Source organism: Aquarana catesbeiana, linkage group LG02, assembly GCF_042186555.1.
Source record: "Aquarana catesbeiana isolate 2022-GZ linkage group LG02, ASM4218655v1, whole genome shotgun sequence".
In the NCBI taxonomy this organism is placed as follows: domain Eukaryota; kingdom Metazoa; phylum Chordata; class Amphibia; order Anura; family Ranidae; genus Aquarana; species Aquarana catesbeiana.
In genome coordinates, this window is record NC_133325.1 from 717,993,998 (window position 1) to 718,066,086 (window position 72,089).

Here is a 72,089-nt window from a genome sequence, read left to right on the forward strand (position 1 = left end):
ATATCCTTAAACAAGGTTAAGAAAAAAGAGGGGGGGGAAATGCACTGGACTGCATCAAAAATGCACCAAAAGTGCACTGGAATGAATGCATCACAAACGTTACATTAGTACCCCTTATTACTTATTCCGAAATAAGTAATGTTGCAAGAAAAAAAAAAAAAGGAAACAGTCTCCCCATCATTAATAATGACAACCTGCCACCCTTGTTTTCTTGTTGCCTAATGATTTTGTCCCACCACCATGACAACCTGCCACCCAATGATGTTGCCTTGCTGTGCTAGCACTGCTGAAGGACAGATTCCCAGCTCTGCAATAATGTAAACAGCCCCGGGGATATTTGGTGAATCCTGTTCCTGGGAATGTAAAAAAATTTGCTGGGGTTTCGGGAAGGCAAATTGACCATATATGGCCGTTTTTTTTTGGGCAGTTTGCCAAACTACTAACAGGCTGGATTTGGGCTGAATGTGAAAGCTGACACAGCGATCAAATGATTGGGAACCACTCTGATTGGTGGGGACCCCGTCTATCAGTGACAGCCAGAATTGAGAGCCAGCAGCCATTACTTCATAGGGGACAATATTTAATAATGTATTCTCAGCACGGGCTATCATGCATCAATGTTAATATTCTGTATATATTGTGAAAAGTAAGGGGTTAAATGATGATCTTAACTGTCCAGCCAAGACAAAGACTTTCTCCTGGCATAGCTATTTATATCTCTAAACCTAGCCTGTTTTCCCCCATGGATGGTTTGCCTTTTTGAAATTGTATTGGATTATTTTGTACAACTTATTAAAATGCAGATAGTATACAACAAATGCTGCACAAATCACAGCATCAATGACACAAAGCATAAAAGCTAAATATAGAAAATGAAATTAAAACAGTAGTTACAAGTAATATCTAATAGAAGCAATTTGCATGAAAATACAAATTAGCAAATGTGGATGTTTAGAATTAACAATATTTATTACATTTTTGAGTGAAAACATGATAAATCCCTTATAGGTGTAAAGATTTTAATTTGAATGTAATAATGAAGGATGTATTAGAATGTAATGCAATTAAAAAAAATAATAAGTAGCCCGTTCAGTTAGTGTTTAATGTATTCAATATAGCTTGTTAAAGTTATTAAAAGAGTGAAAGAGAAAAAAAAATGCTAAAAGACAATATTTTTAGGTTCACACCCTTAAGGTCGGGCTGTCAGATGGGGTCCTGCAATAAATATTTGGGGTTCAGATATTATTTGGAGTGATTTTCAATTGATGTTCTTATTGGTTAACACATAGTATATCATCCCCACAAACAAATGGGGTACTGTCATGTATAATGGAGGTGATCAGTTAAATGTGCCAGGTCAATATACAGTAAGTATATAAATAGAGACTTTTAGGTATATTTCTATAAATAATGTTTGAACTGTTATAAAACACATTCCTGGGTCCTTTACAACCATATTACCATCATATAAACATATTATCTATTATTGTACTTTGTTAATATCTGATAGAGCTCAATAATAACCCTGTACATTTGTCTAATTTTTTACAATATATTTAAAACTATATTTAAAAAAAAATAACATAAAAAATTTATCAGTGTGACTAGCTATAGTAGCAGCAGTGCCACATTTGCTTATGACATTATTATTAATTATCATTATCTAGAAAAAAACCTCATCCAAGTTAACTGCACAACCAATAATCTCAGCTTAATATTTGTTTTAAAGACATACAGGTGCATCTCAAAAAATAATAATATTACATAAGACCAATAAAAAAGAAGGATTTTTAATACAGAAATGTTGGCTTACTAAAAAGTATGTTCATGTACAGTATTGTATGCACTCAATACTTGGTCGGGGCTCCTTTTGCATGAATTACTGCATCAATGCGGGTGGCATGCAGGCGATCAGCCTTTGGCATTGCTAAAGTGTTATGGAAGCCCAGGTTGCTTTGATAGCAGCCTTCAGCTTGTTTGCATTGTTGGGTATGGTGTCTCTCATCTTCCTCTTGACAATACCCCACGGGGGGGTTAGGTCAGGTTTGCTGTCTAATTCAGAATAGTGATACCATGATTATTAAACCAGGTATTGGTACTTTTGGCAGTGTGGGCAGGTGCCGAGTCCTGCTGGAAAAAGATATCAGCATCTCCATAAAGATGGTCAGCAGAAGGAAGCATGAAGTGCTCTAGAACCTCCTGGTAGAGGGCTGCGCTGACTTTGGACTTCATAAAACACAGTGGACCAACACCAGCAGATGACATGGCTCCCCAATTCATCACTGACTGTGGAAACTTCACACTGGACCTCATGCAATTTGGATTCTGTGCCTCTCCACTCTTCCTCCAGACTCTGGGACCTTGATTTCCAAATTAAAAGCAAAATTTACTTTCATCCGAAAAGAGGACTTTGGAACACTGAGTAACAGTCCAGTCCTTTTTTCTCCTTAGCCCAGTTAAGACGCTTGTGACATTGTCTCTAGTTTAGGAGTGGCTTGCTTGACATAAGGAATGTGACAGTTGGAGCCCATGTCCTGGATACGGCTGTATGTGGTGGCTCTTGAAGCACTGACACCAGCCGTAGTCCACTCCATGTGAATCTCCCCCATATTCTTTAATGGCTTTTGCTTCACAATCCTCTCAAGGCTTCGGTTACACTGTTGCTTGTGCATCTTTTTCTACAACACTTTTTTCATTCCACTCAACTCTCCAATAATATGCTTTAATATATATAATATGATTAATATGCCAGCTTCTTTAGCAATGACCTTTTGTGACTTATCCTTCTTGCGGAGGGTGTCAATGACTGTCTTCTGGACAACTGTCAGCAGTCTTCCCCATGATTCTGTAACCTACTGAACCAGACAGAGACCATTTAAAGGCTCAGGAAACCTTTACAGGTGTTCTGAGTTAATTAGCTGATTATAGTGTGACACCATGGGGGCGTGGCATGGGCGGACCTGCTGACTGAGCATGCTGCTCTGTGATCCTCAGGCTCCAGATAGGCAGCGGTGTTCGGTAGGCTCCTGACCAGCACGGAAAGAGCCAGGTGAATGGGCTTAGAGCTTACCTTGTGGCACAGAGCGTGGATCCAGGGAGTGCAAGTGGGAGAGTCACAGCCCAGGAGGGAAGGAGGTTTGGCTCCCCTGACCTGAAAGGAGGACCGGGGAGGGCCGGACGTGACCCCTCCTGCACAGGGCCAAGGAGCGACAGGCCTGGGAAGGGGAATTGTAGTACCTGGCGGCAGCCGTGTTTCCCTAAGCCTGGGGCAGGGTTGTATGGACCTGGAGAGGGACCCCTCGGGAAAAGGGTGAGACCCTGTGGCTCACGTGGGTGAAGGTGTGGACCCAGAGGGGGAATGTGTTGGAGGGGATCCAAACCCTCAGGAGGTGGAGGGAATACCAAGAGGGATGGCTGAACCCTTGGAAGGTGAAAGCTTTGGTACAACAAAGCCCAGCAGTGAATCTGCAAAAAACAGCAAAGAACTTGTGATGAATCCAGAGACAGCCTCTACAGGGCAGGTGCGGTTTGTTAACCCTTTGTATGGTGACCTTAATAATGAACCAAGTGCATCTCAATCAGAGTTAACAGTGGACTGGAATTTAAGGAAACATTTGAGAGCACTTTCCACAAAGAAAGATATTCAACTACTTTTAACTGCTGTTGAATTATCCTGCAAGCAGGCTGTGGAGAGGTTAAGGGAGGATACAGGGGCACTGGGACATAGAGTGGAGGAAATGGAGATGGGCCAGGATGGTATTAGACAAGGAGTGGCTGATATCCAAGATATGACAAAATACCATGAGGAAATGTTGAAGTCTATGTTGGATCAGATGGATAATCAAGAAAATAGAGTTTGTAGGCAAAAATATACGTATAAGGGGCCTGCCTTAAATGAAACAGCATCTGGAATTGCTTCCAAAGGTGATCAGCTTGTTCCAGTCAATTCTGGGGCCATCCGCACCGAATAAGATTGAAATAGATAGAGTCCATCATGCCCTTACCCCTTCCCCCCAAAATGCCTAAAGACCAAGAGATGTCATTTGTAAAATACATAGATATCCAGTGAAAGAAGCCATCATGAAAGTAGTCCGCAATAAACCCACGGTTGACTTTGAAGGTGCACAAATTGCTCTATTTCCAGTTTATCAGATAGAACTCTTATGCAACTGTCAGGTCACCTTGAGGCTAGGTGACAGATGCACACCGTAGGGTTTAGGAGTGCACCGCAAGGTAGTGGACCCTACGGCTGACTGCTGCAGATGGGAGTCAGGGTGGTAAGGAAGGCAGGGCCGCTGGAACACCAGCACATATCTCACCGGGGTTAGAGTGTAAGATTCCCTGGGGCGCGGAGTCTAAGAGCCAGCAGATGTTCACCAGAGCTTCTAGTGATGAGGATGGATTGGGCTGCAACTGGCTCCAGGTCGCGACCCCCAGGGTCCCCCAGCTCACACCCACAGTAGGAAACAGGAGGATAGGAATAGTAAGGGAATAAGCCAAGGTCAGGACCACAAGCAGACAAGGACAACAGAGTTCACGCCAAGGTTCAGGGTCACAGGAAAACAGGGATAGTCAGGGACACGCCAAAGGTCAGGGTCACGAGCAGACAGGAATAGTCTAGAACAGGCCAAAGTTGGTAACTGGAATCAGACACAGGAAACACAGCAAGTACACATGAAAGCTAACACACAATGGTTGATCAGCACTGCTGGCTTGCAGTGCACAGGTTAATATAGGGTTCCCTGATAGGAGCTGGGGTGGAGCCATGCTAGAGGAGAGTTTATAAAAGCAGTCAGGTGAGAGTCAGCTGGTCTTTAGAGATGAACACATGGAGACAAGTAAGCTGACAGACAAAACTCTATTGCATAACCATGACAGTACCCCCCTCCTGTGCTGGACATCCAGCACAGGATCATCAGACTGGGCAGAAGTCAGTGGATCCCTGAGACCAGGTTGGTTAGAAAGTGATGTGTCACAGAAGTCAAGCTGGATAGCTTCACTGGGCATAGGCTGAACTGGTGCAGAGGCCGACTGAACAGCATTGCCAGGTGCAGCGACCACCAGAATCGCATCACAGGGCGTATCGACTGTGGAACTGGTAGACGAGTCAGCCTGGGTGTGCCTCCAAGGGGGTCCAGGAACAGGCAAAGGTAAATGACCATGCAAACTGGAGTGAATGATCGCCTCAAGTTCACACGTGGGCTCCTCATCCAGAGTGCCACATGACCCAGAGAGTGCCTCAGCCCGACAATTGCAGGAGACATTCCAGAAATCGCTATATGCAGCGGGAAGAGCAGAAGATACTGGGATGGTGGCAACAGGAAGTTTCTCTTTTGGGGTAACCTTGAGTAGGCAGGAAGAGGAATCAACGTGTGGAGAATGGAACCGTAACCAAGGAAGACCTAATATGATAGGAGATGAAGCCTTAGGTAAGACAAGGAAGGATATCAACTCCTGGTGGAGTGTCCCTACCGACATCTTAACAGGGAGGGTCTGGAAGCGGATAGGAACCCCTGGGAGAACAGTGCCATCAATCGCCAAGACCACCAATGGCATGGAAAGGGTCAAAAGGGTAAGTCTCATGGACAATGCAGGTTCCCAATCCATGAAATTGCCAGCGGCTCCGGAATCCAGATGTGCCGAGACCAAAGGAGAGGAAGCGCCGACAAGAAGGAATACAGAAAGAAGAAGACGAGAAGGTGAAGGTGATACTTCAGGGTCTAATACTCCACCTTCCAGATGTATTAGCCCAGATCGTTTTTCCGGACGAAGAGAACAAGTGTCACAAAAATGACCTTTGGCTCCACAATAGAGGCACAGGCCCAGAGTTCTGCGCCTAGCGCGTTCTTTAGGAGATAACTTGGTCCAGCCCAGCTGCATAGGTTCCTCAGCGGGCAGGGGGTGCTCCTCGGATTGAAGAGAAGGGACTGGGAGCTCAGGCTGCCTAAGGAACGGGGAGTGCTGGCGTCTTTTTTTCCAGGGCCCTCACCTGAAAGCGAATATCAATCTGGTTACACAAGGTGATGACACCGTCCAGATCAGAAGGAAGGGATTTTCCTGCTAATTCATCCTTCACTCTATCAGAGAGGCCATGTAAAAAGGTTGCAACTAGGGCCTCATTATTCCAGTTCAATTCAGCTGTGAGGATACGGAACTGAAGAGCATACTGTCCCACAGAAGCGGACTCTTGACGGAGATGTAAAAGAGCGCTAGCCGCTGAGGAGACACGACTCGGTTCCTCAAAGATATTCCGAAAAAGTTTCAAGAAATCAGACAGGCTAGAAACCAATGGATCATTCAGTCCCCACAGAGGGGCAGCCCAAGCTAGCACCTCAACGGACAGGAGGTATATAATATAGGCTACTTTTGCCCGATCGGACAGGAAGTTTTGGGGCTGAAGTTCAAAATGAATTGTGCACTGGCTAAGGAACCCCCTGCTAGCCTTGGAGTCCCCAAAGAAACGGGCCGGAGCTGGCAGTTGTAATGAATGTGTGGCTGCGCCTGGTGCGATAGGGGCAGCACCAGATAGCGGTTGAGGTTGTTGAACTGGGGGTCCTAATGAGGCCTGAACCTGTTCAAAACGGGATGCCAAACCCTGAAGGAATCGCATCACTTGGGTCAAGTCTGCGAACTAAGCCCTGCAATGGATCATCTGCGGGTAGCGGCACTTCAGCCGGGTCCATGGCTGATCAAACTGTCAGGTCACCTTGAGGCTAGGTGACAGATGCACACCGTAGGCATCAGGAGAGCACCGCAATGTAGTGGACCCTACAGCTGACTGCTGCGGATGGGAGTCAGGGTGGTAAGGAAGGCAGGGCGCTGGAACACCAGCACGGATCCCACCGGGGTTAGAGCGTAAGATTCCCTGGGGCGCGGAGTCTATGAGCCAGCAGGTGTTCCCCAGAGCCTCTAGTAGTGAGGATGGACTGGGCTGCAACTGGCTCCAGGTCACGGCCCCCAGGGTCCCCCAGCTCACACCCACAGTAGGAAACAGGAGGATAGGGATAGTAAGGGAATAAGCCAAGGTCAGGACCACAAGCAGACAAGGACAACAGAGTTCACGCCAAGGTTCAGGGTCACAGGCAAACAGGGATAGTCAGGGACATGCCAAAGGTCAGGGTCACGAGCAGACAGGAATAGTCTAGAACAGGCCAAAGTTGGTAACTGGAATCAGACGCAGGAAACACAGCAAGTACACACGAAAGCTAACACACTGACTTGCAGTGCACAGGTTAATATAGGGTTCCCTGATAGGAGCTGGGGTGGAGCCATGCTAGAGGAGAGTTTATAAAAGAAGTCAGGTGAGAGTCAGCTGGTCTTTAGAGATGAACACATGGAGACAGGTAAGCTGACAGACAAAACTCTATTGCATAACCATGACAGCAACGAAGAATGATTAAACCTTTGTTGGAAGTTTTATGAGCAGAGATAAGAAAATTCCTGGACTGCCGTACTCTGAAGAAAGGCATCTTTATTATAGAACGTAAAAAATCCAAGATACAGTCACATGAATAAAGACAGAACAGGGTACAATCTCTAATGCGTTTCACATCGTTGGATGCTTACTCATAGCTAAAGTAGACAAGAATAAAAAAGTGTATAAATAGACAAAGGGGTGGGGTGAGAGTACTAATAAAACCACTAATCAACACCTCACACTTGGGCTTACACCCTTTGTATGCAATTAAAAACTTATAATTTAATTTTTAAAGTTTTAAAATTAAAGTTTAATATAACACTTTTTATACACAGTTTATACACTTTTTATTCTTGTCTACTTTAGTTATGAGTAAGCATCCAACGATGTGAAACGCGTTAGAGATTGTACCCTGTTCTGTCTTTATTCATGTGACTGTATCTTGGATTTTTTACGTTCTATAATAAAGATGCCTTTCTTCAGAGTGCGGCAGTCCAAGAATCTTCTTATCTCTACTTAACTTGTGCAAAGCCAGCACCTGGATCAAGTTCACAATAAGGCGGGAGCAGTTTTCTCAAGGTTTGGAAGCTTTGTGAGCGGCACTTCCCTACGAAGTTTTACGAGCAGTTGAGGTTAAATATTGTTGGGGATATCCCTTTAAGGTTATAGCAACATGGAATGGGAAAACAGCAACACTTAAAAATAAAGATGATTTGCAACACTTCATAGTGGTGCTGGAGCTCCCTTTGTTTGACTTTCCGGATTGTAAACCATCACTACAACGACCAGAACGTTGGCAACAAGTGCCGGTTAAAGGTCGACGGAAGATCGATGTGGAGAGACAGGACTATAGTTTGGTCTTAGAAGGACATGCCTGAGTAGGGGGGTAAAGTTAAAATGGTTAAGAGGAAAGGAGCCTAGAATTGATTGGGGGGGGGGGTTGGGAGGGGGGGATGTTGTTTTGCTCTCTTTCCCTTTGTCATCTCCCCCCCCCTTTTCTTTTTTTTTGCCTCTCCCTTCTTCCCCCCAAAATATTTCTTCTTTTTTATTTTTTTCCCCTCTTCGTTGGGGATATTGGAGGCAATGTGCAGAAATACCGCTATATAAGGATGGTATAAGAATATAAATGGAAGCCCGGGGTTCACGAGGTGCCCTGTTCATGTTTTTATCCATCTTTGCCCCATTAGGCTGGTCCCTAGACAAGGGACTTTGTTCTCTGCCAAGAGGCATAAGCGGGGGGGGGGGGGGTGGGGTTTGGGACTCCGAGCACAGGTGGGGCACCTCTGCCCGGATTCATCCTCCCTTTAGGGGGATGTGCCATAGACAGTGGCATAGTAGGTTATGGGTTTTAGATGGTTTTGTGTGTTTTTTTATTTATTCTTTTCACCACATGCATCCAAGGTGAGAGAGTTCAGAAGGCTGGGAACAGACACTGATCAGGTGCATCAGCATAGTAAGAGATTATATAGGATTTACATAGATACCTTGTGCAATGTGCACCTTTATGTCGTACTGTATGTTGGAATTTGTCCTAATAAAGAAAAAAGGTGTTTATAAAAAAAAAGAGTGTGACACCATGAGTTCACAATATTGAACTTTTTCACAATATTCTAATTTTCTGAGATACTGAATTTTGGGTTTTCACTAGCTGTAAGGCATAATCATCAAAATTAAAAGAAAGAAATGCTTGAAATATATCACTGTGTGTAACCAACTAATATACTGTAATATATGAGTTTCTAATTTTTTGAGATGCACCTATATACAGTATATAGTATATATATATATATATATATATATATATATATATATATATATATATATATATATATGAATATAAGATACATCAGTCTATCACATTAAACAAACAAATGTGAAAAGACACATAATATCAAAGCGGCGCTCCTGTCAAATTGTTGAGAATTGACACAATTGCATATAGAATAAATGCACATAAAGTCGCTAAACATTAAAACGCAGATCTGACAATTGCTGAGAATTGACACAATTGCATATAGGATAAATGCACATAAAGTCGCTAAACAATAAAACGCAGATCTGACATGTGCTGAGACTTGACACAATTGCATATAGGATAAATGCACGTAAAGTCGCTAAACATTAAAACGCAGATCTGACAAGTGTTGAGAATTGACACAATTGCATATGGGGTAAATGCACATAAAGTCGCTAAACATTAAATCGCAGATCTGACAGGTGGATATATGTGCAGGAAAAGTTTGTGGCTAGCTTCATAAGTGAATAAAGAAGTGGAGATGGTCGGATAGTGCACCAATCACCGTATTCAAACCCGTGCTCCACACGCCCCTCTGGGGTTCAAACTCACCACAAAGTTGCAGATAATAAGCATTCACGATCTCCCACTGATTTACTGCTGGGCCAGCTTGGAAATCCACATCATCAGTGCATATAAGGAAAAAAAAGACAGGCTCCACATAGAGTAGTACTATTTTCCAAAAGTTTTATTAAAGATGTGTGTTGTCCAAGTTGTATATAAAAAAAGCCTTGCTGTTTCACATAACTGCCGTCAATGTCCTCTCTTGTGGAACTTTGTGGTGAGTTTGAACCCCAGAGGGGCGTGTGGAGCACGGGTTTGAATACGGTGATTGGTGCACTCAGTGCCGGGACAAGGTCATCTGGTGCCCAGGGCGAAGATGGCAAACTGCGCCCCCTCGGTTGTAAAGAAGGAGCGACTTATAGTGGGACCCAGTGACACTAAGGCTCAGTTCACACCTAGGCGTTCCGGATCATAGGCTGAATCGCTGTGATTCTGCCTGCTTGCGATCACGTAACTTTTAATGGCACCCCAATCGCGGTGCGATTTTGTGGCAATTGTCTCCCTACAAGTCGCGACAAAATTGCTGGATGCCTGTTGCCCAAAAGAAGCTCCGGAACGCCTAGGTCCTGAATATAGCCTTATACACTGATCAGTGCTAACAATATGCATTGACACTGTACTAATGACAATGGCTGAGAAGGGGTTAATATCTAGGGGCATCCAAGGGTTAATTGTGTGCCTAACAACGTGTAATGTGTGTACTGATTTTTACCATAGACTGATTTGTTTATTTTCCCTGCTTTGCATTCCCTCTGTACAGAGCCCGGTGTTGATTGTCAACACCAGGCTCTGGGCTGTGGAGTCAGTAGGTCATGGTCCTGAATCATTGGCTGGGATCTGCTGACAGACTCCCACTCAGTCAAATCACAGGGGAGTAAGCGGGCTGGGGCATGCACCTGAAACCCTAAGCCTAGGTTCACACTGTAGCGATGGAAGAACCAGTGCGATTCCAGCGCCAGTTCCCGCATCGCATCTCTCCCACAGGCAGTTCACACTGTCCTCTGCGAACTGCTGTGGGTGTCAATACAATGTTAATGAACCCCCAGATTGGTGCACAGATCGCAGTGCGAACTGTGAACTCACACAGGAATCGGATCACATAGGTGAGAACACCCATGCGATCTGATTCCAGTGTGGGAAAAAAAAAAGTCCCTGCACCTTTTTTGTGCAAATCCAATGCAAGTTCAGCCATACAACTGTATGGCTGAACTCGCATTTCACAGACATCCCATGTGATCGGCATCACAGTGTGGGTGCGAATCACATGCGATGTCTGTGTTCGCTACAGTGCAACCCTAGGCTGAAACAGGCAGTGACGTATGGGTACGTCGCGGTGCTTGTAGCTGCCACCCCAAGGCAAGTGGTTAATTACCCATGGTATTTGTAATATGCAGCATGAAGGGGTTAATGTGTATTGTCACTGCTGCATTAGTGACAAGTGGCAGTTAATTAACCCCTTTTGGGCTGCATTAGTGGCATCAGTGTTAATTAACACTGATGCAGCATGAAGGGGTTAATTAACACTGACACTGTTGCCACTAATGCAGCCCAAAGGGGTTAATTAACTGCCACTTGTCACTAATGCAGCAGTGACAATACACATTAACCCCTTCATGCATATTACAAAAATATCATAGGTAATTTATTAACCACCCCTCAGCCCCCCCCAATAAAGGAGCTAACAAAGATGGCTAACAGATGGCTTACTATTGCTTGGTTCCTCCTCCTCCTTCTCTAGATCACACTCACAGCTCTGCTCCTCTCCACTCCCACCTCCCGGCCGGCCTCTCTGTGACGTCATGCTGGAACGGGACTAGGAGATGCCTGTCGGGAGGAGATTGGTCCACCTGACAGGGAAGGCAAGGGCTCGTCCTCGCTTGTGCGGGGTGCGGGAGCGGACTCGGCACATCGTTGCAGCGCTGACTGGCTGTGCAGTGCTGTATTCTTCTAGCGCAGCCTGTGTGTACAGTCCAGCCTTCGCTGACACTTCACCTGCGCCCCCCTACTCTAGTAAATTGTCCTGCCCAGGGCATCCGCCCCCTTCGCCCCTGCCTTGTACCGGCCCTGGGTGCACTATCCGACCATCTCCACTTTATTCACTTATGAAGCTAGCCACAAACTTTTCCTTCACATATATCCACCTGTCAGATCTGTGATTTAATGTGCATTTACCCCATATGCAATTGTGTCAATTCTCAGCACATGTCAGATCTACGTTTTAATGTTTAGCGACTTTATGTGCATTTATCCTATATGCAATTGTGTCAATTCTCAACAATTTGACAGGAGCGCCACTTTGATATTATGTGTCTTTTCACATTTGTTTGTTTAATGTGATAGACTGTTGTATCTCATATTCATTTATTTTTTAGTTTAAGTGGCAGCCAGATTATATATTACTCTCTTATTGTGATTAATCACAGTTCCAGCATGTGTTAATCTGTTTGGAAACTCATTGCACTGGGTTGGAAGGAAATAAGTGAGCCTAGTTTTATTTCTTTCCTCTTTTTTCATTATATATATATATATACCTTGATATTTACAATGGCTGGTGTACAGCAATATGCAGGGTGCCCAGACTTGCTCAGGGCATAGTTGCCAACATTGTAAAAAAAAAAATGTGGGACACTTTTGTGGCTGTAGGCGAGGCCGTACAATAAATAGGGGGCGGGGCATTCGTTTGTAGGCATGGCTTAGGAAAAAATATACAAATGCGGCGCGCTTCGCGCGCTGCTGCGAAAAATGGGCGTGGTTTATGTGACATAGTGGGCGTGGCTTTAATTGGGCGTGGCTCAATAGGGTGTGGTTAGAGTCTGAGATGAATGAGGGATGGAGAGGATAGAGGGGGAGAGGGGGAGAGGGATTAGAGGGGGAGAGGGGGAGAGAGATTAGAGGGGGAGAGGGGAGAGGGAAGGGGTGAAAGGGGGAGAGGGAAATGATGGGACAGCAGCCCCAGATCCTACACAATAAAAATATGTGTATTCTAGAAAGTTTAACAATCAGCAGATAAAGATACTCCAAACACCTGGTGTTAGCACTTCAATCATCCCAGCACCATGGTTGTTATGGTGCCAGGATGACTGAAGTGCATTATTTCTATTATTACATTGTAATATAAAATGAAATAATTCAACTCACCATAATGCAGAATCAGTGGGATCCCTGAGCGTGTCACTAGCCACGTCGCCTGCCACCAGCCGTCCGTCCTTGCGTCAGATGTCCCAGCAGAGTCCATCCTTGCATTAGGTGTCCCCAGCGGAGCCCCCCTTACATCAGATGTCCCCAGCGGAGCCCCCCCTCACACCAGGAGTCCCCAGCGCAGCCCCCCTCACATCAGGAGTCCCCGGCGGAGCTCCCCCTCACATCAGGTGTCCCCGGCGGAGCTCCCCCTCACATCAGGTGTCCCCGGCGGAGCCCCCCTCACATCAGGTGTCCCCGGCGGAGACCCCCCTCACATCAGGTGTCCCCGGCGGAGCCCCCCCTCACATCAGGTGTCCCCGGCGGAGCCCCCCCTCACATCAGGTGTCCCCAGCGGAGCCCCCCCTCACATCAGGTGTCCCCGGCGGAGCTCCCCCTCACATCAGGTGTCCCCGGCGGAGCCCCCCCTCACATCAGGTGTCCCCGGCGGAGCCCCCCTCACATCAGGTGTCCCCGGCGGAGCCCCCCCTCACATCAGGTGTCCACGGCGGAGCCCCCCCTCACATCAGGTGTCCCCGGCGGAGCCCCCCCTCACATCAGGTGTCCCCGGCGGAGCTCCCCCTCACATCAGGTGTCCCCGGCGGAGCTCCCCCTCACATCAGGTGTCCCCTGTGGACCCCCCCTCACATCAGGTGTCCCCAGTGGACCCCCCCTCACATCAGATGTCCCCAGTGGAGCCCCCCTTGCATCAGGTGTCCCCAGTGGAGGCCCCCTTGCATCAGGTGTGTGTCCCAAAGGAGCCCCCCCTCACATCAGGAGTCCCACAGCGGTGCGCCCCCCCCACCTCAGAGGTGTCCTAGTAGTGTCCGGCTAGAACCCTCGCCCCTTTCCATATCAGACAGGAAGACAGCTGGGGGGGGTAGACGGAGCTCCTGCGTCGCCGCCCAGCCTCCGCCTCACCCCGCCTACCCCCCCGCCCCGCTGCTAGTCTGGTATGGAAAGGGGCGGGGGGTAGGCGGGGCGAGGTGGGGTGAGGCGGAGCGGGGCGGAGGGTGGGCGGCGACGCAGGAGCTCCGTCTTCCTGAACTACATCAAAATGGCGGCCGGCGGAGACATTGTTGTCTCCGCCGGCCGCTGACCTCTAGCGGCGGCGGCGGCAAACCGTGAAGAACTGGATTTCTCAGGACATTTCCCGGGACACCAGAAATTCGGGAATGGCGTCCAAGTCCCGGGAATGTCCCGGGAAATCCGGGGCAGGTGGCAAGTATGTCAGGGCAGCTAAAGACCCCTAGTTCAGCAAATATAAAAATAGAACGTTTTAGCTGCTCAGATAATATATAACTACTGGGGAAAGGTGCAAAATTCAGAGCAAAGGAACATTTATCTAACTTGGTCATTACCTACCTTGATCAAGGCCAGTCTTCTAGTGTGTTGCTTCACCTTTAAAGTGTATGTTGAGGCGACTTTTCTTTTTTTTTTTTTCATTTTTGGTTGAGTAGAAAATGGATTAAGCCCTTTAAGTATTTATTGCCACCTGTGTCCCAACTGGGTAGATTCACCCTTCTATTAGTATTGGTAACCATTGTCACCAAGACAGAACGAAAAGATAGATACAGAACTTTACAGTACCTGTAAAAACTTTCCAAGGTGTGAATTCTGGAAATGCTATTTGCCTGACTCATACTTCTCATTTTACTTCAACACATTTGAGTTATTGACCTAGAACAAGTGTGCATCCAAGGATTTCTGACTTTTATAAGGCTTTTCTAATATGCCAACTTGCTTTGGGTCAGAGACTTAAAGTATTATAGTCAACAGGCCAGCATATGGTGGTCTCAGCGGGGAGCATCTATAGTTTCAAAAAAACTATTAGATAAGCACCTAAACGACCGCAACATACAGGGATATACAATGTAATGCTGACATATAATCACACACATAGGTTGGACTTGATGGACTTTTGTGTCTTTTTTCAACCTCATTTACTATGTATTACTATGTAATAAGAGCCAAGCAATTAGCATTTTCACAAGGGGTTGACTCTATATTTCTCACCTGACAGATTTACCTTAAAGCCAGTGAAAGTGCTGTGGCAATAAAATATTAGATTTGTTAAAGCATTATTATTGTCTGATATGTCAGACACTACAGGTTGGCAGGTGAACGCTCACCTTTAATGACTATTTAAATACTTAAATATTAATATAACAAAAAGAAAATACAAATAAATAATAAAAATAATTATACAAATTAATTCAAATGAATGGCCACCAGAGGGCAATGTTTTATTAGTGCTGTGAGGCTTGGTGTTCTGCAAGTTTTACTGCTGACTTTATAGGTATGCTCATGTTGCAATAATTTCATTGTTTTAATAGTTAATATAAATGATGTCTACGGTCATAGTGTGACCAATGCCAGACCCTCCTGGTTTCACAGCATTATTACACTAATATATTTATAGTGCTACTCAAATATATACAAACGAATACAAACAATTTAAGGCTAGGTACACACCTATGTGGATTGCGGTTGATACGTTTTCCCAGTGCATTTTTTGCAGATTTTTACACATGTTTTTGGTGCATTTTTTGATGCCCTTTGTGTTTTTTGGGAGGTATGTGTTGTCATGCAGGAGTAACCAGCAAAAACGCAGTAGAGACACATCAAAAAAGCAAGGACTGTGTTTTTGATGCATTTCTGCTGATGTCTATGGAATCAAAAAATGCAACCTGCTGCAGGCAAAAAAGTCCCTGACCCTTTCCAAAAAATGCACCAGGTGAAAACATACAGATGTGAATGTGACCCATAGGAAAATAACGTGTTAAATGGACTGTAGTGCGTTTCTACAAAACTGAAAATGCACTGCAAAACGTATCAGTGTAAACCTAGCCTTAGAGACGATTATCTACAAAAAAAAAAAAAGCAAAAACCTCTTAGGGCTAGTAGACACTTGTTTCACAACAAGGCTTTGGACACGCTTTGTTAAAGCTCTCTTAACGCCAGTCAAAGCCCCTGTCACTAAATAAAATGGTTAGCTTACAGTCCTGTTTACATCTTGTGTTTGCTTTGCTTTGCTTCAGATTTGCTTCAAAGGTTATATTCCATGTAGCTTTAGTGGTGCTTCAAAGCCTCCTTAGAAGTCTATGACAAAGTTCGTTTGAAGCTCGCTTGAAGCACTTGCTGCTTTAGAGAGGCTTTAATTCAGCTTTAGCTTTGCTTTGTTTTGGAGAAATTGCAGGTGTGAGATATCAACACACACACAGGGCATCTGCCAAGCTTCAACAAAGCTTCAAAAGAGCACCACCGAAGCTTCACCAAAGCACCACCAAAGCCTCATCAAAGCACTACTGAATCCTTATCGAAGCACCACCGAAGCATCAAAAACACATCCTAAAAGCTTGTTGAAGCAGTAGGAGCTTAAGGGCTAGTTTACATTTGCTTCAAAACATGGCTTCGGACAGGCTTTGTTAAAGCTCTCTGAACGCTAGTCAAAGCTTCTGTCATTAAATAAAATTGCTTACAGTCCTGTTTACACCTTGTTTTTTGTTTGCTTTGCTTTTGCAGCCCTTCAAAAATTATACCCCATGTAGCTTTAGTGGGGCTTCAAAGCCTCCACAGAAGTTTATGACAGAGCTTGCTTGAAGCCCCACTGAACTCCACCGAAGCCTCATCGAAGCCCCACCAAAGGCTCATCAAAGCTCCACCAAAGCCTCATCGAAGCTCCGCCAAAGCCTCATCAAAGCACCATGGTGTAAAGAGGACTGTAAGCTAACCATTTTATTTAGTGACAGAAGCTTTGACTGGCATTCAGAGAGCTTTAACAAAGCGTGTCCAACACCATGTTTTGAAGCAAGTGTAAACTAGCCCTAAATGAGCCCTTAATGATGAGTAAATGAACAAATTGCATTGTTTTAAATCTCTTGAATATAAGCATGAAGATTTTTCCTGTCTGCAGAGAATTCCACACTGCATGATTCCCTGCAGATATATCGACATTCAAATAGTCAGAAGAAATAAAGTGATGAACAGATGATTCTCCTCAATCCTCAGTCACTTTTAGTATTGGGCTGCAAGCAATGGTAGACGTATGTCCTGTACACACGATCGCACATTCCGACATCAAAATCCATGGATTTTTTCCGACGGATGTTGGCTCAAACTTGTCTTGCATACACACGGTCACACAAATCTTGTCGGAAATTACCTGAACCCCATCTATCTCCAGCGATGTCCACGAGTCCCTCGGGCCGTCCAGGACTCTCGCTCCTGATTGGCTGAGACATAGCAGCGACGCCATTGGCTCCCACGACTGTCAATCAAAGTCAATTAGCCAATCAGGAGAGAGAGGGGGCGGGGCCGAACGGCAGCTCCGTGTCTGAATGGACACACAGAGCTGCAGCTTGGCTCAGGTGCCCCCATAGCAAGCTGCTTGCCGTGGGGGCACTCGACAGGAGGGAGGGACCAGAGAAAAGGAGGGTTCGAGCTGCTCTGTGCAAAACCAACTGCACAGATGAGGTAAGTATAACGTTTGTTATTTAAAAAAAAAAAACAAGACTTTACAATCACTTTAAATTCACGTCACAGAGATGGAACAGGAAGTGAGAATAAATCTATACAAAGTGAAAGGAAATTCCCTTTTAGACAGTTGTTACCAGAACAGGTGCCCCCACCTATTAGAACATTTCCCCAGCACAAATAGTGACGTTTATTATAATAAATACCCCACAAAATATTTGGGTTGTAGGAGAAAATGACACAAGAGTAGTGCTCCCTTCTACACAATTCTGTCTGCATGCGCTGGGAAGTGATCTGTACCTTTGTCATGAGCACTTCTGCAGTTCACAATTAGAACACCAAATGCTAAGTGCAATATAACCTGAAGTTATTATAGAACAGTGATAAGTTGGCAAAAAAGGAGCAGAGGCACTATGTTGTTGCTACTCTGTGTGTATCCACACATGACTTCTATACTGATACAGCTGGTGTTGTTCTGCTTTCATCCACTAGAGGGGGCATGTGTGACATGCAGTACCATAGAGACTCTGATGCAGGATCGTGATAGAATATGGGAAGTTTAGTACACTGGAAGGACTCTATTACTTATTACGTTATTACTGCAGGTGGGCCTAAAAACTACAATGCCCATCAAAGGGACACAAAAAGGGGAGGAGCAGATATAGCTTTTTTGGTTTGAGATAGAAAGAATGATCTATTTCTGTAGGGGGACCAGGATGGTGCATGCCGTGACCCATCTGTGTGCAGTGCGAGCAGAGAGCGGAATATCTTTAGCTGTAAGCTGAGGGACACTAACCTTGAGCTGTGGACTGCGACTCGGACTGTGGAGAGCCTGGAGGCACATGCTGAGGATACCACCAGCCCTTTTTGCCTAGCACCTGGATTGAAAGACGCTGTGTACTCAGAGCTGGAGAGCAGCTGCTGGCCGACCATCCAGAGAGACGGATTTGCCAGTTAGGAACACTTTCCCACCGCATGCAAAACTGTTGCAGGCAGTGGCAGCTGGTGCTCAATAACCAACGGCAATGGGAGACGAGCAGGAATGCGGTGACCCCCACGAGAGACGGACAGGAATGCAGCGGCGATCAGAGGCCGCCTTACCTTAGGAAGGAGACAGATCAGGCAGACAAAGATCCGGGCTGTAGCTTCTCGCTTCGTGGCCATTGCTTCTACTCCAGACCGAACAGGAAGTTGGTCCTGACTGAGACCCGATCACTCGGGAGTCCTAAGACTCCCGGCCAATCGGGTCTCAGGAAATGCTTCCTGATTGGCGGGGAGGAGAATCAAGAAGACAATAGCAAATATTATTTCCCTATTGTCACACAACTGGGTAGGCTCAGGGCACAGTGCTCTGTGCCCTGAACCCACCCTTTTTGTAAGCCAATTAGAGCCTCAGGTTCTAATCATGTATTTAAAAAAAAAAACCCTATTGAAATCCATGTGTCCAGCACCCTGCATGTGGATTAGGGGGACAGATGCATGGATAGGGGAGCAGCACCCGTGCGCCCCCTAAGGATGGGCCGTCACTGGTTAAAGGGACTGTATGTCAAGCACATTAATGCAAGGTTCTGGGCCCCATCTACCTGACCAGCAGAAGGTGAAGAGCAAGTGTTGTTTTTTTGTTTTTTTTATTACTAAAAATTCCTGCGAAGATTCTCTATAGGTCCTGTCACTAGTTAGGGTTACCCATAGCAGGTAAAAGAAAACAGTACACCCTTGGACATTTACTGTTTGCTGCATGTTTAGTAATTTTTTCAGCTGTCGCATATTAACGATTTGATACTATTTGTGCAGTTCATTCCTTCTTCTTCTCACAATGCAGCATAATACATTTCCACAGTTAACCCAAGCTGGTGCTGTCCCTGGTGCTGTCCCTGATGCTCCTGGTACCCTGCCCCATTATCTGGTCCATGCCTGTTTCGCTAAAGTCCAATGATAGAGTAAATGTCCATTTTCTGGTACCTTGACTGGGTTCCTGCCAAGAGGGTGCTGGAGAGCAAAGTCTTTACATACAATAATCAAAACATATAGAACATAACACAGTGAGGTAGCAGACTTTAATAAGCACTCACCTACATGTGCAGATGTGTTCTACCCAGCTTGAGACCCAGTAGAGACTCATGGGACACCTGTGCACCTTCCCTTGCATCAACAGACATGCCGAGATCCAGGGCCTGCATTTTCTTTAGCATCTTCATGCTTGAACAGTATTGATTACATTCATTGATGAAATATTTACTCTGTCTACACAGGTCAGTGACATTGACCAAATATTGGTTTCTAAAAAAATGTAATTCCAGATATCTGGAACACATTTGCTGTTTTCTTTCTCCTTGAAAGCCCTTTTAGATGGGGTTCCTGGTGGGGTCTGTTTGCTGTCCAGTAAAAGCTTGTATGAGACACCAGAGATGTCTTCACCTAGATGACGCTGGCTGAGGCTATACTCCTGTCCCATCAAGGAACAGCCCTGAATGTTTGCAAACTTACCAGTAATTTGTATTGGCTGGAGTTCCTCTTCATGGTTTTACCAGTATCTTGTTCTATTCCACTTGTTTGTTTATGAGAAGAAAAGGTTTGTGCTTTAAATTAGCTAAGAAGACAACTTAAGTCTTACACACAATGGAAGGGAGCTAGACAAATATTTTTGCAATCTGCGTTCAGCCAATTTACTTCAGAGGGATGATGACTTCTTCTGTTTGTGATAAACGAAATCCCTCTACAACATATGGGCACTGGCATTATTAAATCTGTTTTGATGAGTATGAATTCTGCAGCCTCAGAATAGAACTATAGGTCATTGTCTGGTTCAAGATCATTCAGAAAGAACACGGACTTATTTGTGTTATTTAAGGTAGAGGCAGAACAGACGTGATCCATGACTGTCAACTGAAAGACTTTTGTCACATTTAGAACTTCTGACAATGTTCTAGTATGGCTTTCCTTTCATTTATACTGTATACAGCAACAGTGTTGACAATGTAATATATAACATTTTAGGCAAGTTACGCGTTAATAGCTGTTACGTTGTTATCCGTTCACATTGCTCAAGATTGAACAGACCAAATTTGGCTCAGTTTATACTGCTGCGACTTGGGATCTGACTTTTTACACCCCAAGTCGCATGACAAGTAAAATCCCATGTTAGTCAATGAGAGCTGTTTTAATTAGCACTGCTGAAGTCGCTCCAACTTTGGAAAAGTGTCCTGTACTACTTCAAGGTGACTTCTATCTGACCTGTGCCCATAGACTTTAATGAAGGTCGTCTCTAAGTCGGATCCTCATCTATATTGATGTGATTTGGATCCGACATTACAGGAAGATTACCCAGGAATTTTGTGCGGTGTAGCCTCTCCCTTGCCTAAAAGTCACATCAAAGTATTTCTCAAGTCGCCAGCAAATAACCAGCAAGTCGCTTGGCAAAGTCGTATCATAAGTCACGTGACTGTCAGGTCACAGTAGTGTGAACCAAGCCTAACAAGTTGGGATAAAAAGGGCTCTCACAGCCAAACTGGCTAGAGACTGATTGGAAGATTTTATCACACGACGAATGCATCGACTTGAAAGCGTTTGTAAACCCAGCATCTCATATTACTGATGTATGCCCGCTGTACCATGTACTTGTATATCCTGTTCTCTTTGTATTGTCCCCATCATGTGAAATCCCTGGTGTTCCTGTCAGTTCCCCTTTTCTATTAAAAACTGACCACACTAAGCAGGAGAACACACTGGGGGTGAGTTCTGTAGCTAAGCCTGTTCTCCAATGATCACCCCCACCCCCTACACAGCCATTCATTGGGAAGTTTAGTGTGTTGCAGCTTCTCCTCCCCCAGCTCTTATGCAGCTGAGAGCAGAGAGAATACCATCACTTATAAAAAAGGGGAAAAAGAGTATTTAGAATGTTTTTTTTTTTTAATATATCTATTTACAAATATTTTGCCTTTCATTTATATTTTAAACTGAATGGGTTGTTTTACAAGGTGATGGTTTACAATCACTTGAAATCTGTTTTCAGCAGCTTGTAAGCAGGTGCAGTCTACTTTCTCCACTGCAGGTGGAGCTATTCCGCAGCAGCACTGCAGTTGGAGTTGGAAGTCAGGAGAAACATGCTCTGGTTTCCTGGGTCACTGGGAAAGCGATCCAATTGGATGCCAGCAGCCATCTTGGGTCTTTTTAAGGCCCTGGCTCCCAGGTTTGACATGCATTTGCGAGTTGGTAGCATAGGGACAAGTACCCCATCTGTTAGGGACAGCACTAGCGTTAGGGAGAGGTTCCTGATAAAGAGTGAAAGCGTAGAGTTGCAACTCCTTGAGACACTATCCCGCTTGCGCAGGAGACAACCAACCAGCATTCTGCTCTCTTAACAGATGCTGTTACTCCGGCTGAAACCTGCTCTCTTCACCTTACTGGAACCAGTGAGTGCAGATGTGTTCTACCCAGTTGGGCAGCCTTCCTACTGGGTTTGTTGTGAACTGTTACCTTACAAATTCAGTACAAGTTTTCCACTGCATCTGTCTGTGTGAATTATTGCCACTGCTCCACGCTGCACCCCACCTACAAGCTTAAAACACACTAAAATAAGCTTACCTGGGATTTGTTTTTCTAATTTATTCCATGTCTTTTTATAGTGCCAACATATCACCCAGGTGCTTCACTAAGCACATGGCATTTATCATTTATGTCAGTCCCTGCCCCTGAGGAATTTGTATCTTAACATCTTTGGAACAGTTCCACTCCAATAAAATGAATGGGCAATGAATGCACCAGTATGTGTATAGAATTGCCACTGGACATACCTTGAAATATATCTAGAACTTTAAAGAAATGGTTTGCCTGGACATATACTCTAGGAGGAAAATCACTTAAGGACTAGAAGGATTTGCCTCCTTAATGACCAGGTCATTTTTTGCGATACGGCACTGCGTCGCTTTAACTAACAATTGCGCGGTCATGCGACGCTGTACCCAAACAAAATTTATGTCCGTTTTTCTCACAAATAGAGCTTTCTTTTGGTGGTAATTGATCACCTCTGTGTTTTTTATTGTTTGTGCTATAAACAAAAAAAGAGCAACAATTTTGAAAAAAAACAACAATTTTTTAATTTTTTTCTATAATAAATATCCAAAAAAAAAAAAATGTCTTCATCATTTTAGGCCAATATGTAATATGTATATATTGATTTGGTTGCACAAAAGTTATAGCATGTACAAAATAGGGGATATATTATGGCATTTTTATTATTTATTTATTGTTCAATAGTAATGGCAGCGATTTGCAATTTTTAGCGGGACTGCGACATTGCGGCGGACAGATCGGACACTTTTGACACTTTTTTGGGACCATTAACATTTATACAGCGATCAGAGCTAACAATAGCCACTGATTACTGTATAAATGTCACTGACAGGGAAGGGGTTAACACTAGGGGACGATCAAGGGGTTAAGTGTTCCCTAGGGAGGTGTTTCTAACTGTGGGGGGCAGTGTACTGACTGGAGGAGGAGAGAGATCGCTGTTCCTGATCACTAGGAACAGCAGATCTCTCTACTCCCTTGTCAGAATGGGGATCTATCTGTTTACATTCACAGACCCCCGTTCTGGTTCTCTGCGGAGCGATCGTCATCGGACATCGAGGCTGCCAGCGACACACATCGGCCCTGGCGTTGTGCTGCGTGCTCCCCCATATCGCTCTTAAAGCGGCCAACGTACACCTACGGTGATTCGCGCAGCCATGCCAACCTGCCGCTGCATGATGCCCTGTACACACGATCGGAATGTTGGATGTGAGCTTGTTGGCGGAAAGTCCGACTGTGTGTATGCTCCATCCAACATTTGTTGTTGGACTTTCCGCCAACAAATGTTGGCTAGCAGGTTCTCAAATTTTCCGCCAACAAATGTTTGTTGTCGGACTTTCCGATCGTGTGTACACAAGTCTGTCGCACAAAAGTCCACGCATGCTCGGAATTAAGTACGAGCCGGAGATATAACTAGCGTTCGTAAGGGAGATACCACGTATGTCTTGTACGTCACCACATTCATAATTGTTGGCCAACATTTGTGTGACCGTGTGTATGCAAGACAAGTTGGAGCCAACATCCTTCGAACAAAAATCCACGGTTTTGTTGTTGGAAAGTCTGATCTTGTGTACGGGTCATAATGACGGCGGCTGGTCGGCAAACGGTTAGAGTCCCTCCCACCAAAGTAAAAATATGCAAGTTAAAGCACAGAAAAATCAGGTATTGGGTATCGGGTATGTTATACTGTATATTTTTATATTAGCTTTCACCCTTTAGCTTCATCCTGAATTTTTTTTTTCATATTTTTATGCATTTTAATCCATTTTCCTGAAGAAGTGGTCACTAAAGAGCCAAACATGTTGATGGTGTGTTTTAACCTCTTCTTGTGATCAATAAATATCAATCTTCCTGAAGAATTTACTTGGAAGCACCTTTTTCTTTAATGGGCGCCTTTACTGATCACACATTTTTTTTGGATGGGGGGGGGGTCAAATCCTTTACCATTGTCCACTGGATCTGACCACATTCCAACAAGAATCAAGTGCGACCGCCCACACTTGGCACTTTGAGACACTTGTGCTCACTTAGGTTGCTTGAGCCTAATGCAGGTGTCCAGCAATCTTATAAATGTAAGTATATGCTTGCTACATTTTTCGTTATACTTTCTGCATAGTACAACTGAACACTGCTCCTGGAATGTGCTTCTAAACTTGCTAGAAAATTTCAAAACTTCAGTAGAGTCAACCCCTTGAAACAGTCCCTACCTCCTTGCACTTCATATCCCTTTTATTCTTCTGGGAGTGTCCAATTACTTCATGTGGCGGTCCAGCTCCACTGGCTCTCCTTTCACCTCCTTACATTACATTTAAAAAATGACCCACACTAGGGTTCTTCAAGTCAAACCCAAACACTTTAGCAGCGCACAGCTATTTTTTTTTCATAGTATAAACTATACATATATTTTATGATTAAATAACATTTATAATCATATGAAGTTAATCACAAGAGTTCCCCCTTACATCAGAGTCCACAGTTTTCCCCTTTTACATCAGAATCCACAGAGTACCCCCATTACATCTAAATCTGCAGAGTTCCCCTTTTATATCTGAACTTGCAGAGTTCACTTACATTATAAGGGGGACTCTGCAGACTCTGATGTAAGGGAGAACTCTGGGGACTCTGACATAAGGGATGCTCTGGGAACCGTGGTTTAAGGAGGAACACTGAGAACTCTGATGTACGGAGAAGACTCTTATGTAAGCAGGAACACTACGGTCTTTGGTGTAAAGGGGAACTCTGATGTAAGCGGTGCTCTGAGAACCCTGATTTACTTTAGTCTACTTACTCCAAGGCAGGAGACAAAAGGGGGAGTGGGGAGACTTCATTCACAGACAGGGATGGATGGTGAATGAAGTCTCCACTCACTCACCTGCTCACTCACCCCTTGGCAGTCAGTACCTGTTATCCAGATTGATCTGCGGTTGCTGGACTTCAAATTTCCCTCCCCTACTTTCCTTTTCCCATGCACATCACCGGGTGGGCAGATACAGAGGGGTAGGGGCCGGAGGAAGAGGAGCAGATCAAGCCCTCTCTCCCCTCCCGTCTGTGTGTGTGTGTGTGGGGGGAGGGAGGGGGGCTTTGGGCAGTGCAAAAGAGAGTACATCAGACACTCTCGGCTTAGACAACTGCAGCCAGCAACCCCGCTGGGAAGCCATAGTCCGGTCTAAATAATGTGTCCAGGTTTGAGGCGGTCTGAAATCCGGATGCATGATTCAAAACCCGAACTGTCCGGGTGAATTCCGGACAGGTGGCAACCCTAGCCCACACACACACACACCTCAGGTTAATTTTGCTTTTAACCACCCCTTAACCTTTTTGCTTACCCACACCCCTTTAATTTACCCACACACCCAAAGAATGTCCTACTGTGATGCATTGCTTCACCACCACACATCTTCTTTCCCAACATGATCAGGAGTGGGTTGTCTCTTCTAGGTTCTTGCAGCCATCATCCTGAAGACATGCCACCAGGTCTGTCCTCTATCTACTATCTGCAAGCTGATTCCGACTGGGATATCTGACATGGATACTTCAGAAGGCTGCTGTAACAGAATACACATCGTTCTCGCCTTGGTAAGAAGGTGGTGGTGGTGGTGGTGGGGGGGGGTTGCAGCAAAAAAGTAAATATTCAACAAAAAAGCCATGCTTGAGGTTGCAAGGATACTTTTTTGAGTGAAGGGCCACTTTATGTAGCTGCTTGGAGAGAAGCAAAAGAGAATATTATAAAAAGCAACTTGAGTGACAGCTTTGTTTAGGCTGCTGATATCACATGCAAGATGGAACCACACAGCAACAGTCTCTGGGCTTTTGGATGCCTATAACATGCATAAGATACGTTAAGTGCACTTATAATATTATAGGAAGATTCTCATTTAAATGAATAGTCTGACAACAGTTTTTTTTTTTTTAATAGGATTAGTCCACCTTTTCACAAAAATAAAAAAGTGAGCTAACGTACAACACTGTCCCCACCTGTGTGGTCCCTGCTGTGTGTACATTATGTGATCCCCGTCTTCTGGTGCCCTCCCCAGCCGGTATATTGTTCTGGCACTTTAAAAGATAAGTTCAACTTGTAACAAAAAATAATAAATTCCCTTTTTTTTTTTGCAGGTAAAGATGCTGGAAAATTACCCAGGAATTTCCTGCGGTGTAGCCCCTCCCTTGCTTTAAAGTCGCATCAAAGTAGTTCTCAAGTCGCCAGCAAATCACCAGGAATCATATCCTAAGTCACGTGACTTTCAGGTCACAGTAGTGTGGAACTAGCCTAACAAGTTGGAACAAAAAGGGTTCTCACAGCCAAACCAGTTAGAGACTGATTGGAAGATTTTATCACACGATGAATGCAGCGGCTTGAAAGCCTTTGTAAACCCAGCATCTCACATTCCTGATATGTGTCTGCTGTACCATGTACTTATATATCCTGCTCCATAGGTGTGCGCAGCCTATTGCATCAGGGTGTGTACCCCCAAGCTCAAACACATATGCCTATGACAGTGTCAGTGGAGCAATGGACGGTGTCAGTAGTTTTTATTTTTATTATTTCATTTCTTATTATTTTTTAAAATGTAATTTTTTTTTATTATTTTATTTTTATACAGTTTTTTTAGGAGCCCCATTAGGGGGCTTTGATGAAATAAAAGGGGTTTAAACAGAGGGAATCTGTGCCACACAGAGTGATTAGGGTGTGCCCAGGCACACCTGGCACACCCTGTGCGCACGCCTATGTCCTGCTCTCTTTGTATGGCTTCCATCGTATGAAATCCCTGGTGTTTCTGACGGTTCCTCTTTTCTATTAAAGACTGACCACACTAAAAAGGAGAACACGCTGGGGTGAGCCTGTACTCCTCCAGTGATCAGACTTGTCCTGGCACCCCCCACCCCCTGCACAGCCATTCATTGGGAAGCTCAGTGTGTTGCAGCTTCTCCCCCCCCCCCCCAGCTCTTATGCAGCCGAGAACAGAGATTACTTATAAAAAAGGGGGAGACGAGTATTTAGAATTTTTTTTTTTTTTTATATCTATTCACAAATGTGTTGCCTTTCAGTTGAACTTATCTTTTAAAGTGCCAGAACATTATACTGGCTGGGAAGGGCACCAGAAGATAGGGGTTAACATAAGGTACATGCAGCAGGGACCAGAGGGGCGGGGAAAGTGTAGCACACAGCAACAGTCTCAGGGCTTTTCCCCACCCCTCTGGTCCCTGATGCGTGTACCTTATGTGATCACCATCTTCTGGTGCCCTCCCCAGCCGGTATAATGTTCTTGCACTTTAAAAGATAAGTTCAACTTTTAACAAAAAAAAATAAATTCCCATTTTTTTTTTTTGGAGGTAAAAAAATGTGCATTTACTATTTTTTTTTTGTTTCAGCAGCCTGGAAATCATTGCACTAGCAATCAGCAGATTGCTGATGCCATTCAGGCATGCCATGCATCATATGGGCAGGCAGTTTTACTCTTACAGGAAGACCCAATGAACTACCAGAGCGCTTAAGAACTACAAGCCAACAAATGCAAAGGCTTTCAGTTCTTGCAGTTCATTTATTCACAGGGATCTGTGAATAAATGATGTGGTTATGTGGGCGGAGCTCCACATGGCCGCGCTCTCTTTGAATTGTGACAGTGTGTACTGGATGAAGATCCTGGCTTGCTGCCACAAGAAGGGGTGGATCGGGGGGGGGGGGGGTCGGGGTCTGATGCTGAACATGTTTCATGTTCTTTAGAAGATATTCTCTTTGGTCAGTATGCTCACCACTAACCAAAGAGCGCTTGCCATTGTGGGATCACATGCACCAAGAACCAGAATTGTGGGGAGGGTGTTGTGAGTTCACTTTTTTCGTTTTTTGTGAAAAGGTAAACTAACCCTTTAAGGCAGAGTTGGTGACCGTATTATTCATCTGTTTTATCAGATTTCTCTTGTTATACCTAACTTTCCCTATGCTTGCTACATCTAAAATATTCAATACAAATATTGAAATAGATAACTAATATTTTAGATGTAGGTAAATCAACACATAGTTATTCATTGCTTTGTATCTCTCTGAGTCTCGATGAGATGTCTGCATTGCTGAGTTCAATGAGCATTCAATTTCTTTGTTAATTTCAAGAAGGCCTCAAAGTGTAACTCTATATAAATCTCAGCAAAAGAACTCTAGTAGAAAATATATTGGGTGTGGCCTGGACGCTGAAGGAGATGGCAGCTTAACCTCCCTGCTCCGCCACTCCATCTATCGCCTACAAAGGGAGCAAAACCTCGCCAGCATGGGATACCAACATGCAACTCAGCGGCAATATTCTGGAGATTTTTTGATCCCGGCTACACGAGGAGCCCTCCACCTCACAGGCCTTGGGCACCACCAGGGAGGTGAGTTGCAGCCCCACAAGGCATTCCAGCACACAATCTGCTGAATCCCCGACTCCTGCTGCCCAAAATCTAAGCATAGAGGATCTCAGAACGGTGGCTGCAGACATAAAAGATACCTTGTCTGCAGCCATATCAGACCTCAGGCTGGACATGCAGGCTGTAGCATCATGATTGGAGGAGGTGGAAGAGATCACAGAAGGCCATGAAATAGTCATAAATGTAATACAGCGCACTATAAACTCACATTCCTTGCAGCTTAAAGATTTACATAGAAATCTAGAAGACCTAGATAACAGAGGTCGCCGTCATAATATCAAAATTAGGGGACTTCCTGAAATGGTCGACCCAAGCCACCTCACACAAGCAATCACGACTGTTTTCAATGATCTTCTTGAGAGACCCACTGAAATACCAATTGACTTGGAACGCCTGTATCGGGCACTCCGTCCCAGAGGCAGAGATACAGATCCCCCAAGGGATTTCATAGGATGTCTGGTTTACTTTAAGCTTAAAGAAGAGACTACAAGGGCGCATCCTATATAGGGGCGCTGAGATCTACCATGATCTCTCACAAATCACTTTGCAAAAATGCAAGACTCTACGGCCTCTCCTAGACACCCTAAGAGAAAGGAATATCCCTTATAGATGGAAATTTCCCTTTTGTCTGCAAGGATATCTGCGGCATCCTGTTGATGCTTACTCTTTCTGTGAAACTCTTGGAATCCCTGTGATTGGGATACCGGACTTGCACCACGATCCACGCTTCTCATCTCAACCACAAGAGAAACCGATGGATGCCCATCATCGAGACAGTCCATCCACAAACAGAAGACGCTGACTTTCGCCTCATTCTTCGCCACCACCTGCTAACCGACACTCCCCAGGGGGGAGATAGTGTGCCAGCTTCCCCGGCCCACAGAAAAGCTAGAAAAGATTAACAGCCCAAAAAACAGCTTCAATCCAACCTTCAGGCATTAAAAGAGACAAGGGCTTACACATACTGCGTCTATATACCATCAGTGAGTAGAACTGTTTGTCAATAACCCAGCTCTGTAGTGTTTTGTTAAACTACATTTTTATAAATAAATATATATATATATATATATATATATATATATATATCTAGTATTATAACTACAAGTTGAATCTCCTAGTAATGAAACCTCGTTCAAAAAAACTATCCCTCGTATCCCAGCATTACATATTGGGAACCCGCCTTGTTATGCATGCGACATGAAACTGATACCATCCATACTAGAACGCATGGATATTGCCCCGCAGTAACTCCTATACCAACACAGGAACAGACCCCATGCCATCAGTTCCCTAAACACAATATAATGCCGCCTCATACGCCATGCTTAGAAGACTAAGCAACATATTTTATCTGACACTGACCCAGTCGGATCCTAACTGCACCCCAACACCTTAATATAACTAAAACACCAGCTGTCTGAACACTGGCAAAAACTGCACTATTGAACTACCTTGTACTTCCTAAACTTAAAGCTGTTAAGGCAACATCTACCACTGTGACATGCAATGCAAATATATTTGCTCTGGCATTGCTTTTATCTCTGCTATGCTATACGGCGCCGAAGAACAGATATCACAAGCCCCACCTACTGTTAAACCTGATGAAAATGATTCCAGCAGGATTACTGGAACACCATACAGCCTTAACATTCAATATAACACCGTTAATAACTCTGTGAGTACCATCCCCGACATGGCATGGTCACATCATGGGCATAAATAAACTCCTTCGGGCATTAGCGTGGCAACAATCTATACCCAATAGCCCCCTTCCTATAGTACCTCCGTACTGAACTCTCGCTTGCCAGTTTAGGTGGTGATAAGAAGCAGAGAGACTCTCAACACATACCGGTGTATCTAATCTTATCCCCTCTAGAAAAATTAGACATAACGGTATCTCCTCCAAATACATATAGGTTTGTTAAGAAGATCTCAACACAACTTTGAGGTTACTGCTTGAGACACCTCAAGTTGTCGAGGGATGTTTATTTTATGTTATTATAATATGATATATATGTACGTTATATTTGTTTGTATATAGCATAAAGTGGAGTGTATCCTATTCTCTCTCTAGCTAATATACATTAGCTCTCCCCATATCACTAGCTGTTTATACAGCTCATATCCTTGCAAGCATATATGTAATGCAAGACAAATTAACGATCTACTTCTGCACAGAGAGAAGGATAGAAAACACACTTAAACTCACAGTTTTTTTTATAAATGCGTTGCATTAATAGTTTAACAAATTGTTTCTGTATCCAGACAAATGCATCTTGAATATGCCCTGGATGCTCACTGATTGATACACCGAAATTATCTAACATGGCCCGTTAGTCAGACACTATAACCTATTTAGGAATCCAAATGCCCACAAAATTATCCGACCTCTACACGAAAAATGATCCACCACTTCTTAAGACTATCATGGAAGACCTTAAAAAAATGGAACAAATCCCACTTTCCTGGTTCGGCAGAGTGGCCATTATCAAAATGAATATCTTGCCACGCATACTCTACCTTCTCCAAACGATACCTATCAAACTCCCCATCACCTTTCTACATTCATTCAAAAAAGTATGTAGAAACTACCTATGGAATCAAAAGCACCCCAGAATCAGGTACACCCAGTTAATAAAACCTAAAACCAAAGGGGGAATAGGCTTACCCGATATACAACATTACTATTGGTCTTGTCACCTACAGCGTATTATAGACTGGCACACCCAACATCAGGTGAAAAACTGGGTAACCCTGGAAAATTCTTTCTCAGCACACCCCGTTAGCTGCGCTCCCTTGATCCGCAGCAATCTCATACCAAAAGATCTAGCAGAGCATCCTACTATAGGCCCTTCATTAGACTGCTTTACCGAAGTCTGCCACAAACTTAAATTCTCCAAGACCCCGGGACCTTTATCACCAATATTAATGAATGCTGAATTCCCCCCAGAGATGGCCCCACACCCATTAACCAGTAAACAACCTGACATCGGTTTACGCATACATCACCTTTTACGGGATAGCAAGCTACACACCCATGAACACATGAATACATTCTTGGCTGAACCGAACTTAGGCTTCCTAGAATACTTGCAAATTAAGCACTACGTAACCTCTATTCAATGCAAGACTGACCTGTCTGAATCTCTTACCCCCTTTGAAAACCTATACCTAATTCACACACCTCAACGCCATGTCATCTTCACGATTCACAATATGCTCTCGAAACACACACAGGCTGATGAGGGGATAGCCTGGAAGGTCTGGGCACAAGATCTACGTACAAATCTAACAAACACCACCTAGGAAAACATATAACGACATGTACATAAGGGCTCTATAAATGTCTCCATCCAGGAGAACAATTACAAAATTGTTTCCCGATGGTATCGCACCCCTTTTATTTTATACAGATTTGATGCAACCACCTCAGACAAATGCTGGAGATGCCTACAAGCCCCAGGAGATCTCTTGCACATCTGGTGGGGTTTCCAACCTATCCAAATCTACTAGAAACAGGTCCACGATCAAATCGAAAAAACAACTACCTACTCCCTGTAATTTACACCTGCGCAATTTTTACTCCATCACAACAAATCCAATGATATACAGTGGGGACGGAAAGTATTCAGACCCCCTTAAATTTTTCACTCTTTGTTATATGGCAGTCATTTGCTAAAATCATTTAAGTTCATTTTTTTCCTCATTAATGTACACTCAGCACCCCATATTGACAGAAAAACACAGAATTGTTGACATTTTTGCAGATTTATTAAAAAAGAAAAACTTAAATATCACATGGTCCTAAGTATTCAGACCCTTTGCTGTGACACTCATATATTTAACTCAGGTGCTGTCCATTTCTTCTGATCATCCTTGAGATGGTGACCTTCATTTGATTATACTGATTGGACTTGATTAGGAAAGCCACACACCTGTCTATATAAGACCTTACAGCTCACAGTGCATGTCAGAGCAAATGAGAATCATGAGGTCAAAGGAACTGCTTGAAGAGCTCAGAGACAGAATTGTGGCAAGGCACAGATCTGGCCAAGGTTACAAAAAAATTTCTGCTGCACTTAAGGTTCCCGAGAGCACAGTGGCCTCCATAATCCTTAAATGGAAGACGTTTGGGATGACCAGAACCCTTCCTAGAGCTGGCCGTCTGCCCAAACTGAGCTATCGGGTGAGAAGAGCCTTGGTGAGAGAGGTAAAGAAGAACCCAAAGATCACTGTGGTTGAGCTCCAGAGATGCAGCCGGGAGATGGGAGAAAGTTGTAGAAAGTCAACCATCACAGCAGTCCTCCACCAGTTGGGGCTTTATGGCAGAGTGGCCCGACGGGAGCCTCTCCTCAGCGCAAGACACATGAAAGCCCACATGGAGTTTGCTAAAAAACACCCGAAGTACTTCAAGATGGTGAGAAATAAGATTCTTTGGTCTGATGAGACCAAGATAGAACTTTTTGGCCTTAATTCTAAGCGGTATGTGTGGAGAAAACCAGGCACTGCTCATCACCTGTACAATACAGTCCCAACAGTGAAGCGTGCTGGTGGCAGCATCATGCTGTGGGGGTGTTTTTCAGCTGCAGGGACAGGATGACTGGTTACAATTGAGGGAAAGATGAATGCGGCCAAGTACAGGGATATCCTGGACAAAAACCTTCTCCAGAGTGCTCAGCACCTCAGACTGGGCCGAAGGTTTACCTTCCAACCAGACAATGACCCTAAGCACACAGCTAAAATAATGACGGAGTGGCTTCACAACAACTCCGTGACTGTTCTTGAATGGCCCAGCCAGAGCCCTGACTTACACCCAATTGAGCATCTCTGGAGAGACCTAAAAATGGCTGTCCACCAACATTTACCATCCAACCTGACAGAACTGGAGAGGATCTGCAAGGAGGAATGGCAGAGGATCCCCAAATCCAGGTGTGAAAAACTTGTTGCATCTTTTCCAAAAAGACTCATGGCTGTATTAGATCAAAAAGGTGCTTCTACTAAATACTTAGCAAAGGGTCTGAATACTTAGGACCATGTGATATTTCAGTTTTTCTTTATTAATAAATCTGCAAAAATGTCAACAATTCTGTGTTTTTCTGTCAATATGGGGTGTTGTGTGTACATTAATGAGGAAAAAAAAATGAACTTAAATGATTTTAGCAAATGGCTGCAATATAACCAAAAGTTAAAAATTTAAGGGGGTCTGAATACTTTCCATCCCCACTGTACCATACCATAAATCCTTAGCCAAGACGCTAGTTAACGCAGCCAAAATGTGCATACCTAAAGTATGGGGCACCCCCAGTGTCCCCTCCATGTCAGACTGGTATAAACTAATAAATAAAATTGCGGAAATGGAGGAACTCATATCAATTTCTCGAAACTACCCACACAAACTTTCAACTTTATGGGCTTGCTGGACTCATTTTCAATCCTCCAAAGAATACCAACAAACAATGAACCTTACTCTCCCCTAAAATAGCCTTCCTCGTGCCACTGAACAGGATAACTTTCACATTATCTGACTCTAAACCTTGCCCCGTTTACCCAGCCTGCCATGTTAGCAAAACAAAAACCCCAAACAATTAAAACATATTTGTCCCTCTCATATCGAGCGCATACACACATACGCACGTACGCAGACTTTAACCCAATAATATATATAACCAATGCACCCCGCCCCCTGCCTCCCTCTCAACCTCCCAAATTCCCTCCCATAACCCCCCATCTAACACCCCCACCCCCATTGAGTCCTCATACAAGACCAGACCTAACTACAATGGGTGTGCTGGACACACATATAAACATACAAATAGACAATCTCATTACATGATCTACTCCCCCAATCGACACAAACAACTCAGAACACATACCTGTTGTGCACCATGTTAGAGATGGAGAAATGCAAATAACATATCAGCCCAGGATGATCCATTCTTTACTTATGAAAATTGTTCTATTTCTCTGTTAAAATCGATGTAGCATAACTCACTGTTGTTGACACAACCTATTATTGTTCTTAATCCGCGTACACATGAGTGGAATGTCCGACAGAAAAAGTCAGACGGAAGCTTTTCATTGTATATTCCGATCGTGTGTGTGCCTCATCAGACTTTTTTTTTTGAAGATCCTAGAAATAGAACATGTTCTAAATATTTCTGACGGAACCAATTCCTATTGGGAAAACAGCTCGTCTGTATGCTGTTCCGACGGACCAAAAACGACGCATGCTCTGAAGCAAGTACGAGACGGAAGCTATTGGCTACTGGCTATCGAACATCCTTTTTCTAGTCCCGTCGTACATGCTGTACGTCACCTCATTCGGGACGGTCGGACTTTGGTTTGACCGTGTGGCAAGACCGCTTGAATGGAATTCCATCGGAGTTCCATCGGAGAAACCTTCGGAGTTTATTCCGACGGCAAAACCAGTTGTGTGTATGCGGCATAAGTGTCATACTTGGTGCCTATACTGATTGATACGTTTTGACCTTGATTTTGTGGATGTAACACACCTGTCTGGTGTTCTTGTATTCTTCTATTTTCAATAAAAGAAGTTAAAAAAAAAAAAAAAGAAATTATATCATCCCTGAAGTCTATCAGATATATAAGAGCAAGTAGACCCATAACTAATCAATCATTAATGTATTTGTTTGGGGTGGATGAACTTTTTAAACTAGAGCAGGAGAGAGCATTGGTCAAAGAGACTTTGAATGAGGCCAAACACTGCTACAGTAAAGACATAGTAGTAAAAAACATAATATTGAGTCTATACGTTTATTGCATAATAGCCAAAAACATGACAATGTTACAGATATACTAGAGTCAGGATAAAAAACATTGCATTGAGCTTAACCATGGTATACATAAAAATAGGTAAGTTAAAGGGGTTGTAAAGGTTCGTGTTTTTTCACCTTAATGCATCCTATGCATTAAGGTGAAAAAACACCTAGCAATGACGGGCCCCCCGTTTACTTACCTAAATTCGTTCACCTGCTGTGCGCGTCCCCTGGCGTCCTCTTCTTCACGGAGTCTGGCCGGTGATTGGATAAAAAGGATAGATTGATAGCAGCGCAGCCATAGGCTCGTGCTGCTGTCAATCACATCCAACGACGCGGTCCGCCGGGGGACAGGACCGAGTCATACACGCTGTGTCTATGGATGCAGCGTGTATGACAGGGAGCGCGCCCGCAAGCTAACCCCCTCGGGATAGAGTTTCCCAGAGGGAGGTTAGCTATTGCAGGGAGGAGCTGTGAAAGCCGCCGAGGGACCCCAGAACAGGAGGATCGGGGCCACTCAGTGCAAAACGAACTGCACAGTGGAGGTAAGTATAACATGTTTGTTATTTAAAAAAAAAAAAAAACTAACCCATACAACCCCTTTAATAACATATGAACACCAAACAGCAAATAATGCATATGGCAGATGGTAAAACAATTCAAACATTACACAGCATCCTATAACTCTCCGCGTTTCATGGATTGATCTCCCCTTCCTCAGGAGTAGATGCAGAAGAATTGAGTCTAAAGGTTGTAAAAAGAACCAAAGTAAATAAAATAAGTATCATGGTTGTAACCCAAATACAAATTGGTATGGGGATAGAAACCCTAATACTAATGTCAGCTCAATTAATAGGATAGGGGAGGGGAGGGAGGAAAGGTCTGGCAGCTCTATGGGCAGGGGGCATCAGGGAAAGTGTCCAGCCCGGGAGCTGAGGCGGAAGAATCCAACAGAACACCATGGAACAGGATTGGTAGAAGGGCGCATAGGGCATTCATGTCCAAGTAAATCCATAAACATTGTGCACAAATAGTGGTGTATCTGCCTGTGGTAGTCTGTAAACAATATATAAGGTGACTTTGTAACTATTTAAACTATGGTGGAATACTGATCCCAATATCAGGGGTATTGAATTAAAATTCAAGAATGTTCAGTCAGTAAAAGTTTCTTCCAGCAAAGATATTAATCTCATGTTTAGCTAGGACTCAGATTCAAGTATACAGTATATGTAGTAATTTTATGTCTATCAGATATAAACAATGGCCAATTCCCATAGCATTTTATTAATATTTATTGTCAATTTTCAGTGTCCCCCCTTACATCAGGTGTCCCCATCAGAAGGTTGCCTTACATCAGGTGTCCCATATAAGCACCCCCTTACATCAGGTGTCCCCATCAGAGTACCACCTTACATCGGGTGTCCTATCCTATATGAGCAGCCCATTCCATCAGGTGTCCCAATCACAAAGTCCCCTTACTGCAGGTGTCCTCATCAGAGTACCCCTTTACATTGGATGTTCCCATGAGCGTGTCCCACCTTACATCAGGTGTCCCCATCAGAGTGGCCCCATTACATTGGGTGGCCCCAACAGAGTGCCCATCATATATCAGGTGACCCGACCAGAGTGCCTCTTTACATCGGGTAACCCCAACTGAGTGCCTCCTTACATCAGGTGTTTCCGTACCCTGGACAGCCAAAGAAAGTTCCACTTCCATCTTCTTGTGATGCTGGGGGTGGGCATGCATGTGACACCGGCGGTCCTAACAACTAATCACAGCAGAGAAGTAGGGGAACCTGCACTGGGGACTCCCTGACTGGCCGGCAGTCTGGATAAAACTGTCACTCGGTCCAGACCCATTTAGTGTTGCCTGGTTTATATTGTCTCATTGTCTTTTAGAGCTTTTCTACATCTTAATAAACAAGTCATGATAGTACCGTAATTAAAATGTAACTTTGTACAGAAACTGGCGAAGCAGGATACTTGGATGAGTGCCATATATTGGTCCTGTTTGTATTCAAGTTAAAAAAACCTCTTTATATGAAGATTTAATAGATCTGATCAATGGAATCTAGAATAAAAAAATATATATAATCTCCTTCTTATTAAAGTGTGTGCTCCCGTGTTCAAGACCCTCTTATCTTCTAAGTTTTCACTTATGTTTTAATGATACTTTAGAATACAAATTTTATGCCTGGTGTTCTGCTAAATGATGTCTCATCACATTATAATTTAGGCTGTTTATTTTTTTTCTCAAACCATTATTTCAGACCATTAAGTATCTCCGTACAGGTTATTAGTTTCAGACACTTGGAATATTTAGAGTCTTGTAATTATATTCATGGGGAACTGTATTGTAAACAGAAAAGCAGTCAACTAATTGCACTGGGATGAGACAATTCACTGGTAAGAGTTTTATTTGTGTAGACTAGAGACCAGGACTAGATTTCAGCGGTGTCCCCGCCATGACCAGTGACATTGGCATCAAGAAGTAGAGGGGCTGGGAGGCAGTGTGCAACCTCGGTGGTGCCAATTTGGCATGCCTGCACAGTGCCCTGCCCCTATCCACCACCAGCATCATATGTTTCCATGGTGCAGGGGGGACAGACCAGGATGCATGGCATCATTTGTTGCTATTTGTGAAGAGGAACTGTGTTGTGATGGAGGAATGTGATGGAGGTGACTCTGCTGCAATAGGGGATACTCTGTTGTGATGGGGCGATACTCAGTTGCAATGGGGAGGGCTCTGTTGTGATGGGGAGGTCACTGCTATGATGGGGAGGGCTCTGTTGTGATTGGGAACTATTTTATGATGGGGGGGGGGGACTCCAATAGGAAGGGGAATTCTCATGGGGTGGTGGCGACTCTGATTTGAAGGAGGCAATTTAATTGGGGACAAATTATGTAATGATGTAAAGGAGGCTGATTCTGAAGTACTGGGTGGAATCTGCTGTGAAGGAGGAATGCTGATGTAAATGGGGAACTCTTCCATGTGTTGCCAAGAAGTGGTTAACATCATCATCCAGATGCCAATGTCCTTCACCCCAATAAAAACAGTTCAGAACTATATTGTCCAGGGATTTTGCATACTTTAAAGGGTGCAATGGATAAAGGGAAGGTTGAGAAATGTTAGCCTAAAATGTGCTTTTCATTGCAGCCACAAAGAGGTGTAGGTAACACAGAGAGGATAGGAGAAGAGAGGAGGATAATGGGTTGATATTAAAACCCACACAGAGGTGTAGGGAACGAGGAGAGGAGAGAACGATAATGTGTTGACATTAAAACCCACACAGAGGTGTAGGGAACGAGGCGAGAAAGATAATGTATTGACCTTATATCCCACATAGAGGTGTAGGTAACACAGAGAGGATAGGAGAAGAGAGGAGGATAATGTGTTGACATTAAAACCCACATAGAGGTGTAGGGAACGAGGAAAGGAAGATAATGTATTGACCTTATATCCCACATAGAGGTGTAGGGAACGAGGAAAGGAAGATAATGTATTGACCTTATATCCCACATAGAGGTGTAGGGAATGAGGAGAGGAAGATAATGTATTGACCTTATATCCCACATAGAGGTGTAGGGAATGAGGAGAGGAAGATAATGTATTGACCTTATATCCCACATAGAGGTGTAAGAAACAAGGAGTGGAGAGGAGTAAAAGATAATGTGTTGGCATTATACCCACCCCCGACTTTTTTTTACTGCACCCCCAGATCAGACAGGCTAGATCCAGCCCTGCTAAAGTCAAACAGTTTTGTATGCTTTTTATTCACCAAGATCAATAAGGAATGGTTACATTGATATTGTGCCTCGTACAGTTACTGCCACTACCACCAGCTGACCAGTAAAACAGTAGGGAACAAGGACCGGTATTACATAGCAGTCTTTTTGTAACGTGAAGTTCTCTTACAATGTGGAAGCTGTCTCTAATAATAATAATAATAATAATAAAAAAGCTGTACATTAATTCAGTTGACTGCTGGGCTTCCTATCGGATCTATCAGATAAATGGTCCAGTGACCAACTGGTCTCTAAATCTGGCTAACAATTTTGCTCCTGATTGATAGTCAGTGCTTGGTGTTGTCAGTATGCAATAGGAAATGCTGTCATGGGCAGGATCTGTAGGTGAGATTTGCAACACACACACACACACACACACAAAAAGACTTATTTAACCCATTCCTGTTCAGCCTCCTTTAACAGGCCTTTACACCAGGGGGTGGGAAGGATCGGCCAATCATGTGACCACTGTGATTGGCAGTCCCAGTTGTCACATGACTGGGAGCCAGTCCTGACAGCTGCTGATCATTAGCAGAGACCCAGAGGTGTTTTTGACAGCTTCGTCACTATTCTGGGAGCGCGCAGTGAACACATTCTCAGCACAGAAAGCTCTGCAGCCCATAGACGCATATGTGTGGAGTGTGGGTGTTGAAACCCACCTTCTTTTGCCCACGTGTTACATGGACAGCAAGAGGTTAAGAAGATTGTATAGATCCCAACTATCCCTGACTTTGAGGGACTGTCCCCTGATTTGTCCCTCTTTCCCCCTCATTTGTCCCTCATTTTGGTCTGATCTATATAGCTGTATATAAAATGCACTATTTATCTTTCAAATAGTATTTCCTAGTGCTACGGTAAACCTATCATCAAGTTGCATTTGTAAATTTCAAAAGCCAATATAAAAGAACAGTGGTAAAAAAAAAAAAAAAAACACTTGTGGGCCTAAATAATCTTTTTTTGTATAATTCTCTTATAAGGGGTGTGTCAGGGGGTGTGTCCTATGCCTACATACTTTTGCTACTAGGTGTCCCTCACTCCCATCTCAAAAAGTTGGAAGGTATGAAATTGTATACAGTGAGGCATGATGCCAAACATACTGAAAAATAGATTTGGGGTATACATACACTTTGGGGTCTATTTATAAAACGTTCTTTGGACGAATGTCACACACATTCGTGCATGCTGCATACATTTTAGCCATAATTTCTCTAGTAGATTAATTCTTATGATCATCTGCTCCATCTAGTGGCCAAAATGCAGTATAGTTTCTGAAATGCCTCAATGAGAAAATATACTGCATTTTGGGCACTAGATGGAGCTAATGATCACAGGGGATTTCTGTATAGGGAAACTACAGACAAAATGTATGCAGGATGCATGAATGTGTTTGACATTCATCCAACAAATATTTTATAAATAGACCTTTAATTCATGCTTCCAGAAAATCTTGCATGTTAAGTTTGATTTCTGCATGTTGTAAAACAGAAATGCCTTTACAAGAGAGAGTTCCTGACATGTTACGATGACTGTTGCCATGCTGCAAGATACCTGTCATTAGAAGAGAGAACTGCATGTTACAAGAATTTGCTATGTCATCCTGGTCCTTGTTTCCTACTGCATGGCAACATCTTATTAACTTATTTCAGAACCAGTTACACCGTTGCTGGGTCTCTGTGCTTCTCTATGCAATGCAGACACATTATGGTTGATGGGAGGATTCAGTAAAGTTCTGTACATAACTTTCTAAAAACATCACAGCTTACTGCCTTAGTACTACTCTGAAGAGCCCCCAACCCGGAGGTTGGACTGCCTAATAAGAGGAATTATACAAGGATCAAAATGCCTTGATGGGCAGATGTTAGTCTGTAGGAGTGAGCAATCCTGGGCAGACTACATTTGCCTGCATACTGCACTGGACAATGCCTTGTAGTAATGCTGAGCCTCCATGATTAAAAGGACTGAAATTAAAGGACTACAAAGGGGCAGACCAGTAACAGTCAGGCTGGGTAGAAAAGAGCTGGATGACGCTAGGCATCCACCAGCCCGGAAATGACCTGCCGCAGAGGAGCCTGCAAATACACTATATTACCAAAAGTATTGAGACACCGGACTTTACACACACATGAACTTTAATGACATCCCAGTCTTAGTCCGTAGGGTTCAATATTGAGTTGGCCCACCCTTTGCAGCTATAACAGCTTCAACTCTTCTGGGAAGGCTGTCCACAAGGTTTAGGAGTGTGTCTATGGGAATGTTTGACCATTCTTCCAGAAGCACATTTGTGAGGTCAGGTACTGATGTTTAATGAGAAGGTCTGGCAGGCAGTCTCCGCTCTAATTCATCCCAAAGGTGTTCATTCGGGTTGAGAACAGGACTCTGTGCAGGCCAGTCAACTTCCTCCACCTCAAACTCACTCATCCTTGTCTTTATGGACCTGCACACGGATGCATGGAACACCTGTGCATCCCTTGTGGGAAAACACTGCCCTTTGCATGGATGTACGCTTCAAAGCAGAACTTCACCAAAGTTTTTTTTCCTAGGGTGGGTACCTTTTTCTGACAGGTATCCCCTCCCACTTCTGTGCTTCAGCCCACTCCCTTCCTGCAACCTCCTGGGTCATATAACATGTTCCAGAAGACTGCGGGACCAGCCTGTGTGATCTCGCACATGCACAGTGAGGGGCCAGCTTTGACACAACAGGAAGTCCCAGCCGGCTTCCACAGTCAAGATGATGGCCCCGGAAACCTGAAGACCGACAAAGAGCTGGCTTAGGTGAAGACAGCAGTGGACTCCTGGACTAGTGATTGTCTATTTCTTAAAAGTCAGCAGCTACAGTATTTGTAGCTGCTGACTTTTTTTTTTTTTTTTTAATGACCATAGTTCCCCTTTAAATAAACAAGGCCTAACTCTTTTCTGCGAACACTGGGTGTTCAGGGAAGCAGCACTTAGAGAGCAGGGGCCAGCAGCATTGAAAGTTGTAAACTGCAAGTGCTGGGAAAATAATTTTACCAAATAATTTCAAGGGGATGTTTATTTTATTGCACTCAATGTGTTAAGCAAAAAAACGCTGTGGGTTTAATACTACTTTAATTACTGGAAATGTGGTATTCAAAATAAACATCTTTTTTTTAAAGCTAACCTGCAAATTCATGTTAGTTCATTTTTTGTTGGCATTCTCTTTGAAAGAAACGAAAAAAAAGGAGGTCTTTTCTGCCATGCCAAAGGAGTTATAAAGGGATGAGTGTGGGGGGGGGGGGGGAATAAATATTGAAGAGGGACCTTGAGATAAGGAGTACTGAAATCTGGCAGATATTACACATGATAATGAAATTTAGTCTTTATGGTTTCTATTGAAGGCTGACGGTAGGGTCCTAAACTCTTCTGTCTCCACATACAGGATCCAGGGAATCCGTTTGTCAACAAAAGATTTATGTCTGTTATATCTTTAGAAGATCAATTCTTCCATTCACAATTTAACACTGTTCCTTGAACCTTACAGAGGGAGGGGTAGTGATAATCAAATGTCTGGATATTATTGCCCTAGATGCATAAGAGGAAAATGATTTTTTTGGCTTTATGAATAATTTCTGGGGTAACTGACAGTGACAGGTTGATTTTTAAAGAATTCACATTCACCCAGAAAAAGTGCATGTACAAGCATTCTGTGTTAATGGGATAAAAAAAAAAGGATCGTAAACAGGATATATCTTGTATTTGATTGTGAAACTTAAAATGGAAAATACCGCATTTGACCACAAGATGGAGCTAAGCATTACAGGAAATGTGTACGATACTTAGCTCCATCTAGTGGCCAAATGATTTACAATGATTTACAATCAAACGATCTGCCCATACAATGCCTAAAAGGTACCAAAATAGTCATTTATACTATCCATAAACCCATAGCCCAGCAAAAAAACAGTAGTTTATACTGTATCTCCATTATGCCAGCACAAAGGGAACTCACCTTCTTAGGAGTTTTTCAGCCCATATGGGGGGGGGGGTCTTTTGAATCGGGAGAGGCTGAACCCGAACAGGGTGTCAACTCATTTCTCCAAAGGAACTTCTTATAAAACCAAAAACAAAAATGTATTTTCCTTTTTTTTTTTTTTTTAAAAAAGGTATCCAGAGCGAGGACCAAAAAAGAACACTGGTTAGGCAGACAGCCGCCCTTCATGGGCTAGGAACAAGGTGGTCCTGGAGGGGTCAGAGGGGGTGGAGCTGACCCATGGTAGGCTAACCTGGGGAGGTCCAGGAAATTGCCTATTTGCATACATTGTACTATTGGTAGTATATAAATTCTTTAGAATTATACTACTAATAATAATTTACATTCATTTTTGCCCTATTTCCAAATAATAAATTTACATGTATTTTAACAGGGCGAATGGCTATGCAAATTCTTTAGAATCAACCCCTAAGACTAGTGTGCCAACTTTATTTAATACTTCAGGCATAACAAGTAAGCCTTGCTTCCTTTTTATTCTGTTTTTGCTAAACAATGTACTGTATTTTTACTCCACATTTTTACTGCTGCTCAAAGCTAAAACATGTAGGTGTCTTATTTTTCTTCTTATATCAACAGCAAATGCTTTCTTTTCTCCCCTAGGACTCGAATTATAGCCCTTCTAAAGATATTGGATGTAGGATGAACCTGTACGCTCTTCTATGATTTTTATTTTTGATTTAACTTGCCTTTTTCTATTAGTGTGGCTGGCAGTCTTAGTTTTAGGTTGTCTTTTGTATGGCAGCATTCAAGTCAATTCTTGGGGTTAGCTGAACTTGTTCTACCCACGCATACCAGCCATGGTATTCTTTCTCCTCTGTAACTTCCTCAGTCTAATGGGTTGCTCTTATACGCCATGGAAGAAAGGTTTTGAATTGTTAGTGAACATTGAACATCCAGATAGTGTACTGGAACAATCCATGCATTGAGTACCTACAGAAATGAGTGTTTGTTGCTGAGAAGTTCTTTGCCAAGAAAGCTCAGGCCAGTTTTTCTATCACTTCATCCAGCATCTATGCATCTATGAGTACTGTATTGTACCTTATCAGTTCAACTCAAGTTTAGCTTTCAGTGGCGTGATAATGGGCCCTTCCCCAAAAATCCGTTTAAAGGGGGACACAAATTAAAAAGTAATGCTTTGCTTAAATAATAATAGTAATAATAAAATAAATAATAATAATAATACATGACCAAGTTAAAGGAGTTCACACTGTTATATTTTCCTGGTGATATTCAGCTGGCTTCCCTGTGCTGTCTTCCATGCCCTTCTATCATCTAATGTCTATCTATCTTTTTTCATAGACAATCAGGTGAGGTCAAGTCATCAAACAATTTTCATAGAAAAGCTTTTCTCTTGTTAATTGTCACTAGTTACTACCAGTAGCTTGCTGCTAACATGTAGCACCCTCTAGTTTGGATGCTGGGTTTGTTAGTGCTAGTTTGTTAGTGTAGGAACATTTCATTTGGTTCAGGACTAAGCCTGAGCTGTGAATCTGGGCCAGGGTTCAGTGAGGCAAGGCTGGGTGACTCATCCTGACAGCTCCTCTGGTGCCTCTTCCTGGTCTAGAAGGTTGTAGAAACTTCTAGAGCTAGTGGGTGGAGGTTAGGAGGAGCTGTTTGGAATATTTATGAGGGCCTCAGCCAATCCCCATAAAGGGCTGGTAAGGGGTAGGCCACCTCATAAATTGGCATGCCAGCAAGGGCAGTCAGGTGGAAGATGTTTATGGAGTGCTGAGGAGGCTGTCGGTGGCTCTCAAGGTTACCCCCCCCCAGTCTGGGGGGAGGGGTTTGACCTGAGGCCAGAGCTTGGGTGCTGGAAGGATCCTGCCATAACACACGGAGGAAGCCCTTCCTGGAGGCAAGGGAGCAAGGAGACAGCAGGAGCAGGTCAGCACTAGTAGGAGATCTCCTGAGAGTCAGCTGGGTGGGCTGGTGAAGAGTCAGTCTGCAGGAAAGTGGTGGAGAAGTTAGCCTGGAGGGCTAGTGAAAAGGGCAGCTGCAGCCAGGTTGGTTGACAGTTCCTGAGGTGGTGCTGGGATCAGTTGGTTACAGGAGATGTGCAAGCTCGTTCACTGTGTCTTTGCTACACTACAAGGGGCCTTGGGTTTCTGCCTGTAATGGGCCATCGCTCAAACATCTGACTGAGAGTTTGTCAGATATCCAAACAGTGAATCAGCTGGGGTCTGCAAGCAAGAGTATGCTGGAGGAAGAAGTCGAAGCTGTATAGAGACTGTGTATAGGAAGAATGTCCCTGAAGTTTTGCTAAAGTCAAGTGGGCATCCCATAACCTCCCATCCCTATCCAAATTATTAACCCTCAATAAATAATAAACGGACTGTTCTCTGTCTCTGGAGGGCCTATGAAAATTCAGAATACCTGGCTGTGCAGGGTGGGGGATCCGAGTTTAACTTTGGCTGCTTAGGGGGTGGACTACAAATGTAACTGGTAGTATGAAGAGTTCCCCAATCTTCTCAATGAGCAGATACAAGCATGTCACTACCAAATACTGGGCTGCACTAAAGACCAAGCACATGTCCATCATAGCTCCTTAAAATGACTTTGTCATGGGAGAAGTATGGGGGTTGCCATTGTAGTTCTCTTTCTTAGAATGATAGATGCTGGTTGTGTCTGACTTTAGTATGTTTTAGCCACAGTCTTGGACAAGGCATGTTGTAAATAAGTGTCAGAACTACTTGAGGTCAGTGACTTGGACAACATTAAAATTAATGATCGAGATGACAGACAGGGAAGTAATATTCTTAAAGGCCATTTAAACAAAGTCACATGTTTGGTGACATAACGCGTAAAAAGGGCGGGGCTGATCAAGCCGCACATCCAGAAGTTTGAGAGCCACCATTTTGTGAGTGTCTGGAGACCAATAATCTTAAAGCGGTTGTCCAGTCTGTAAAATTTTTTTTATAAAAGTCAGCAGCTACAAATCCTGTAGCTGCTGACTTTTAATACATGGACACTTACATGTCCAACGATCCAGCGGTGTCCTAGTTATTCAATAGCCTCTGGGTTCCCAGTGCTGACATCCTAACTGTGGGCAGCCGGCTGTGTATCTTTTGGGCTTCACAGCTGGCTGCCCACTGAGCATTTGCGAGTCACGCTGCACTTTGTGAATGGTCCTGTAATCTTCTGGGACCTGTGACGTGAGGGAGAGGGAAAGGAGAACTTTTGCTCAGATTGCCTAGGCGATCTGAACGAAGGGTGGGAGTGGGTATCTGTCAAAACTAGGTACCTGCTCCCCCCCCCTCCAGAATTACATGCCAAGTTAGGGAGAGGAGGGAGAGGAGGATATCTTAAAGCGGAACTTTCCCTTTTGGTTGGAGCTCCACTTTAAGAGGAAAGGAGCCTATACACTGTGGTGCATCAGTAACTGACTTTATAATGTGAGTGTTTTTAATGATATCCAATAAATGTTGATGGGAAATGGTTTTACACTATGAGAGTCTGTTTTGTCTGAGCCTTGGAAGAAAGAAGGTGAGACCAGTAAAGAGGATGGAGATGGATTGAATATCGGGGGGATTTCTGCTGTGAAGAATACCTGTGGCTAAAACCTACCCGGTTTAAAGGGAAAAGTGCTATCTGACCAGACTTAGTTTTGGGTCAAATACTGGAGGGGAGAGTATATCCATAGATCGGTGGTGGGATGAGCACTGCAATAGGTGGAATTATCAGAGTGTACACATCGATGGCACAGTAATCGATCAATTATTCAAGGAATTATTCATTGTCTATACACACGGTTTGACACATTGATATGTCACATTGAGATTGTAATACAGTATTTGTGTGGGGAAGAATTAACACAAAGTAAGTTGTTTTAAATAAGGACATTTCTATGGTTGCATTGCACAAATGACATTGTTTATTTTTGTATATTGTTATGTATGGTGGATTTCACGTTGAACAGTAGTGGACAGTGCTGCACTGAGATATTACCGTATCTTCAATATTCTTAAAGGGATTTCAGTAATAAGACCCTCCCGTAATCTCTCATGACAGCATACTTCGCAACTGTATCTCTAAGGTAATGTCCCTTTTTATTCAGACCAAATATGTCTGTCTGTTGTGCAGCCTCTGTTGTCCTTTTTGGTCTGGTGTGTAAATCTCCATACAAAATGTACTATTTTAATGCCAAAACTGTAAAACTGCTCTAAACTTTTTATCCTACCTCTATATTACTGTATTTTTTATTTTTGTAATGCCAATATAAAGAAGAAATAAAGATCAAAAAAGCACTTGCTTGATTTAGCCAGATATTTTCTACATATTAGATCTTTGTGGTCTGTGTAACTGAGATCATGACAGGGATGCAGGGACAGATTTCCCAATAGGCACTGTAGGCATGTGCCTACAAGCGCACTTCATAGAGGGGCGCCTGCCAGCCGCTATGGGGGTACGGGGGACCTGCCAGAGGGGTGTCATCATCAAGCAGGGACGCCGACACGGGGATAGCACCAGTACTCCTGTAGGGGGCCCAGATACACAGGGGGCCCAAACAGTAGGGAAAACCAGGGAGGGGGATCGGTGCAGGGAGGAGCAATCACCGGAACGATGCATTGTGTCTGTGTCTCTCCCTGCCATAGCTGAAAGCTGGTTTATCTAACTCTCCCTCCCACAGGCGTTCAGGTGTGGTAGAGACACAATGCATCGTGGGGGTTGCCACAATATCAGCCTGGCCTGAGGAGCTGTGGGGGTCTCTGTGGTGGAGGTTTTACAGGTGTCCCACTAACCCACACTGACCAGTGCTGCTTTGGTTTCCATCATGGTCTCCCCAGTGACTTGCACTTCCCCTTCTTCTCTTCCCGGGCAGCAGCTGGCTGGGAACTCCGATATCCATGCCTGGTTCCCAGAGACATGTTTCTCCTCTACACACGAACATCATTCTGCTCTTCAGAGCCAGAGTGAAGGTGTCCCTGCTAGAGACAGATGTGCTGAAGAAGACCCGGCCCAGGTGAATCTTCAGTACCTATGAGCTGAAAAGTGGACCTGTCTTCCCCCAGCTGTTGTGAAACCACACCTCCCAGCATGTTCTGACAGCTTCTGCTGGAATTCTACTTCTACAGGAGCTGGAGAGACTTGCCTGGGATTCACCTGGACAATCAAGGTTTTGAATCATGTGTTCAGGTTTCAGGTGGACTGAAACCTGGACACATGATTCAAAACCTGAATGTGGTGAGCGGAAGCTGTCTGTGAGCTGCAAAGTGGAGCCAGCCCGCCTTCCGCCCAAGCCGAGTGGGCCCGTCCCCCACCCGAGCCAGAACACATGCCCTTGCTTATTTCCAACCGCCAAAAGTGAGCAGGCGAGTGGAAATTGGGCCATGACCACAATGTTTGTACAACAAAAGTGAAGATTCTTCTGAGCACTACAGTTAGGCTCTGAAATAGAATACAATTATACTACATCTCCTCTTTTACTAACTGGTAGTTCAGAACAGTGAGATAACAGGAACTGGTAACTTTGTGAATGGCCTTGCTGAACTGTGAAACCAGTGTCACCATGCCTTTCTGGAGAGCTTTGTTCTCAACAGCAACATACCCACTCACTTCTTCATGTCTTTCCAGTAAAATAAAACTTTACCATATCGTATCTCATAAGCTTAGGGAACAGAAGCCATACAAAGGGTGAGGTGGTGGTATATGTCCATCATTGGATCACATGCTAGCTTTCCTCCTGCCTTCTCCGGGTGGACAGAATACTGAGTGACAACATTAAGAACAGCACTGGCGCACTGTGGTTTGTGAAAATGACCTTTGCCCTCTGTTGGTTCCCTTACTTTGTGGGTAGAAGTGTACAGGTTATAAAAAAGGTATTAGATTTTGCCAGGAGAGGGCTGAATGTAAACTGCTGAAAATGTTCTGATTTTAAAGCTGATCTCCACGATTAATTTCCCTTTTAAATAGTTATTTTGGGTCAGAAGACCAAACACCACAGAACACGGCAGAAGAAAAGTAGGAAACGTGTTCCTTTGAGTCCAGTTGATCACAACTGTTATAAGATGCAGGTAGCCTACTAAGGATATTTGAAGAGACTACCAGATCTATCAGTAGGGACTATTTTCTTAATCCTCCTCATGTTAATATTAGAGAAAAAGAAGATGCAAAAGGAAACATAGAGGTTTTGTATATATTTTGTATATATTTCCTATCTATAAATATCCATTTTTAAAAGTACATTTTTTACATTTGTAATGAAGATATGATTTTAGATTTTTTTCTGCTCATTTATAGCCAGCTGCCTTTCCCATTCCCAAGCTATTTCCAGCTTGCTAGTAGCCTGTTGGTGACACAAAACTGAATGAGTGAGAGAAGTGACTCGTTCCCCTTTCTCCAAAGTTTTAATTAGAGTGGAAATACCTGAATATAAACACCTTTCGCTGTGCTTTTTCATAGTGCTCTGTGGATCCTGTGTCATAAATACACCTTGTGTAACATGCTTGTTTGGAAAAAAAACAAAAAACATGAAAACAATTTTAAAACATACCATTATAAACTTTACTCATTATAGTTTCTTTTTAATTTAGCAAGGTAAAGAAAAGAACGTATTTCTGTGCCTAACTAATCTGTTACGTTACTGTCAGGGACCTTTGGGGAGGCAACATGCCAGAAGATGTAGGGGAGGACGACAAGAAAGATCAGTTTTTAGGTATCAAATGAAGACCATAAGCGGTGTGTGGGAGAGACATGCATCTGAAGTTGTACCATGTGCATTAGGTGATATCTCCAAGAATTACGGATTTTGCTAAATGGGACAGTAGCCTTAGCAACCTACTAACATCATGCCACGCAAGAGGCTTTGCTTTCAAATGTTTTTTTTATTTTATTGTGCCCTTTACTGCTACAGAAAAATACATGTAAAAAGTTGTTGGTGGCTCTGCTTCATTAGACTTGTTGGATATGACGCTGATGTGCTATAGAACTATTATAGTGTGGTTTGGATATGAACCAGTTTCACTGCTTACTTTGCATTCTACATTTTGATGCTTTACTTTAATGGTTCCTAATCACAGCTGGCAAGCCCTGAGCAAAGATGGAAGTGATTTTCAACATCACTTTACCTTATATGGTCATATTTCTGTGCGTGTATATTCATTTGGTTCCTGGTTCTCCTGGTCTTTGGCATATGCCCTTACTCTTGAGTGAAGTAAATGGTGGCTACAATTGCCATCACAACCAAATGACTACAGTATATTCTGAAGAATAAATTTATATTTCATCAAGGAAATCTGTACTTTTTTAGATTCATACCAAATTAATGACTGATCTGTATTTTTGTTTCTGATCAGAAAATACTACTGAGCTGCGGGTGGAGCGGTGTTCCCCATAGAATGGTGAGAAACTACAAGGTGCCAGGGAGGGCACTAGAAAATGTCACTATGGAAGTCCCCCCTTGTCTGTATCTTTCTGAGTGCCTTAAGCCTCGTACACACGATCAGATTTACGGACGACTGTTTGTCCGTTTTTTGTTGCATGCTAGTCACATGTCGAAAGTGAAGAGGTTACTCACCATATGAAAATTTTCTTACAACAGAATTCATTTTCAGAAGTGACGTAATGTGTTGAATAGTTTTGTATGTATTCTTTCGTTTCTGAGCATGCGTAGTCTTGCTCTTACGTTTTTTTCAGATGAAACCCATACTAATTAAGCGAAAATCAGACGTTGAGTTCACGTACGACAAAAATTGTATAGTCTGCACATCCAGCTTTTGTTGGATGGAAAATTGGAATCGGCTGTCAAAAGCACCGTACTAATGATCCGAAAATCGACAGATCATTAGTGGCACTGAATTTCTACTTCTGATTTTCGTATCGTGTGTACAGGCCTTTAGTAAAGAAAAGATTTTTCAAGTGAGCTTGGAAGGCAAATGGAGGCTCCCCACAGTTGATGAACTACAATCTGTGATAAGAAAGGGTGAATATTATATTTTTGAGGTGCATTAGTGGCTTTTCTTATGTGTATAAGAAGCAGGATTGGTAACCGTCAGTAAATTTACTGACAGTTTTGATTTTTACAACTGTCTGTATATAGCAGGGGCTGATAATTTGTCATGCTGTGTTGACTTTTTAAGTTTAAACCAGGCAAATTACTTGTTATGGGTATTGTCATTGTTTCCATATCATGTTTATACTGTATAAATATTGGTTGTCTTAGTGTTTAATAGGAGGTCTGTCATTTTTCAGGTTGTCAGTAAATTTTCCATGTTTTGTCAGTACAAAATGCCGCTGAAAGTTGGCAACACTGATAAGAAGTCACAACTACTTCTGGTGAGTATGTGCATTTACAGGGGCAAAGAACAGAAGGTAACTTTGTGTGGATTGCTGGAGGAGCAAGTTGGCACACTAATGGCGATTAAAGTGTGTATGTTTACAATAAGGACTGATCACTATGTGGACTTTAAATATTGATCACCAGAGTCAATTTATTACATTTTATAAATATTGGTTAACACAGTTTTATATAACCAGTTGCCGACCGCCTACCGCACTTGTACTGCGGCAGGTCGGCTCTATTGCGCAAAACAACATACCTGTACGCCATTTCGTGCAATAGACACTGGGGGTATGTGCGTGCCATCAGAAGCGTAATTGGTGATTGGACACAGGGGGAGCCAATCAGCGGGTCCAGCGGAGGCCACCCGCGATCGTTCCCCAGAGAGGCAGAACGAAGGTCTGCCTATGTAAACAAGGCAGATCGCTGTTTTGACAGGGGAGAAGATAGAGATCAGTGTTTCTGCTAAGACTCCTTTCACAAGTTTTTTAGGCACTTTAGCGCTGTAAAGAGCCTGAAAAATGCCTCATCTGCAAGCCCACTGTGAATGTCTGAGTGCTTTCACACTGGGGCGCTGCGCTGGCAGGACATCAAAAAAAGTCCTGCAAGAAGCTTCTTTGAGGTGCTTTAGGAGCGGTGTATACCCATTGAAATCAATGGGCAGTGCCGCCGAATCTGCGCTTTGCGGGCACTATTAACCCTTATTCGGCCACTAGTGGGGGTTAAAAGTGCCACGCTAGTGGCCGAAAAGCGCCTCTAAAACATCGGTAAAGCGCCGCTAAAACTAGCGGCGCTTTACCGCCGACGCCAGGGCGCTGTCAGTGTAAAACTAGCGCCGCTAAAACTAGCGGTGCTTTACCGCCGACGCCAGGACGTTGTCAGTGTGAAAGGGCTCTAAGCACTAACACCGATCTCTGTCTTCACCCAGTCAGAGCACAGTTAGCAAGCACCTCCTAGGCACACATTTAACCCTTTGATCGCCCCTGATGTTAACCCCTTCCATTGATCACTGTAATAATGTCACTGGTTCCCAAAGAAGCATCAAAAGTGTCAGTTAGGTGTCCGATTTGTCTGCCACAGTGTCGCAGTCCAACTAAAAATCGCTGATCGCCGTCATTACTAGTAAAAAAAATAAAAATAAACATGCCATAAAAATATCCCATAGTTGTAGACACATAACTTTTGCGAAAACCAAACAATATAGGCTTATTGGGATTTTTTTTACCAAAAATTTGTAGCAGAATACATATTGGCCTAAACTGATGAAGAAATTAGATTTTTTAAAATGTTTTATTGGGTATGTTTTATAGCAGAAAGTAAAAAATAATGTTTTATTTTTTTTCAAAATTGTCGCTCTTTTTTTGTTTATAGCACAAAAAATAAAAATCCCAGAGGTGATCAAATACCACCAAAAGAAACCTCTATTTGTGGGGAAAAAAGGCCAAATTTATTTGGGTACAATGTCACACGACCACACAATTGTCAGTTAAAGAAACGCAGTACCTTGTCGCAAAAAATGGCCTGGTCATTAAGGGGGTAAAACCTTCCGGGGCTGAAGTGGTTAATTGATATATTTATTAAAACTCCTAAATTGCACTTATATTCATAATTAATAACTTTTTCAATTATAGCACTGCACCATTGTTTATTATTTATTGAATTTGGTGTACATGTTTTACACTGAGTAGCAGAAGCCGGGTGAAGGAAGGAACTTATGATAGCGCAGATAGTTAATATCTAATTGGTTTAGAAAATACTGAAGCCTTTGAGTCACAAAAAAGCCAGGAAAGTATTTTCAAAAAATCTGTTCAGTAATAGCAGCATGTTTCGTTTTAGAAATGTGCTAAAGGTGGCAACCCCTAGCAACCAATCAGATTTCAGATAACTTGAATCGAATATTTTTTAAATTCTAGTTGCTGTGGGTTACTGCATTTTCACATCATTACGCCACACTGCCTTAATGAGAAATTTTGCTTGTCACCTACAGGATATGGAAGTTCAGGAAGGATTATAATGCCAAGTGGCGCCTAATATAGTAAAGTGAAGATGAGTAATGTTCCCAGGGGCACTTAGCTGCTGAGCTTGGAATGTTGGGTATTTTTTCTTTACAGTTTATTTGCAAATAAAATTCTGTCCAAAATTTCCAATGACATGTTAACAAAAAAAGAAAAATACGGAATATTGTAACAATGATAATGCACAATAAAAGTACTGATCGCATTGAGAATAAGACATAGTACAAAAAAAGCCTATAAGTCATACGCACCTTATAGGACTGAAAGATTGTGGAGTAGAAATACATGAGAATGTCAATAGCAGTATAAACATTAAAGCAATATTAAGGACAAAACTTTTTTTCCGTTTTGGATAGAGTGGAGAGGGATTAGAACACTTGTCACTTTTTATTGCTGTCTCTACTCCCTTTAGGGCAGGGGTCTCAAACTGGTGGCCCTCCAGCTGTTGCGAAACTACAAGTCCCATGAGGCATTGCAAGGCTGACAGGTACAAGCATAACTCCCAAGGGCAGAAGCATGATGGAAAATCCCAAATTGTGGGTTGTCCCCAGAAAGGTAATAGATGGAAAATCTTCCAATGGGGACACTAGTTCTGGGGACCCCCAAGAGATTCCCTTAATTTGTGGGGATTTCCTCTCACTTCCTGTTTTGGCTATGGGATAGGACGGGAAGGTGAATCTCCCCATACAGACAATGGGGGTTGATTTACTAAAGTCAATTAGGCTGTGCACCTTCCAAGTTGCAGTTGCTCCAGAGCTTAGTAAATGAGGTAAAGCTTCACTTTGCAAAGAATACCCAATCATGTGCAAGGAAAATAAAAAAAATGCATTTTTGCTTGCACCTGATTGGATGATGGAAGTCAGCAGAGCTTCTGCTCATTTACTAAGCTCTGGACCAACTGCTCTTGCAGAGTGCAACTACACTTCGCAAAGTGCACAGTGTATATGCCTTTAGTAAATCAACCCCAAAGATGCCAAAAAATAAACGTTACAGGGGTTATCACCCTCCCTTACTCGACCCACAATGAAAAAAAAAAAGTTTTGCCTATAGATCTACTTTAATGAATCGTCACAATATACATGGAAGAGGTCACAACAAAATAGAGGGGTTTATTTACTAAAGGCAAATCCACTTTGCACTGAAAGTGCACTTGGAACTGCAGTCGCTGTAGATCCGAGGGGGACATGCAAGGAAAATTAAAAACAGCATTTTTTCTAGCACGTGATTGGATGATAAAATCAGCAGAGATTCCCCTAATTTCAGATCTTCCCCTTAGATTTACAGCAACTGCACTTTCAAGTTCTAAGTGCACTTGCAGTGCAAAGTGGATTTGCCTTTAGTAAATAAACCCCAGAGTGTCTTTTGGAGACCCAGGTATCCCATTTCGTAAAGAAATGAGGGTATTTTGACATGTAAAATATAGAAAATGTGTTCCATTAACATGATAGTATCTATTTTATCAATGATAACATAAAAAGAGATGACTGAGGATTTCCAATTTAAGGCTATGGCTCAAAAGTTGGGTATTTCAAGTGAACTGCTTAGTCATTGAAGGCATCGGTAGTATTTGTTTTGGCCAGGAGAGAGGTGGTTTCCATCAGCATTTTGCCGAGACAATGTTTCAGGGTCAAAAAGATCATTTCAAGGTATGTGGTGCTGTGAGTAACATAGCAAATAGAAATTTAGGGACAATGGCAGATTAACTTATACGCAGTTGACATTCTCATCCATAACAGTAACAATATGCTTGAGTTGATACAACCCAATAATGTTTAGTTCTACCCAAGAGATAATGTAAGTCAATAACTTTTACTGTCAAGGCTGTTTATAAGACTCACTAAAGCCTTGAAATCTTTCCGCTTATATCTCTATTTCTTTTTTTTCCAAAGAGAATAGGTTGCTGCTTTTCATTTGTAGCAAGGCACAACTTAAGAATAATTTGCCCATTACACATTAACCAGCAATCTATTTTTTCCTTTATAAAAAGCTGAAAACGTCAGAAAACCCACACAGCTTCTTGAGTAGACCTATCTGTCCCATTTACAGAAGAATTGCCCATCATCTATCTTTTTTATTGACTCTTTGAATACATTAGATGATAGTTCCTAAAACCTATTTTACCCTTCATAACCTAATGCATCTTATTAGTGCAATGTTACGAGGTATAATGGACTAAAAGGCTGGCCAAGTGATTGAGACGGAATGGAAAATGTTTTATGGATAGCTCACCTGGTACAAATTGACTTTTATGCAACCCTTACTTGATTCATTTCGGATATTTCATTCAAAATAATTTTCAGTATTTCGAGTCAAGAAGGAGAAGGCAGATAAGGCAGTTGATTTGGGTGCCATGAGCTGAGAGTCTTTCAAACAGTAATGTGTACACACCTGTATATATATATATACATATATATATATATATATATATATATATATATATATATATATATATATATATTCAAAGAAATGAGGCTTATGCCCTGTACACACGACTGGTTTTGCCGTTGGAATAAACTCCGAAGGTTTCTCCAACAGAACTCCGACGGAATTCCATTCAAGCGGTCTTGCCTACACACGCTCACACCAAAGTCCGACCGTCCAGAACTCGGTGACGTACAACACGTACGACGGGACTAGAAAACGGAAGTTCAATAGCCAGGAGCTTCCGTCTCGTACTTGCTTCAGAGCAGAGAAATATTTAGAACATGGACCCCAGTTGAAGTCTTGGTAGACGAAACGCGTCGGGTGTGTGACGCTACCACAGCCATCTGAGTTTACTGCGCCAGATTCGTTTTTTTGTTCATATGAACTTTGATTTTAAACCTGATTTTTATTGGAATTCTTAACCATAACAATAACATTCCTTGGTTACTTGGATTTTATACTATGTGGAAGCCTTTTTTCTTTTTCTCGATCATATACGAGTAAAACCAAGTGAGGGATTATCGGAAGAGGATCCTATTGTGCTGCCTGGTGTGCTTCTCCATCTGGGTGGACTCGATCCCATCGCTGTAGATTGCAGGTCGTGGGGCCATCCGGAACCTTCCATCACAGACCGGGGACAGCTTCAACCTTACCGTATAAACGGTGAAAGCCTATATGACTCACCGCCAACGGCCTGTGAGTCCACCGCTTCTGGTAAGGGCATTTCATTTTACTTCCCCCCTTACTGAGTATAAGAAGGATCACTTTGGATGTGAATATATATCGCTGTGAGATCTATGTCCATGCCTTAGGACCATCTCTACGCTTAGATGAACTGTCTAATATCCCAGAGACTTGTTTTATATTTCACATAAAGTTTTACTGTACACATTTTTTTGGTTCTCACGTGATTGTTTTGGCATAATCACACAGTCCAGAACAAGGACCATTATTAATTTTGGTGGTTTAATTTTCATTAGATGTTTATTAGATTTTTTTCACAGGTGCTGTTATAAGGCCTTTTCTTCTTTCTTTTTCGCCCGATTGGCAGCACTGACTGCAAGGGCATATAGGGGTGGATTACACTAATGTTTACACTGATGTTTACACTCACGATATAGCGCTACACTTTTTGATTTTCCTATTCATATACACAATTAGTCTAATTGGTAGTGTTGGCAGCTTTACATATATTGAGTTGGCTCAGCAGTTTCTTTTTTACTTTTCAATATTTAGAACATGTTCTCTTTCTAGGTCCGTCAGAATTTTCGAAAAAAAAGTCTGATGAGGCACACACACGATTGGAATATACGATGAAAAGCACCTGTCGGACTTTTTCTGTCGCACATTCCGCTCATGTGTACGCTGCATTAGATTTAAATGAGAGATAGATTTTGCGAACAAAATTGCGCAGGGGCAGTTTGCACAGAAAATAGTAATAGAAAGAAAGGGCGAATGGGATGTAGGAGAGCTAGGAATTCCTTTTTCCCCACTTATTTAGGATCATGGCAAAAGGTATAATCATAATATTACATGTAACAGTCTCACAGGCACAGCCGGGAAACAACTAAAACATGTTGTTAGACATAATAGGGATAAGACAACAGCAAATTTACACTCGCCGGCCACTTTATTAGGTACACCTTGCCAATACCAGGTTGGACCCCCTTTTGCCTTCAGAACTGCCTTACCGTATATAACCGAGTATAAGCCAAGTTTTTCAGCACATTTTTTTTGTACTGAAAGTGCCCCCCTCGGCTTATACTCGAGTTAAGCATTTTTCTGCAGCAAAAATGTCCTTTTCTGAACCGAATTTGGGGCCCCGTATCTCGGGGTCACTTGGTGCTAGGAACCCCAATATGTTATGTTGTGGTGCTAGTTCCACTGGGTTTGCACGCCAAATTTGGGGTTCCTAGCACTAAGTGGCCCTGAGATACGGGGCCCCAAAGTCAGTCAACTGTGTCCATCTGCAGCAATGTCATTTCGGGACCCTTTGGGTTCAGAGACCCCAAATTTTGGCTGCAGCTAGGGGGCATCTAGGAACCCTTAACTACAGAGTTTGAAGTTTGGGGGACCTATGGCTGCAAATGGGCACAGTGAGGCTGCAAATGGGCACAGTGAGGCTGCAAATGGGCATTGTTGACCCTCTTTTCCACTTACAGTAGCTGCGCATTTCTCACCCTAGGCTTATACTCGAGTCAATAAGTTTTCTCATTTTTTTGTGGTAAAATTAGGTGCCTCGGCTTATATTTGGGTCAGCTTATACTCGAGTATATACGGTAATTCTTCATGGCATATATTCAACAAGGTGCTGGAAACATTCCTCAGAGATTTTGGTCCATATTGACATGATAGCATCACGTAGTTGCTGCAGATTTTTCAGCTGCACATCCATGACGTGAATCTCCCATTCCACCACATCCCAAGGGTGCTCTATTGGATTTAGATCTGGTGACTATGGAGGCCATTGGAGTACAGTGAACTTATTGTCATGTTCAAGAAAGCAGTTTGAGATGAATTGAGCTTTGTGACATTATCCTGCTGGAAGGAGCCATCAGAAGATGGGTACACTGTAGTCATAAAGGGATGGACATGGTCAGCAACAATACTCAGGTAGGCCGTGGTGTTTAAATAATGCTTAATTGATACTAAAGGGCCCAAAGTGTGCCAAGAAAATATCCCCCACACTATTACACCCCCACCAGCCTGAATTGTTGATACAAGGCAGGATGGATCCATGCTTTCATGTTGTTTATGCCAAATTCTGACCCTACCATCTGAATGTCGCAGGTGACATCGAGACTCATTAGACCTGGCAACATTTTTCCAATCTTCTATTGTCCAATTTTGATGATCCTGTGCAAATTGTAGCCTCAGTTTCCTGTACTTTAATGTTAGCAGTGGCACCCGGTGTGGTCTTCTGTTGCTGTAGCCCATCTGCTTTGAGGTTCAATGTGTTGTGTGTTCAGAGATGGTATTCTGCATACCTTGGTTGTAACGAGTGGTTATTTGAGTTACTGTTGTCTTTCTATTATCTCAAACCAGTCTGCCCATTTTCCTCTGACTTCTGACATCAACAAAGCATTTTCCTCCACAGAACTGCCACTCACTGGATATTTTCTCTTTTCTGAACCATTCTCTGTAAACCCTAGAGATGAAAATCCCAGTAGATCAACAGTTTTTGAAATACTTCAGACCAGCCCATTTGGCACCAAAAACCATGCTACATTCAAAGTCACTTAAATCCCCTTTCTTCCCCATTCTGATGCTCGGTTTGAACTTCAGCAAGTCATCTTCACCATGTCTAGATGCCTAAATGCATTGAGTTGCTGCCATGTGATTGTCTGATTAGTAATTTGTGTTACCAAGCATTTGAACAGGTGTACCTAATAAAGTAGCCAGTGAACTTATATTACAGAACTTAACATAACATTGACACACCGCCAATTCTGTAAAACCTTTTTCCCAAAAGCTAAAAAAAACTGTTGTTGTAACTGCTTATAAGTATTAGCTGGAGTTTGGCTTCAATTTCTAATCTGCTAGTGCATCTAACATCCCCATCCCCACAGATTGACAATGCTGCTGTCGAAAGGTGTCTCTGTTGCTCCTTCCCCCTGAGTGGAGGCACTTTAAAGTGATTGTTACCCCAACATTTCATATTACTGATATGTGGCTGCTGTACCATGTACTTGTATGAGAAAGTATCCTGTTTTCTTTGTATTGCTTCCTTTGTGTGAAATCCCCGGTGACCCTGCTAGTCCCTCTGCTTTCCTATTAAAAACTGACCACTCTAGGCAGGAGAACACGCCGTGGTCAATTCTCTAGCTATACTGGAAACTAGTATGCTCTCCTGCAACAATCAGACTTGACACGCCCTCCTGCACAGCCTGTCACTGGGAAGCTCAGTGTGCTGCTGCTTCTTCTCCCCTGAGCTCTTATGCAGCTGAGAACAGAGGGAATGTGATCACTTACAGCAGTGGTTCTCAACCCTGTCCCCAACAGGCCATGTTTGCAGGTTTTCCTTTATCTTGCACAGGTGCTTTAAATCCGAGTCAGTGGCTTGGTATTTTGGACAGCTATTTTATCTAAGAGAAGTTCCCAAAACATGTCCTGTTGGGGGTACTTTAGGACTGAGGTTGAGAACCACTGACTTACAGTATACAAGGGAAACGACATAGAAAAAATAGAAGAATTTATAAGCATATCACAGGAGAAAATAGCCAAATGTGCTTCAACTTGGTACAGCTGGTTAGAATTCAAAAATTCTCAGGCTTATAAAACAATTATTACTTAATAATAGAACCCATTTAAAATGAATAAACCTCATAGGAATGTCTAAGAATATTCAACATCAACCGCATCTCATTTATCTATTCTTTTACCCCCCACCCTCTTTTTTTTTCTTTACCCCTCCCCACTGTGTTACATTTTACTTCAATAATCACCACTTCCATTTAAGAATGCCCAAAGTTTAAGAGAACTATATGCAAAAACTCAAAATTTTTGGTATTGTATATAACCATAATGATACTTTACTTTACTGTATACTGTACTTCAACCCAAATGTCCTATGTAACATGATTAAGTGACTATACTAATATAACAATGTTTTATGTTTCTATGTTCAAATAATAAAAACTTTGTGAAACAAAAAACAAAAAATAAAAAAGGGAAAATGGTATTTATTTATTTTTTATATCTATACCACAATGTTTTGCCTTTTATTTCTATTCTAAATTAAATGGATTGTTTTACAAGGTGATCATTTACAATCACTTTAATACAGGAGGTGTGTTACCATACTGACTAGATTACCAATTTTTGGGTATATCTGCTTTAAAATGTCTGTTGGTCAGGCCAGCCTGTAATTCCAGCTGTTTACTCATGCATCTGGAAAATACATTCAAGCAAACAAGCTTGATAATAACACATAATTATACAAACTGTTAAAAATGAAATAATTTGTAAAAAATTGTAAAATCAGGGTAATTTGACCACAGTTTTCTGGAAAACCATAGGTGCATGAAAATAATAGTTTTGTTCTATGGTTTATTTTATGTTGTCTGTTTTTAAGCAATTAAAGACTAATCTGCAAATCCTTTGGGGCCTGATCTGTGCAATCTGGTCTGGAAATTACTAGTAGCCAATTGTATGTCAGTAATTAGGACTAACTGACCAGAAATAGTATTCTCGGTACTGCTGCCTTATCTGCATACTATCATTTGCATTAGAAACAAATTAACCTAGACAAGATAAAATGGTGTTTTGGACTTCTCATATGTAAAGCTACACATGAACGTGTTTCATAGACGTTTATGAACATCAGAAGCCAGATAGGGAATGGAGTTCCTCCCCTCTGTTCTATGTCTTCTCTCACTATCTGCAGGCAGTGTAGGCACTCCCAGAGTCAGCTGGTTTACAGTAATAGATGGAATTTTAAAGAAACATGCAAAATCAGCATTTAGCCTGGATTCACATTCGATCGATTTGTCATGCGATTTGAGAGATCAAATCGTATGACAAGTTGCAGCTTATTGGAGGCAATGACATTGTTCCAATCGGTGTGACACCAACTTTGCGGCGCCACACAGATTTGCAAAAGTAGTTCCTGCACTAATTTTGCCGATTTCAGGTGCGACTTCAATAGACATTTGTGTATGAAGCCACACGGATGTCTATCAAGTAGCACCTGAAATCGCGCTGACCTTGTTACTTTGAAATTGCGCTACTTCAAGTGAAGTGGGCACGATTTCAAAGTAGCATCAATGTGAACCAGGGCTAAAATATACTTTCTTATAGTTTCATAGTTGGTAAGATTGAATAAAGACACTAGTCCATCCAGTTTAACCTGTGTACTTGGTGTATGTGTGTTCATGTCGATAATCATTTCCCATATCCCTTTATGAATGAGTGAATGAATGAGTGACTTGTATAGCGCTACCTATGCGAACTGAATCGCCTCAGGGCGCTTTTTTCCGCCGGTGTCCATCTGCGGTATAGCGCGGTCCTTTACCCCAAGGGGTCCCGATGCAATTACAACACATATACATACAACATACACATATTTGGCCAATTTTTTCAACAGGATCTAATTAACCTACCAGCATGTCTTTGGAGTTTATATTTTGTATACTAAGATGTACATCCAAGAGTCTTTGAAAACTATCAATACTTCCTGCTGACTTCACCAATTGTGGAACAGAGTTCCACATCCTTATCACCCTGACAGTGAAAACACCCCTACACAGCTAAGGTTAACCTCTTGGCGCCAGCACCTCAAGGCCATTTAAGAGGTTTATGACAATGGGAGGTGGGGCTTAAGATCACATGACACATCACAGGAGCCGTGCTCCTTGCGATCGGGAGCTTTCGGTTAGACTGGTCGGTTAACTGTTCTGGGAGCATGCAGCGTGTGCGCTCTCGGCACAGGTGTATTGGCAGCAATTCACACAAATATCTGGCCTCTTGGCGCTAATGACCAGGCACCGAGAGGCCGCATATTTGCATACAGCCGGCGCCAAGGGGTTATACCGCTTCTCCTCCAATCTCATTGTGTGGCCCCTTGTCTTCTTACACTCCCTGAGACCGAATAGTTTCCTACCTACACTGGGATCATTATTGAGATATTTGTATATCACTATCCTATCTCCTCTCATGTGTCTCTTCTCCAGGGAGAATATGTTTTCTGCTTGTAGTCATTCCTCATAACTGAAGTCCTCCAGTCCACTTATGAGTTTTGTTTCCCTTCTCTGGACAGTCCATTTCCAGCACATCATTCCTGAGGATTGGTGCCCAGAACTGGACGGAATACCAGATATCCCAACTTTCAGAAACTAATTTCAGGGAGATGGCAAACTCATTTCAGGGGGGTGGCACTTGGCGCCCGCAAACGCCCCCACCACTCGCGGCAAAATATTTTTTAAATCACTTTTTCAATATTTTTTCGCAGTGCTTCTGGGGAAGGGAGTGGGGGGGTGGGTGGTATGTGGATGGTGTCAGTTGTTTTTTTATTTTTATGAATTGATTTTATTACAATTTAATTTGTTTTTAATTTTTTTTTCACAATGCTTTTTGGGGGGAGGGGGTTGGGGCAGTGGACAGTGTTGGTAGGGCAGGGGAGAGTGGTGTCAGTAGTTTTTTATTTTATTTTTTTACACTTTTTCATTTTTTTAGAATCATTTTACAATTTTTTTTTAGATTTTTGGGGGCTTTGGTGAGATGTCAGGGGTCTAAACAGACCCCTGACATCTCCCATTTGAGACAGACAAAGGGATCGAGGACACATTCCCCAGTCCCTTTCTCAGCACTAAAGATGAATGAACAGGAGACAGAGGCTCCTGTTCATTCATAAACTGAGCAGAGTAAACACAGTTTACTCTGCTCAGTAATCACAGGACACAGGAGCGATCTCACTCACTGTGTCCAATTACTAGTTCCCCCCACAGCGGGGGACAAGGGGAGCCGGAGGAGAACGTGGGGGGGCGGAGAAGGACATGGAGGGGGCCAGAGGAGAACGAGGGTGGAGAAGGACATGGAGGGGGCTGGGGGAGGAGCACACAGAACAGTTGGGAATGATCGGTGCAGCAGAAGGGCCAGCTGTGATCACCGATCTCCCTGTATAGCTTTTTAGATGACAGCAGCGGGAGGGAAAGAAGGAGAAGAGGCTGTCAGCTAAAAAACGATACAAAGGAGATCGATGATCACAGCTGTTACCCGCCGCACCGATCATTCCCGGGAGATCGTGAGGCGCTTGCCTGTGTGCGGGAGCCCACAGAAATGCGGGAATCTCCCACACCTCGCGGGAGACTTGAGATGTCTGGAATACTCCAAATGTGGCCTCACCAGAGTTTTATAAAGTGTCAGGAATATCGTTTTATCTCTGTGGTAAATTCCCTTTTAATGCATGCTAATAGTCTGCTGGCTTTTACTGCTGCGGCTTGACATTGCATGCTATTGCTCAGCCTATCATCAACTAGGACCCCCAGATCTTTCTTCATCCTGAATAAAATGGAGTGGTTTTAAGTTTTATCCGAGTATTTATCTAGACTTGTTGGATCTGAAAGACAACCAGAAGCAGTGCGAAAAGCCTACTGAATCTGGCTGTAGTGGACTATATAAAATTCACATTGGAGGTCAGCTGACTGGACTTTCTGTTTCCATTTCAGTTGCAATGTTTTATGATAAGAACAAGCAGTTCATGTAATGATTTTACTTCCTACCTGGAGCTCCCCTTCATTGTAAAAGCATACAGTGACCATATAGCACAATGAAGGAATATGTTTAGCAGCTTTGCATTATTATTATTTGCATGAGCAATTTGACTTCTGGATAACAAAGATTTTCCAGTGCAACAGGCATTAAACATGCTTTGCCATTCTGCAACAAGAAATCCAAACAGCTTAATTATCCTTTATAAGTGATCACTAAATGTAAAAAAAATGGAAGCCTATGAGATTTACTACACAATAGCCCATATTAATAGTGTAGTCAAAAGGTGAGAAAGACCATGTTGCTGTTGCAAAACTTCTACTGTGGAACTCGCTTCTTCATAATATTCAGAATGTATTTACCCTCCAAATCGAGCTAGATCCGAGTTACTCTATCAATTTTGAACATCTTAGTCACACTACTAACATCTCTAGTAATACATTTTAATGAGTAGGAAACAAATGGAGCAAATGATTCCCTATAGTGTAACGTTCTTAAGTAGCATGGACTCACAGTGATTCATGCATGACAGTACTTCTACATTTGTGGTTGATTGCTACTCCTAAGCTAGTTTTGATGGCTAAATGGCTAAAATTTTGGCCGATTCCTGCAAGAACGACCAAGCTTGACTAAGTTGATTTAAAAATCGACTGAGCCGGCTTGAGAATTATCAGTTAAATAGTGAATATATCCTACCAGATGCAGTCATTGTTCGGGTAGTCAGGAAGTGGCTAGTGCCGCATATGCTGAATGCCATAGCTGGCAAGTGGAGAATCCTCCATCCATGCCGTTAGTATGGATGAGGGAATTTAATGAATTTATGTCTCATTCACACCACGGAGCTGAAGAAGAGAAATGGGTTGTGAACTGTGAAGCCAGTAATAGCTCTTCATTTCTGGCAATGTATTCACCATTGTAGCTCTAACCTAAGGATTCTCATGCATGTTAATAGGGAAACATGGAAGTTCATGCTATTGCTGAACATTGCCACATAGTCTTACTGGGGAAGCCAATGGAACAGCTGAGTAGCAGTTAGTCACAATCAACTAGACCTGGATGAGTGACTAATGTCTTCAAGGTTGCAGAGCAAGTCCCATGTAATGTGACAGAATACTACTAGCTATAACATGACCTTAATAAATGGCACGCTTTACAGACCATGGGAAAATATGTGATCCGTTCAGATATGTGTTGATATCTGGAAAAAAAATGCCCCTTGCACTGGTAGTCAGTAGGAAGAATGCCTCTTTATAGTGCTGCCACCCTTACGAACAGCTAAAAAGAGATCATTGGTGTCATGATGCTGGTTTTGCCAAGTGCCATTGAACCTGTTAACTGTCCAGGCACCATCAGATGGGAGGTCAATCAGGCACAGCTCAAGGAACTCCCAGTAACCTCTGGAGGAACCTTAGGGTTTCATGGCCCACTGATTGAGAATGACTGATCTGTTCTAATACTTTTCCATAACTGATGTACCAGTGCTTTTTCCTCCACATTTGAAAAGGCAATCTTTTATACTTCCTCCTCTGCCATTTTTGTTTTTTAAATAAATGTTTTTACCTGGAGATGTGCCATTAGCACACCTTACTGTTTAATGTACAGAACTGTTTTTATATGTTAACAAACAGGTGGGGTTCTTGCGAGCCACAAGTGGACCAATGCCTCTAAGGAGTAAAACAACTATATTTAAAGCAGCAAACACTTCACCACGTTTCATTCCGTGTATTTGAATATAAATAAAATCAATTGTGCTCGCGCTAAAAATGTGAATTGAAAAAAATATGAATATATATAAACTGAGTATAAAAAATACTAATTGTGCAAAAATGTTAAACCATAATTAGTATGCTAATAAAAAACATACATGTAAAAAAAAAAATATATATATATATATATATATATATATATATAATGTGCAATCCTTATATATAAAATTCACAAAGTGCATCAACATAAAAGTGCAATCCTTATATAAAATGCTGAAAGTGCATCATGCATGAATATAGACCTAATTAATAAGTGCAAATCCTGTGACAATCAAGTGTCCAAACAAAATACGATCAGTAGATTCAAACTGAAACAAAGAAGTGCAAGAAAACAGTGTCCATGAATTAAGTGTTCATCAAGCTTCTCCTGAAAAGTGTCCAAATCACAACAAGCTGGATGTGCTCTCCCGTGATCCCCCACTTGTGCTTGCGCTCACCTCTATTCGTGTGACACGGTAGTTAAACAGTGTCAAAACACACATTGGAGCCACTCCTGGGCTCACTCAGGATGCAATGATGTATGTCCAATCCTCACAGGTAAAACATCATTCATAAAAGAGAAAAAGAAAGCTCCATGGTGTAATATAGTAAGGGATTTATTTAAAGTAAAAGAAGTTCCTCCAGGAGGGTACTCACAGTATGCAGGTGCTACAGTGCACCAAACTATACAGCTGTATTTCGTTTAGCAGCGGCTCTTATGGCGTGCGGTGTGGTGTATATTCCTCTCCTTCCCTGCTGACAGCTCCGTCCTACCTACTCCGTCCTGCCCCTGACGGAGCTGTCAGCAGGGAAGGAGAGGAATATACACCACACCGCACGCCATACGAGCCGCTGCCAAACGAAATACATCTGTATCTGTATATATTTTTACATGTATGTTTTTATTAGCATACTAATTATGGTGTAACATTTTTGCACAATTAGTTTATATTTTATACTCAGTTTACATATATTCATGTTTTTATATGTTAGTGCTTTCTAATTAAATAATGATAATAGCTTTCTTTTTGTTTCTATCTCTAATGCCGCGTACACACAGTCGGACTTTCCGACTGGAAATGTTGGATGTGAGCTTGTTGTTGGAAAGTCGGACCATGTGTATGCTCCATCGAACATTTGCTGTCGGAATTTTCAGCCACAAATGTTTGAGAGCAGGTTCTCAAATTTTCCGCCAACTTCACTTTGTTGTCAGAAAGTCCGATCGTGTGTACACAAGTCCGTCGCACAAAAGTTCAGGCATGCTCGGAATCAATTAGAAGGAGCCGCACTGGCTATTGAACTTCCTTTTTCTCGGCTCGTCGTACGTCTTGTACGTCACTGTGTTCTCATGTTCGGAATTTTGGGCAAACATTTGTGTGACCGTGTGTATGCAAGACAAGTTTGAATCAACATCCTTCGGAAAAAAATCCACGGTTTTGTTGGCGGAAAGTCCGATCGTGTGTACGCAGTATTAGGATTAAAAGCAGAGGCAGATCAGAGGCTGGGAAGAAAATATTAAAATGGAATATATTGCTTGGCTCAGGAGCTGAGTTCTAATTGTAAGGACTCATGAGAGCTTTCCATGTCTGCTTTATTCTCAGTGAAAAATAATACCCCTGAAAAGACAGCAACAGAATCGGAACCTTCAACTTCAGCTTCCATGCTAGGGAGATGGGGCATCCATCACCATGGTAAAAAAAACTGTGTGCTTCTAATCTGCTGATCCTGCATTGTGTGCTCTTTTCTAATAATTTATGTTTTTATTGTACTTTCCTCTAGCAACTTTACCATCAAGTGTTTTACAATAACATTGTATTTTTTGCCATAATTTTGTAACAGGGCACAGAAGATTTTGGGGCTTAATAATAGTGATAATTAGGTTTCACCAGATGAGAACCAGGGCAGAATGGTGGCTTAGTGTCAAGCACTTCTGCTTTGTGGCACCGGAGTGCTTGGTTTGAATCCCAATCAGGACACTATCAGCATGGAGTTTGCATGTTCTCCCTGTGCTTGTGGGGGTTTTCTCCCGGTAATCTGGTTTCCTCCCACACCTCAAAGACATGCTGATAGGTTTATTAGCTCCTCTTTATATGGCCCTTTTATGTATATGTATGTAAGGGAGGGACCTTAAAGTGTAAGCTCCTTGAGGGCAGGGACTGATGTACAATATTTAATGTGCTGTGTAAATACCTAAAATAAAATAATAATTGGCAGAGCTTAGAAAACATGGGGCTTTGTAAAACCTAGCTGACAGGGACTGACATTGACATTGCCTCATGCTTTACCACAGTGCATGTTGCAAGTGTAATACGGGCCTATGAGGCACATCAGAGGGCAGCAAGGAGACAGCCCAAACACGTGGGGGTTGTCTGCACGCCTTCCAAACAAAACTACTCCTGGCACCCCTCCAAGAGGTAGTCTGGTATCTACCCATTGGGGCTTACAAGAAGCTTCAAGGGGTCATGGATAATGGTCGAAACCCCCAAGGACAGTGGAGTGGCCACTTGCTCGAACCTTATCCAAGGTGCACAAGGGTAAGGTTCTTGTGCAGCTCATCAACCTGGAAACAAGCCGGATTCCACTCCCCAACCATGCCACCATAGCAGACCTTTATGTGGTGCCCCGCCATTGTATCTCAGTGGCCCAACCAGGGGTGGTTTCAGTTTGTGCCTCTCTACAGACAGCCATGGCTTTGTTAGACCAGACACAATACAAGCTACTATTGGAACAGCTGGATATGCCCTTCTGGGACTATTCTCTACCACAGCTATGGCTGCTTCATCAATTGCTAGAGAAACATCTACTGGTCTACTATCCCAGAAGACTATGATCTTACCAAGAACATTGACTACCCGTTCCATATGGGGGCACCCATCGGGGAGCGGTACTTTACATTCCCCCAGGCAACATACTACAGAGCAGTGTGATTCGGGAGAGTGAAAGCCCCTGGGCTGCCCCCATTGTCCTGGAGAGAAAGAATGAAGTAAGTCTGTGATTCTGTGTGGACTACCGCAAACTAAATGCCTTTACACACTTGTAAGCCTTTACACACTGGTATGCCTACTCCTTACCCCGGGTGGAGGTGTCACTTATGGCACCGGGCCAAGCCAAGTATTTGTCCACCCCTCACTTGGCAAACGGCTACTGGCAAGTCCCAGTAAGTGACCAAGATCGTAAAAAGACTGCCTTTATCACACCCCTGGGACTATTCAAGTTTAACCATATGTGTTTTGTGCTGAGTAATGCCCCCAGCACATTCCATTCTAAAGGAGAGATGCCTGGGAGACTTCAACTTTGAGACCGTGTTAGTCTACTTGGACGATATCATAATTTTCTTCAAAACCTTTGAGGATCATGTTAAAGAATAACTCCTTTCTGGGTGATCTATGCACATTGCAAGGATTTTAACAAACATTGTTGCAGATTTCTACCTTTTGTTATTCTGAAGAAATTCCTGTGTGTTTCTCTGTGCTCATGTGCTAAGCGAGTCTAATGGAAGTGGTTTCGTAATTATTAACCAGCTGCTGCACCTGCAAAGCTCTAAAGAGGACAATTGCAGGGTCTGCATCCCTTTAGAAGTGATTTCCTATTGGGAGTATCTGACCAAAAATGACAAAACATTTTTGTTGCAGGGGATGCCGGAGATTTGACTTGTATCTTAGTGCAGACTTCTGGGAAAACCAGTGAGCCAATCACACGAGCAGGAAATGACATATCTTTTTTCCAAACTATTGTTTATTTTTCAACAAAGTGTGTACATACTATTTCATAATAATAATTCCATAATTATTAATTCTTCTTACATACGCCATTCACTACAATGTAATACAGTTACCACATTATTATCATTAATTTCTCACAGGTTGACATCCCACCTACCATTTAATCCCATTTTCTTCTTTTCAATTTATCATTCCTGTTCTATCTAAAGTCATAGGGGATTTACGCCACATATCCCATATTTTATAGTACTTTTGGCTACTCCTCTGTGTTCGTACAAAATTTTCTCATAGGGTATTATCTGATTAACTGCTTTAAGCTGTTGATTTATAGTTGGTGCTAGTGGTTTCATCCATCTTAATGATATTTGTTTACGTGCTGGGAATAATGTTTCTTGTAACATCATTTTATTATACTACCACTCTTCCACCTCCATTAATTCCATGAGACAAACTCCCGGTGTATAGGGTACCTGTCTGCCAGTAATATAAGACAGTATTCCTATCACTTGTTTCCAATAATTGACAATTTCAGGGCATGACCACATCAGACGTATAAAATCTGCCTCGGGATAGTGACATCTTACACATTCCGATGAGGTCATTAGTCCCATTTTATACAGTCTTTGAGGGGTAAGGTATGTTTGGTGTATGCTATATAGCCATATTGCATTGCATTTTACAGAAAATGACAGAGCTGCAGATTGAAAAGGAAAGGTGATTTTTTAATAACATTCAATTACAATATGACTTATGTCACAAATGTCTACGCTATATTATTATTATTTTTTAAACAAAGTAGAGTAAACAGGGTCACTTATCCGGCGCTTCAATCTATATGAGGGTTAATTACTCTTAATAAAAAGTTGATAAAAATAGCAGCCACTATATTAATACAATATATCATAGTCCATAAGCCATAAAGTTCATTCTAAAAAGTCCTTAAGGCAAAACAACACTTTAAAATGATATGTTGTGCACCGTTAGATGACAATAGTGAAAAAAAAAAGTGAGACAAATCGGGTCGAAGTGCTTGGACGACAGTTCATGGGAAATCGTCAGGTGTATGGAGAATCCACCTTCACCGCACCATGTGATTCCACTCCCCTAGGAATTTACCAAAATTATGTCAAATCACGCTTAGGATATGTTATGCCCAGACAATAATGTCAAGGGTTTATCTTCCAGGATATCTCAAATATATATGTGGGCCCTCAGTCTACATCCAGACTATACAGAGTGTCACATGGTACAAAGTCACAACTAAACCCAGAATATCTGAGGATCTGCAGACAACAGGGCAACATGGTACAGAGTGCTATACAGTGGAACCTTGGTTAACGAGTTACGCGGTTAATGGGCACTTTGAAAGAAGAGCAACTTTTTTTTCTTAAATTCTGACTCGGTTTGTTGTCTCGCAAAACGAGCAGAATTCAAGCTAATGGGGTGTGCAGTACCGCATTTGGCCAGAGGTGCGGGGATGCCTGTGACACTCGGAACGGTTTGGAGCCGTTCGGAAATACTCAGAAATACTCCGTTCCCGAGTGTTTCTGAGCCTTTCCGAGTTCAGCTGAGCTGTCCCCCGAGTGTTTCCGAGGCTCTCTGGCGCCCCCCCCACCACATGCGTTATTGCATGCAATAGAAGTCAATGCGGAATGAATTGACTTCTATGGGGAAACTCGCTTTGATATGCAAGTGCTTTGGATTACAAGCATTCTCCTGGAACGGATTATGCTCATAATCCAAAGTTCCCCTCTACTGGAGAGATATGCAATACTCCTGAGAGGTGCCAGGAGGAACAAAAGGAAATATAAGAACACAGGTGATATTATAAGAACACAGGTGATATTTGACGGTTGACCCCCTTTTTTAGCTAAAGGGGTCATGGTCCTCTGCCCATGGAACTGCTCATGACCATAGGAGTGAGAATAATGTGAACTGGAGTGCACTAATCCATTGTCCCAGTGAACTATTTGAGATATCCTCGAAGATAACCGCTTAATATTATTGTCTGGGCATAACATATCCAAAGCATGATTTGACATAATTCTGGTAAGTGCAATTCCTAGGGGAGTGGAATCATGCTGTGCGGTGAAGGTGGATTCTCCACACAACTGACGATTTCCCATGAACTCTGGTCCAAGCATTTAGACCGGATTTGTCTCATTTGGTATTTTTTTTTTTTGCATTTGACATTTTTTTCCCACGAAAGTGGAGTTACCCTTTAAGCATTTGGATCAGGTGTTGGTGAAAAATACCAAGAATGAAGAGGGCAGTAAGCTGGAGCCCAAGTGGGAGCGTACTCCTTATTGAGTGGCAAAACAACACTATTAGGAACTACCTGAATCTGCAGCATGTGTCCGTAAAACTACCGAAACTGGCAGCAGGGATTTTTGCAAAGTGCACAGTCTTTTTGTCTTTAGTAAATCAACCCCTATATGTTCTACACTATATTACCAAAAGTATTGGGACACCAGCCTTTACACACACATGAACTTCAATGGTATCCCAGTCTTTGTCCGTAGGGTTCAATATTGAGTTGGCCCACCCTATAACAGCTTCAACTCTTCTGGGAAGGCTGTCCACAAGGTTTAGGAGTGTGTCTATTGGAATGTTTGACCATTTTTCCAGAAGCGCATTTGTAAGGTCAGGCACTAATGTGGACAAGAAGGCCTGGCTGGTAGTCTCTGCTCTAATTCATCCCAAAAGTGTTCTATCAGGTTGAGGTCAGGACT